The following is a 72,089-nucleotide window of genomic DNA, read 5'->3' as shown; positions in this document are numbered from 1 at the left end:
CAGTGAGAAGAGTCCAAGGGATATGGGCTTGTTCGGCCTCAATGAGAGGTGGCTCCAGGCACCAAAGAGCAGCCTGCCGGTGCCTGTGGGGAGGTGATCAAGACAATGGAATCAGCATCTTCTCCAAGATTCATGGTAAGATAATGGGCTGAAACAAGAGTTTGAGATTGGATATTCAGAAAAATGTTCATTCTGAGGGTAATTAAGCATTCTAAGAGATTTCTCAGAGAAGCTGTAGGGTCTCTGTTCTTCAGCATTTTTTAAATCCAGCTGGACAATATCTTGAGCAAACTTTTCTGATGCAGTGTTGCTCTCCTTTGAGCAGGAAGTCAAACTAGACACCTCTCAAGGTCCCTTCCAATCTGAATAGGTCTGTGAGTCTGTGGGATGTGTGGAGCCTGGTTAGCTCCCAAGCACACATTGCTGTTCCCCTCTGTGTTACCTACATTTGCTTCAAGAGGCTTGCTGTATGCAGGTGGTCAGCGGTACTGCTCGTGACAGTTTGCTAAGGATCTGCTGGGAAGGAAAAGCTGCAATCATCACACTTCTTTACAAAGCAGACAGATACTCTTCATTGAAGAAATAGCTATATAAAGAAACTCAATTCAGTGACATTTATAGCATACATCAATTTTTAAATGTGTATTCCTTATCTGGCCATGGAAGATTTTTGCCATCTGAAACAAAGAGCCATACTCTGCTCCAAGGCATATACAAATCCCTTTAGCTTCAGTGGGAATAGCATGCACATAGCTGAGGGCATGGCTTGGCCCATGGTCAATAGCCTTCTAAAAACATTTTTTCCTACTTTTTTTTCTTGCAATATTCTTCTTTTTCCTTTCCAAAGGTTCTGATGTCATTCCTGTTGCTGAAGTTATAGAGCTCAATTTAGTGGGAACATCTTTGAAGTTTAATTAGATTTCTTGAGAAAGACCATGGGTAATCTGAAATACAAATTCACAAGATTGCTTCAGGCCAAAAGTGTCATGCAACAATATTAGACCAAATATTATGCAATTGTTCTGTAATTCATGCTCTCTTCCCACTCATGAGTTGGGTTTGAAAAGCTTGTGGAACATATATGACATATCAGAGAAGTGCCAAATGTTCCTTATGTAGTCCATTCTCATATTTCCTATGGAAAATGTTCCTTCTCACAATCTTCCCTTTCCCACATTAAGATGAAGTTTGTCCATTACACCAGGGTAAAATCATCCATGTCCACAAAATTTCAAGGAAAGCCTCACATGTACACAACATCTGTTCTGACTGCAGCATCCAAGGTCAGGTACGGACTGCATCCATAGAGCTAACAAGATGAAATATTATATAGTAGACACAGCTGCCATCTATGCCCTTTTTCTAGAAATGCATAAGTGATTATGCAGAATTTTTCACATATGACTATAAAAACTTGAAAATTGAACCTTAGAGCTGTTCTAAACTAGTCCTGGCCTGGTCCATCTGCTACAGCATTTGCAGTGGGTGTGAAATCAGCTCTGATTTGCCTTTGGGGGCAGGGGCAGACAACCAGGAGAGAAGGGCATGAGATTGCACATGCACACTCCTGTACTTTAGTCAGGTGGTCCCTCACAAGGCACACTGGCAAGTGCAGGGGAGTGGGGAGAGATGCTGTATCCCACAGTCTGACATCTCAGAACTTCCCTCATGCCCAACAGGCAAGTACATCTGCTTGGCAGCACAGAAGTGAACGCAGCATGGGCTACAGTAGAACAGCATCTTGTCACAACTGCAACATTTTCATCACAGAAAATCCGGAAGTGTATTTTAACAAACTCTGATCTAAAATTTACTCTTGGTTACTTACTGCCCAACCATTTCTGTCTTCAGTGGAAAAGTGACAGCAAAGTTGGTGTCAACTTGTCCAGACATGACTGTCTCCAAGGGCTGACCTGAAACACTAGAGTCACCAAGCTCAACCTAAAACTGCTGCATGTTTGCCCTCTTTGCAAGTACTCCTGCTAATGGGCCAGTATATGATTCCTTGGGCAGAGTCTGCAAGGGAAAGACTAATGGCACACATCTTTGTCAGCAGGTCACGGTGATGACAAACCACATGGTTGCAGTCCATGATACTTCCTTTTTTTAATGAATAGGGGGAAGTTTAAGATCCCATAAGACAAGATCCCACTTGGAGGGGAGATGATATTGCCTTAACCCCACTTTGAACAGACTCAAAGGTATACATGGAGTTATTTGGACCTACTGAATCCTCAGGCAAAATCAGCATTTTTTTGGTATCTCTGAAATAAAAGCTTTGTGGATAAAAATCTTCCATTCTGGTCATTCAGTTCTTATTTCTTATAAAAAATTAAAGCAATCATCAAAAGAACAGAGCACATAGAACTTTACTGATGTCGCAACCCACAAACAGCAAGAAATCCCTTTGTGTGAAATAAAACTTATATTTGGTTACAAGCATCATTTTACAGCTTTGAGACCTGATTCATTATGGCAGAGCTCCAGTTTTATAAATGACATTTAGAGTAATGTTAGACTGATGCTGGGATGAATCTGTCTTTTTAATGTTTTAATAGTTTGTTGTTCTTTAACTCTCAGAGTTACGTGTTGAAAAAGTAACAGCTGAATGTAACTTTCACAACTATGAGTCCACTAAAAGTTCCCCACAGGTCTCCTACTGCTGCCTAAGGAAAGGAGTGTGACTATGGATTGAGAATTGAATATGCCATAAAACAGAAGTTTTGGGCAATATATTTGGGATAGTTAATATATTTCATGGTGTGTTAATCTGTCATGTGAAAGCTTTAACACATGATCGCTTTGTGGGATGTAAATATGGCATCCATAGAAGGTTCATGAGTACTGGCAAGTTTGTGTCTCTGAGTGTCACACATTTTGCTCTGAAGCCGTGTTCTCCGGGTCACTCAAATGGAACATGACCACCTGAAAGAAGCCATGCAGGCCCATCCAGCCCAAAGCCCCACAGCTGGACCTCACTGACCTGTCATGCTCTCCTCCCCATATTTTCTAGCAGCTGATTTCTAAATCAGGAGATGTATGAGAGCAGTACAACAGATCTGTGGGGCTGGAGCCAGCAGGGGCCAGCTCAGGAGGAGCCCCAGGGGGAAATCCAGCCCCGGTTCATGATTTGGACCCAGCAACTAGGGCTTTATTCTCACAGGCCCCCTGCTCAGTGCAGCAGTGCCCACACAAGTCAGCAGCTGCAGTCTCTCTTAGTGTAACACACTCCTTTTTGCCCCTTCTTTTCCTCATTTTTAACAGTCCGAGGAAAAAGAATTAGGATCCCTAACTCATATGCCTTCTGTAGGAGAGCTAACTTGTGTGCTACAGACTGGTGGTGTGCCAGGACTTCTTACAGAAAAATGAGTTCTTCGTCTATGATCATGCTTTGGGTTTGTGTAGGAGTGCTTGGTAATATTAAGTACATGCTTTTTTCAGTTTCATCCAGTCATTTTAGGTCTCAGGAGTACTACTCCTTTCCCCCTTCAAGGGGATCCCTCCTCCACAGATGAACTGGTCAGCTATTCATATAAATACTGTTTATTCTTTTGGTTTTGAATTATGCCTATTAAAGAATTTGCTTTGCTGTGAGAGAGGTGTCCCTGGGATTTGGAACTGGCCATGTGCCATGGTTTCCACATGCAAAACCTTGAAGCTACTCTCAGCCTTTCCATTGTGGCTTTGTGCTTTGACAGCCTTCAAGGGTAACATTACTTATTAATTTTCTCTTTTTTGATGTGTGTCTGAAACTAGGTATCTGATTGTGCCTTTCAGACTTTAAAACAAGTTTAAAAAGCAGGAGTCATGGATATGATGAAATCTGGTTTCTCTCCATCTACCAGAAATCTCCCCATCTTTTCCTGATAGCCCCAGCACACTCCTTCATGTCCCTGTTTATTTGGTTGGCAGACAAGGGCCAGAAACAATGCATATGCCCATTGGCAGGTTGGTGTGCCAACAGGACAGCAACAGCCAGCCCTTGGAAAGGGTAGAGGGACACAGTTATTTCCATATCTTGTGTCCCCAGGTACCATTTTATCCAAACACCAAACTGGCAGAAATTTCTACATTTAAGAACTGTAGGCTGCTTTCTTCTTTCAGAAATTATGAATGGCAAGTGGCCAATTGAAAATTAAGCGATCATGCAAATCTCTCTTTCTCCTGCTTTTATTTTTTGTCATTATTTTTTAGGAAACCACACAAGTTAAATCAGCAGTTCTTAAGCTTTTTTTCTGTGGTTGATTTGGGCAAACATTGATGCCCACCCACTTTGCAGTTCTCACTGTGTTTGTTATCTCCTCATGAGAAACTAGCCAAAAACACTGCTGCTGTTGCTGTGTATTACTATTGTACTTCCAATGTTGAATATCAGTCTTATATGACTGGTTTTTTTCTTGAAATACTACTTGGGCAAATAGGAACATATCCCACAGGAGGCAAAATTCATATGTCATAGCCTTCCATGTTATGAATTAATGACATCTTCCCACTTTTCCTTAAGGGAGGAAAAAAGGTGTAGATCCAAAGAATGTCAGCAAGAAAAAGCATCAGGCAATTTCAGTACACTTGGCAGCATGATCAGGACTTGAAATAGAGTAAGCAATGAGGTTCCAAAAAGATCAATGGGGAAATTAGGGACACTTCCAGAATTTCAGTGTTTAGGCCTATTAATTATAATTTATTTTTAAAACAATAAATTTTTGATCAGGAAGCTTAATTTCATTTGATAGACCTTTATACTTCACATTTTCAGCCATTTTACTATTTTTTTATTTTATTCACTAATTTGAAGACACTGGAGCTCCATAAACAGCACACAAAGTCAAGTACAATATTATGACAATTGCTCATACAGTGTTTTGGTTGGTTGATCTATTAAAGTAGTAGTGATAACAGAACATCTTAAATTGCACAATAACAATCTGTACTTCCTACTTGGAGTATGATGGTTTTCCAGTTTCATTTATTACACTGTAAATAGCTCCCTTCATCTGGGTTGATTTGTTTATTCAATTAAATCTAAGGAAAAAAGCACCCAGTTTTGCAACAGTTAAATAAAGCAATTGTGCCATCCAGTGGCTAGCTAGGTTAACTCATGTCTTCTTCCACATGATCATTTGGTGTTTCTTTTTTCTTACTCAAAATAATATGTAATTCTTGCAGTGTTCAATGTTCCATGGCTGCATCCCATCTATATATGTAATAAAATTTTATTTCTATTCAAACTTTTTTTTCTAAACTACTTAAACTGAAGGCCCAAAAGAGGAGTAAGACATGCCATATATCCTTCTGGATCAGTCAGAGATAAGTTACAGGTTATTACACACCCTATTATCAAATATCATGGACCATTGGCAACAATGAGCAAAGAAAAACATGGCATTTGTCTACTGTGACCATGGAGCATGGAAAAACCTTTAATGAAGTGTTCCAAATACAACTTTTTGCAGTAACAACTGTAACTGAGTTTATAAATTGGTTCATGAAACATCTCTGTGACTGAAAGAAAAAGTCAGAGGGGCAGAAGATATGGCAAAATAATCCTATGGTATGATTACATTCTTAAATGTCACACTCCTTTCTTGAGCATAATTTCTAAAGCAATTCTCTGGAGCCTAATGTGAGATCTGGGCCTGGTTGCTTGAGTCTGTACTGAGTAGATTGGGAAGAGTGGCCACAAGTCATAACCATGACAAAGCTGAAAATATGTCCCTATTTCCAAACCAAAATCTACTGCAATCACTTCCAAGGAAGAACAATCTCTCTGATTACAAGACTTTGTTGGTGATTACAGGCCTCTTCTGGGGAAAGTTTCATTGCACAAGTGAACTTATGGCATCCATGTGAAGCCTGCAGTTTGGACAAATGCCACATGTGGGTGTGGAGGACCTGGCATAAGCATATAGGCATATTTTGCCTCAAATATTCAGACTGTGATCAGACGAGAGGGTCTCACAAAGGTGGGGCAGCACTATGCTGAGACAACTTCTTTTTCCACCTTGAGACTCACTCCTACCCTCCCCGACTGCCTTCCTGGAGGGCGCAGAAGGGCTGACTGCACACGTGCAAACAATGTGGCTGAGTCTGCATGATGAAATGGGATGAAAAATCTGTTTTACATAAGAAGCTTTCACCAGAAAAACTATCAAAGGAAGTGCATCAGTCCTACTCATTCTTTCACTTTGTCCTCTTTTTCTCTTTGTCTCACTACCCCAGACCAACACAGGCTCTAAGGACTGGTGACATTCTTGCTTCTCTTTCTCTTTTTCACCTTTATTTCTCTCCTCTCTTGCTTTGTCTTGTCAAAGTGCAGCTATCATATTCTACCCTCTACTTTGCACTCAAGTTTGTTGCAGGAGTCGGGAGCTTGTTGAAGTGTGTTGTAAAAGTTAAGGGCCTGAGAGAGAACACTTTTGAGACGGAAGAGTGGGCTAGTTGCCAGAGCTAAGGCAATTATACATTAAAGCCAAAGAGAGTTCCCTGACAAGTGGACTGGTGTCTTTGTTCAGCCTGATGGGAATTTATAACAAGCATTGTTCTTCCTACCAAGCTGGTGGGGACAGTGGGAAAGAAAAAAACAAGCAGCTGCTCTATGGAGGCAAAATGTAAGGGAAGAGTCTCAAACACGTATAGTGTTACACGTAGTGCTACACTATAGAAGAGAAACAGATTCTGATGGACTATCCTGGTTCCTTTTCCTACTCAAGTGCTTTGCCATTGCCTTAAAACACTAACCTTGTGCAGAGGATTTGCACATCCCAGAAACTGTCACCACAAGAAAAAGTGCATCATTAAAATAGAGTGGGGTCCTTGTGCTGTGGGTATGGCTCATGAGGGGACATCTCTCAGTCCCAGCACACAATGACAGCTTGCTTCTTGTCCAAGAGCCTGGTGTTCTCCTGACTGTGGCAACATACTCTTTTAGCAGATAGACTGTCCACTTATTTTCACTTGGGTTTAAATGCAGGTTTTTAGCTCTTGGGCTCTTCATGTAGTCCAGCTGTGGAGCTCCTCCAAGAGCAGCATAAACACATGTTGTGATGCCATACAAAGCTCTCTCTGTCAGTTGCAGTGGCCAAACCATCTCCCATTCTAGCATGTCCTCGCCACTGTCCTTCTCTACATTGCCAACACAGGTGTGACTCACTATATCTCAAACTTATCTGTCAAGTGATATCTGTTAAGTGATTCCCACCATATTTTCTTGAATGCAAGCAGCAATTCCCCTATGCTAGGACTTCCAAGGAAAGCATTTTGTCATGCCAAGATATGAGAATACTTAATACTGCGACAATCCTTCTGCTACAGAGACACAGGAAGGTTCTCCCACAAGGAAAACCTTTAGTCTAAGAAAACTATATCTCGACCTGAAGTTTAGAAGGTGGCTATAGATTTAGAGAGTGTCTTTAGAGAGTGCCAGTCCAAGAGGGACTTAAAACAACTGGCAAGCATCCAGCATTTTTGAGGCTTCTTAAAAATGAGGCAGCAAAATCACTGGACACTTTTAAAATTTTTGCTGAAGATGCTTTGTTCCTGATGCATACAAGCTCATTTGCAAAGAGTGTTTATTCACACTGTGCTTCCACAACTGGAAAGGAGATTCATAGTATTGCTTTTATTTTAGATACCACTAGCTCTTCATAATGAGAGAAATAATAATAATAATAATAATAATAATATTATATAATAACCTATATTAAATACATTGTAATATATATTAAATATCTAGAGACTATAATACAATATTATAAACTATAATAAATATAAAATATATAAATAATAGAAATATAATATTATATATTATAAACAATATAAATATAATACATATAATACATAGATGACGTTATGCTATGTTATATAATATACATTGCATTCTATTATATCATATAATTTCTAATATATACAGATCTATTCTCAGAAAACAGATGAGCAACAGCTAAATGCAGATGTTCTCTGCTAATTGTTGTTTTTGTCTTTTCTAAATTGTTCTAAAAAGCTAATGTTTAAAAAATGAAACAAACAAACACACAAAAAACCACAAAGCCCAGCATCAAAGTGTCAGGAGAGATGAAGGACCAAGAGCTTCTGAAGCCAAATTTTTCTCAGCTTCTCAGCTGCAAAACTCTAAACATACAAAATTACCATTTTGAATGTTTGTTTTGGAGAAAAAAAATCATCCTCAAGTGCAAGACCCAGCCTTCCAAGTCAGATAAAGAATTCAGTGCTTTGCAGCCCTTTGAAGAAGGAAAGTGTTGACAGTTGCCACTATTTCACTCCCACTGAGTGTGTGTCTGCTGGGCAGACCTCTGTCATGCTTCCTGCATGAATCCCACTTATCAAATCCAGCTAAAGTTGGGACCAGGTGCAGATACAGAATTGTGGATGAGATCAGCGTTGCTGTGATAACCATGGTTCACATCAAAGGAGAAAAAAAAGTTTGAACTGCCTTGAAGAAAGATTAATGAATTTCTATTGAATAATTTTAACCGGACTGAGGACCTAAGGTAGTGTGCAAACAACAATCCTCATATTTAGCACCAAGAGAAAAAACACTATCAGTGTTTTAGCATGGCTAATAGCCTGGCCATGCAGTTAATAATAAGCCAGGTGAAAGGAAGTTATGGTAGGAATATTTTTCCATTTTCACCCTCTTGCTATAAGTGTTGGCACAGTTTTTTGAGTCAAATCAGTAAGAAGTAGATAAGGCTGTGATTATTAACCCTCTGACTCCTAACCCTGCCCTGTTAAAACAAAGTTAGAGCTGGGCTGGACCTGCAAACAAGGAGAATTCACTGGGCTGAGCTTTCATTCCACTGGAGTATGTGTAGTTTAAGATATTTCACTGCGTTCAGACTCCTGTGTGCTTGATTTTCATGGTTCCATAGTTAAGTCACTCCACTTCTTTCCCACTCATTTTTGGTTCCCTAAGCCTGTTTGCCTACATACTTGTTCTTGGGGAGCTCTTGGCCCTCCAGGATGAACTCCTGTCACAGTTAAAGCTAATCTCTGATAGCTTTTATATGCCTGGGCCACCTTCCAGAGTCTACTATGTTAGTGCAAAAAATCAATGAGGCAGGAAGGCTCATCTTTTTGAGGATATTATATTTCCTCCATCTATGGCTTATCTATTACAGGATATAACAGCCACTCCTGACCTCTTCTGAGGAAACCTTATTGGCAGTGTGCAATGGTCATTTCCACTTATCATGTAAAGCAATTGCCATGTTATCAAGTTTGTAAGGAAATTTCATCAAAGGCAATCATCAGAGATGATTCTCTGTCCTCTTTCAGCTATGAATTCTTCTGCAGCAGTAGTGTTTGTGAGCTACTCTGACACAAATCATTCTCAACAATTAGTTTCTCTCGCAGCAGTCACCACCCAGGGGAAGATGCCAAACCTCTTTTTGTTCTGTCTCATTAGTCACAAGTAATGAGCATGTGTGCAAATTACAACTCTGATTCCTAAAATTTCAGGCAGAGAGGCAGCATCAGAAATGAACTACCAGAACTCAGCAACAAGTTTACTATTGACTGCGCTGTTTCGTGCTCATATGCTGATCTACAGCTGCTTGGTAATCTGTGCTCACTCATCTTTTCTCACCATCTACAGTTAAGGTAAACAGACTTTTTCCCTATTTGTAGTATTGTCATCTCATCTATCATTTTCCTCCTGTGTTTTCCAGTGGATTTTCTAAGATTCATTTTCACTTTTAGAGAAATTAAGGTTTTTCTTTAAAACTCTTTAGTAATATCTTGTCTTAAAGATCAGGACTCAGTCAGCAGTTACTGCCTGCTTTCAGTACTGATACAGCATCTTGGAGATGCGGCAGTTCTCCAAATTCTTTCTATTATTCCTGTTTTTCCAGAAATATTTCTGTTTCTGTGATTGCTGATATCATATCATATCATATCATATACTCTGAAGAGAAGCAGACTACCTTCAGGATAGTCTAGCTTGTAAGAGATTCCCTGCTCTTAATCTTTCATGAAACTGGTTCCAAAGCTTCACATTCACTTGTCTTCTTGCACATCTGCAGCATCACTAAATTTTTTGGAGATGAAGCAGAATGATTAAGTAGATAAGCTGAGGACTATTAAAACATTGATTGTGTTGAAATGTACAAGCTTTTGCCCACCACATCTGGTGCTGGCCTTCTTATGGCAAGGGAAGGAGATTTTGAAGTGGTTTCCTCAAAACCGTTCTTCTGATTCTGGCAACTTCTGGTGTGTATGTGTTGGTCCAATGTCTGGTTTTTATACATACTTAATCATGATGGGTCATAAATGCACACTGTGTGGTTACAGGTAGAGCTACTAATAGGGTAAATTATTATAACTGATTAAAAAAGACATAAAATCTTTTCAAAAGAGATGATCCTCAGTCAATGTTGATAACAACAACACATGATGTAAATTACATGAATTATATAAGAGACCAAAGTAGCTCCAGCACTGCTGTAGCTTTCATGGCTTCTGAAAACATTTCTCCTGTTGAAAGCTCCCAGTCTTCATTTCTGTCCAGTTTTGGCTGATTTGATGAAAAGCTATTGACTTTGATGGGTCTGACTTCTCCTTTGTTTTTAGGGAGTTTGATGCCATTTTTCCTGGTTCTGGCCAAGACAGGGTTAATTTTTTGCCATAGCCAGGAGGGGCATGGCTAGGACCCAGAGGTTATAGTAGACCACCTCATGTCATTGTGGGGAGTGAGGGAAGAGGTCCCTTTGTCAGGTAGCATTGTGCAGTCATGTATTGTGGGGGGTCGCATGTGGTGAACATTGGCATGCGAGTCGTTCGCCTCTTGTTCTCTCTGGTGTCAATATTGTTGCTGTCACTGTTTGTTTTCTTTCACTGCTGTTTCCAGTAAATTGTTCATATCTCAACCAGTAATCTTTACCTTTTATGCCTCCAATTCTCCTTTCTATCCCACCGCAGGGGAGGGGGAGGGGAGACAGGAGATTGAGAGAGTGGCGCGTGGTTTGGAGTGTTTTGGTGGGAACACTGAATTGGGAAATACCATTTCTAAATCACGACAGCCTTATTTGGAATGGGTAAAGCCTCTGTGATGGACAATGGCTGAAATACAAATATTGGGAGGCTTGGCAGATTGATGAAATCACACTCCCACAAATCCAAGGCAGGTGCCGCAAGCTTACAATGGTAGAAGCAACCACTGGATGGCTGGAGACGCACCCCAAGCCTCATGCCACTGCCCAGAACACCATCCTGGGCTTTGAAAGGCAAGTCCTGTGGCAACATGGCACCTCCAGAAGAGTTGAGTCAGACAACAGGACTCATTGCAAAAATAGCCTCATAAACACCTGGGCCAGGTTTAGAGTGGGTGTATCATATTGCCTACCATGCACCAGCCTCTGGGAAAATGGAACAGTGCAATGGACTGTGAAAAACTGTACTGAAAGCAATGAGTGGTGCACCTTCAGACACTGGGATGTCCATTTAGTGAGGGCCACCCTGTTTCCACCAATTTAGCAGGCCCTGCCCAAAGAAAGTCTCCATGTGCCACAGAAGGGGATAAAGATCCTGTAGTGCATATGAGGAATGTGTTAGGGAAGGTAGCTTGGATTAGTCCTGCCTCAAGTAAAGGAAAACACATCTCTGGGATTGTTTCTGTTTAAGGACCTGGGTCCATTTTCTGGGTAATGCAGAAGGATGGGGAAATGCGATGTTTACCTCAAAGGAATGTGATTTTTTCAGTGAAAAAAGTTTGTAATGTTGAATTGTACAATATTGTTTGCTGAATGACACTGCAACTGTATGCCATAACTACCACAGATGGTGAGTATGGACTTCCCCAGATACACCACCCATGAGGTCCTTATGTGGCTTGCAACCACCTGACAGCACACCAGCACTCCTGCAGCAGAAGAAAGCTAGGATGGATTAAACCCACAGTTAGGACTAAATTAACTCAACAGACATCTTGGAGGGACTGCCACTGACTGTGGAAATTACTCCTGAGCTTGTGTATATAGATACATATATATATATATGGGAGGTGTAGGATCTGGGCAAGATATAAACGGTATACAATAAGAGATGGTAATGTGAGTGAGCAGCACGTGGTTTGGAGTGGCTTGGTGGGAATGCTAAATTGGGGAATACCATTCCTAAACCAGAACACCATTTCACACAGCTTTTATGGGAAAGGTTTATGGAAATACCTTTGTTCTCTTTGGGCATGACTCACCACAAGGTCCCCACACTCAGATGAGTAAGGTGAGGGCAGGGCTGCTATGGTCATCCAGGAACAGCCCAGCTGTGGGGCAGATGTGTGCCAGCACATACAGCTGTGTGAGCCAGCAGGGAGGAGAAACCCTGCACCTCACAAACTGTGTCACACCACATACAGAATTCTATGGCTGTATCGGGTCAGTGGCAGAGCAATTTGAAAACTAGGCCTTTTTGTTTAGGTATGACACCAGAGTGCTTTACTTTGGATTAGTACACAACACTGAGTGTCATACACTTATACAATGTGAAGATGAAGGGCAAAAAGATGAAGGTTTTTTTAGATGAGATCTACAGAATAGAAAGAGAAACAGGGCACAAAGGGCATAAAGTTAATGAAAATTTTATCATACCTATTTTAGCACACCTCATTGTAGGAATTCCTAAGGGAATTAATTTTTACCAAGAATCAAGTGAACTAAGATAAATGTTTTGAATAAAGGTTTGAATACAGTTTTGAATAAATGTTTTGAAAAAGACAAAGGATTGAATGAAACGCAGACATCGCCATCACACAGCTATGCAGTCCTCTCTCTTGCAATTCCCTTACAAATCAGTGGGAGCTCCTCTGCCCAGATGGATATTTCACCCTCATGCTGTAAATTCTAATTGGTCTCACTAAATTTGCTAGACCTGACCATCACACCAGCAGTGCAGAGCAAAGCTTGGGGGCAGAGTAGCATTACAGGTTCAGTTTGTCTATGGTCTCTCGGACTTGCTGTTGTGTCACTTGCAGATAATGCATGTGCAGAAACAAGCTGAACAAAACTTTGCTCCCTGTAAATTTTGACTGTGCAAGTTCTGAAGGAGTTTTTAATTCAAAATACCTTTTGTGAAATAAAATAGGCACAAAACCCCTGCCAGATTTTTCTGAGATAAAACCAAAGACTTGGGAACTTGTGGTGACTAAAGTGGTTATTCATTTACTTTGTTATTATCCTTTAATGTGTTGTGTTTATTTCTTTCTACAAATTAAAGGAAAGGTTTTTGCTGAGTGTTTGTCGGCAGGATCTGGGAACCAGCAGCTCCAGACTGAATTCTGCTCCTTCCAGTTTTCTTTTGCTGGGAACAATGTCATTGCTTTACTAAATTTTCTTTGCTTCTATTAAAGAGGCGCAAGGATGCTCTGACCGACAAGCATACTTCTCATGTCAGATACAATAGGTGAAGCTGTATAAAATAAATCTGTTAACACAGGGTAGGAAAATAAAGTGATTAATTTTAGGGAGAGAAAATAAGGAAATTAGGGCAAGACAGCAATGGAGTTGTGAGGGGCAAGGCCCAGGAACAAGCACTTGTCTAAGGGCAGCTGTGGGGACGTGGCTTTGCTGGCAGCGAGTAGATATGTTCCTGCCTGCCTCAGGGTGGATTAAATGCTGAGAGCAAGCAGATGTGCAGATTATTCTCACATAATTTCTGCTTCTTACTGCAGATATTTCCACAGTTGAAGGTAGTTTGCTTCGTAGCAGGAGTGGAAGACCTGCTCCGCAAGAAGCTCTCCTTCCCTGCTGCCACTGAATTTATGAGCACTAAAGGAAAATCCAGGCACGCATACCAGACAGTACAGTCTGCTGTGCCTGTACAAAGTGCACTTGAAGGTACCAGAGGCAATGTTGAAAATGTGCCTACTCTCAAGTATAAGGCGACCTTTTAAAATGTTCACCACCCAGAAGCCATTAGTGAATCGGCACTTGGAAAAAAAACCCAAAACACAACAATCTGTTTTCATTAAGAGTTCTTCTTACGCACCATGTGCCTTGTTCAACAATGAATTGAATCCCAGCCTTGCTCTCCAGAATGAGTCGACAGGTTTTTGTCAAGGTATTATAGACCGAATGCCAGTGATGGAATTCCTTCTTTCCATTTGAACATCTTTGATCAGAAAGATGTTGTAAGATTTGCTAAAAGCCTACAAACTGTTTTGGCCAGCAGGAAGCTGCATTTTTCCATGCAGGAGAAGGGTCGTTTTCAATTTGGAAACCCACTCTCAGTTGTGGGAGCTGCCCCAGCCATCCCTACCAGTAAGGGGAGCATGTGAACTACACCTCACTGCTCCTCTCCAGTACTGGTATCTTTAGCTGCGCCCTGCCAGTACAGGAAGACAGAGACCTACAGGCTATCCTTTGCTTCCATCTTCTACATTCATATTTTAAGTTCAACCGGCAGAGAAGAGTCCAGAGCAATGATGGGGCTCCAAGAGCTCAGTGCTCCACAGCAATAGTCCAAACCTCAGAGAGACAGCACAAGGCTTGGTCCTCTTGCTGCTCAGCTGCACAATTTGCTTTCTAACCAGCTTCATCAAGGAGGGCAAGTCCTGTTGTGGTTTGGAGGCACTGGAAGGCTTTGGGAAAATTCCAGGCTTCAAGTACAGGCCACTTATTCAAGAAAGAAGTATAAATCATCAGGATGAGTGATAAAATTAATTTGATTTTGTAATCCCATTCATATTTTCAGTTCATGGTTTCTATTTATTGCAATGGGCTTATCCACACAGCACTAGAAATTCTGACTGAAAATATGTTTGTTTTCTATACTTTCCCCAATATTTGGACAATTTTCCCCTCTTAGATCTTCCACTTTTTTTTCCATTTTATTTATCCAACAAAAGCTAGGCTATTTCTGCTTATACTCTGTACAATTTTTCAGTGAATTACTTTATCAATTTTTACAGGTCACAATTCAATCAATGTGAAAAACTAGGGCTTAACATAATACTTCATCTGCCCATCTGGAGTTCTTAACTCTATTCTGTTAGGCTTCTATTATGGCAAACCTTCTTTCTTCCCTTTTACTTCTGGGTATCCCTTGGAGGCCTTTCAGTTGGTATTAGACAAACTACTTTGACCAGATGATAGATTATTTATTTAAATACTTTCATACTGTAATGCCTAATTAAAAGCAGTCTGTACTTTTTTTTCTTCATTTAGTGCTGATCAGATCAGATAGCATGGAGTAAATATCATCGTGATCTAAGCAAGGTATGAAAGCCATCGGATCTTGGTTTTGGTTGGGGTTTTTATTTGTCATTTTAATGGACTTTCAAAAGTGTAACAAAAAAATCTATGAAGTGTGTATTTGGAACTGCTCAAGTTACACAAAAATGAGGTGAAGCATCCCAAGCATTCTTTGTCTGCAAGGGGAAATGCATGACCTGACAAAACTACTCATATGGAAAGGCAGCCCCAACAGAGCTGCCACACCAACCACCAGCCACCACCCCTGAAGCTCTGCAGCTCTACTCTCTGCCCACCAGCAGTGCTCCACTCCTCTTTCTGTAATGAGCTGTAACTCCCACCTTTTCCTGGTACTAGTTTTCTATAGGATTTTTGGATTATGTGTGTGGTCTCTCTTTTTAAAAACAGCTCAAAAAAAAATCATTTACAGAAATGTCAGTCCAAATATGACAAAGTTCTCATGAAATTCTCACGTATGCTCATTACCTAATCGAATATTTTCCACTGTATTAATAACCTCAGCCTCATTAATTAATCACACAGAGCACAGTATCCCCTAATACCTCAACTTCTGTCAGCTGGACCACTCTGCAGGTGCAAGCAGGTTCAAGTAGGTTCAACAGTTTTTTCTCCAGTATTGGAGGAGACATTGGGATTTGGCTGAAATGTGCTATTCAATGGACTTTAGAATCTTGGATCATTGAAATTATGAAGGAAGACTTTTTTTTTTTTTCCTAAAGAATAGTCTATATTTTTCTGTTCCACTTCAATTAATGTCACCATAAGGAAAAATCTCTCAGAAATAATATTATTACCGAAATTTACCCCTAGCTCTGGTGAAAGCTGGAAAGCACTTGTAAATGGACATCATCAGGTTGACAACAGAGGCTACACTTTTCCAAAACAATCTTTCTTCAGAGAGTTGATTGCTCAGTGATATAGAAAAACTATAAGCAAAATTTTTCTGACAGTATTTTGGCTTTTCTACTTGTAGTCCCAGCTGGGTCTTTCAGATTTGAGATAAGCAGATACAAAAAGTAAACTTTGCTAAAAACAGAGCCAGCTTGAGCAAACCTCCAAAAATACAGGATAGTGAGTTTGGGATAAACCCAAATACATTATTTTCTGTCATCCAGTTCCATTATCTAACATTTGATTGGTGCATCAGAAGGAAATCAGCATTTCAGTGAAGGTAACAGTAGTAAATATCTTACTTTCAGGAAAAGCACCATCTGCTTTAACATTTCTTGGCCATTGGTTTTATTTGTTTTGGGTAGGGCTTTTTCCCATTCCTTGGATATGAATGTTTTTAATTAGTTTCCTGAAAATGTGCAGTGTGTCTGCAAGTTCTCTGAACTGGTCATCTTTCCATCACGTGACTTACACCATGGAGTCTGTTTTCCACATTTTTTATCTTCTTTCAGGTATTAAACATATAATAAATACAAAGTTAGAGAGTCTTATGATTTTTGCAGTGCCAGTGAGGTCTCATGTGATTAACTCGCCGAGCAGAGCATGAAATACTAAGAAACAAATGTTCCACAAGACAGGAACTGCACAGAGTAAATGAAGCAAATCATGACTTAATGCTTTATATGAATGCTTGGTTCTGCTTTGTTTCCCTGAGGGTAAATGAATATTTTATTATTTTTGGTTGATATATTGAAACTGATAAATACACTAATGCCAATTACTGATAAGAGCTTATGGACAAAATTTAAGTAAACTACATACGTGGGAGAGAAAAAGGCATACAGTCCTGCTCTAGTTGAAATACATGAGTTTCAAGCTTACCTAAAAAGCTGGACCATTCTCTTTCATTTACATATAAAGGCCACCTCCATTAATGCAGTAAACTGGAACAGGAGGTGATTGAGTTTCTAAGTAGCACTTATGTACAGATCTGTCACAGTGCGTCCAATAACTACTGCTACAGGTTACAGCTACAGTCACAGTTATCTGTAAGAATTTTGCTTTAGAGCATAAAGATCCATCTGGAAAGGGATCTTGAAGTGTAAGTTTCTGACCAGCAGGGTCACCCAAGCTTCGTGTGATGTAAAGTCAACCTTATGTAACGTCGATTTGCAAACCTGCTCTGTTTAGGGCAGGATAACAGTTTTGGGGAACAGCCTCCTCCACAAAGCAAAACAGATCCTGGAGAAAATTTTCACTTCACATTAGACTTTTTCCTTTGGACAAAGCTTCATACTCACCCCCTGTGCTTGGCCAGTGTTTGCTTCATAATATTTGTGCAAAGTTTTGCTTGCTTCAGTTTTACTTGCATTTCTCATGTAGTGAGCAAATACATTAAGGAATGGCAGGTACACTGGAATTAATGCATGTTCCTCACATAAGATATCAGTGGTTCTAATCAATAAAAGCCATTAATTTTAGAAATATCTCATTGAGGTTTTTTTATGCTTTCCCTTTGCCAAAGTTGTATTCAAAGGTCATATAAACCCACAGTATAAACTGGTTCTAACAAACATTTGTCTGTGAGACGTGTGCAAACTCCTTCACAGCCTTCAGTTGTCTTCCTCTTCTTTATGCCTTTCATCATTACATGTTCTATAAAAAGCAAATATTAAAGGAATGGTTCTTGCATGCCTCTGAAGAAAGATCTGAAATACATGTCATAGAATAATTGAAATAATATATATATGAAATGGAATAAAAGAGATCTCAGTGGCTCATAGACTTTTTTGAAAACATCTAAATTCTATCAGGTGAAAATAGTAAATTTACCCTTGTTGATATTAATTTTCTTTTTCAGGAAGTGGCATGCATTTCAGAAATCCTATGTCTAGAAGCCTTGCCATTTTAAAGTTGTTTTGAAACTAAAGTAAACCTTATTGCCCTAGAGATAAGATCTTGCCAGCCCAGACACTGGAAATATCAAGGAAATTAGCCATGGGGATAATTTGAGATAGGAATTTAAAAAATGTAAATATGTTTTGGAAAATTCCAGATGAAGTGCCACCCTGATAGGAAAAATGTTTCAGTTGTTATACAGCAGATATCAAATTTGACTGGAATCTTGTTCAAAGAAGATAGGTCAGAAGGGCAAGTGGGAACTGATTTTTTTTTTTTTTTAAAGCATGGAAGACAGAGATTTGTGGATCTTTTCCAGGGAAACATGGAACAATTCCTGCTTTCCTGGGAGTGGTTTTCCCAGGTGCTGGAGGAAATTATAGAAAATTCATTTTACTATGTACTTCAGACTGATTTCCTAAACAGTCATGTAATTTCTTCCCAAAAAACCACTCACACACTATTACTAAAGCTGGAAATATTCCATATTGTATGGAAAATTAATTTTTTTCACATGAAATGGATGGCAACTTTACAATATCATGTATGACCTTCCTGAAAAAAACCATGATTTTGGTAAGAAAAAAGCCCATCCTTTTTCACTGGTAGCTTTAGAGTTTTTGTTTTATTTTTAACAAGATATACCAATTTCCAAAAGTTCTAACCGAAATGTTGATCTCCCCACCTCCCAAAGCATGTCCGTTTGCCTGTTGCTGGACAAGACTGTGTCTGTGACAGCTAAAACTTTGGGGCCTGATGGGCACATATTTAGAAAAGTGTCTAAAAATTCTTCTTGGAAAGAAAAAACTGAGACAATAGAAAAACATACACCTGTAAATTTCTCATATCCCTCTGTCACCTCTTGCATCCTTACATGACCCTGCTGTGGTGTTACAGACTCCCTTCTGCTCACAACGCAGAAACTGGACTTTCCCTGGGCTGAATTACTGTACAGAAAAATCCAACACAATGTGGAGATTGTTCTTTTGGCGCTCTGCCTGCTAGCATACATTAACCTGGTATAATAAAAGATCTACTGAGCTGTATCCAGCAATGACTGGTTTCTAAATATTGAACTTTTGCACCAGGGCAACTCTTACCTTCTGCACAGCAAAGCAGCTGAGCAGATTGCCCTCTGCCAGTGAGGTTTGTTTGAATTAACCAGCTAACAGGACAAAGAGATGTGTCCTACTCATCACGATCATGTGCATGGCGAGAGGCGGCTTTTCTGTACTTAAAGGTAAGCCGAAATGAACCTCACTCCCTGTTTCTGTCACCTTGCATGAACATCAGGGCCAGGTTCCTGGTTCATAACCTTTTATCTCTTTGAAAATATTAAACATAAACCACCCTCTGATAAGCAGTGATGATGCATTTTGTAAAGGTAGTTAAGAAACTTGACTTGAAGTTTCCCCTCTGGCTCAAGGGAATTTCCTGCTCCCTGCATACAAAATCTGTCTGTGTGGGAGAGAAGAACAGTAACCAGCTGAAGGTGTGAGGGTACTACAGCTCTTGAATAACTGCAAATCCTAAGTGATAAGAAGTAACAGGAACTGGTGTTTTTATTTCAGCATTTTCTGACCCATCCAACAAATCAGTAGTGCTTCCTATCTATTTAAGGACCCTTTGGTGAGTGAAGGCATTTTATCTCTCTCTGATTGTGGTTATATTCAGGTATCTGCTTCCCACTGCATAGGCCTCTGGTCTATTTGCTAGTCATTTGTTACCAAAAGTTTTAAGTACAATTTGATTCTGATAGCCGTTACATTAAATGGAGACCAGATTTAGTAGCAAAGTTCAAACTAAAATTTGGTTGAACTAGTCACTGATTATATCTCATCTATGACATCTCAAAGGCCTTGTGGTGGGAGGGACACCATTTCCCAACATTTCACTTATCTCTTAGAAATTATGTTTTTACTACAATGTTCCAGATTTTAGTGCCTGGTTTTGTAGCTGGAACTCAGTGCTAACACTCAGCCTGTCTTGACTAGATTTACTTTACTATGCTTAACTGATTATTTATTCAAATATGTCTCCCATTTTTTTTTAATAAAAAAAATGAGAGATAAAAGGTTTTGCTGTTTCACTAGTTGAAATCCAGTCAATACTGTAATATTGTTGCAAAACATCCTTAGTCTCAGATGACAGTCATTATCAAACTCAAGATATTACTAATTTTAGCGTGTTAAGTAAAAACAGCTCGAAGAATGAAATTGCTCCTGCTGTGAGGTGGTAATAGGTGAATCCTAAATATGGATGGGAGGGGAACATCTGGATTTTCCTTTGATGCCCAGGGACTCTTCATTCTGTTCTGCAAGCTCGTACAGAGCCAGGACTGGGACTCCGACTGCCTTTACTCACTGGCAGCCCACAGAGCAGCAGCAGGGCACCTGTCCTTGGTGACCTTTGGGACAAGCACAGCTGAGCCTGGCCAGGAGTGCCTAGGAGGGCTGGTGAGGCCAGTGGTGGAGGAAAGGAGGAGTTATTTGAGGTCGAGGACAGAGGGGGGAAAGAGCAGCCCTGGGAACTAGAGCAGGAGGTGTTCTGTTTGCCACAGTGCCTTTCCATAGGGTTGTTTATTACTGTGTAGCATGCAACAGAGGGCACGTCTTTTATAGTGGGAGGTAAACAGGAATGGCCTCAGTGCAGCATTTCTAGTTTTAATTAGATTGCCCTTCACTTTTTTATCACATGTTTCAGCAAGAGCCCAGCCTGAAAATGCTGGCTGAGCAGGCTTGTACATGTGCATGACCCTGCATACTGATAATTCACCAGCTTCTTCAGCTTTCTCTCACAATCTCCGCACTGTTGTGTCCTTACTGTTTGGGTTGTTACTGAGCTAAGAAACAGCTTCAGCTACTGAGATATTTTTCTCTTTTTCAGATAAATCATGTGGGAGAGTAAATGAAAGATAGAAGGTGGCATTCTCAAAAAAAGCAGTAGTAGCTCTTCTGCAGTTTACAGCCTACACAATGCCTTACAAAATATCTGAACATTAAACAGAAGGTATGTCCTGCTGTAGCCTTCCAGATTTGCCAAGATTTCCTGACCAGCCTGGTACAGTTCTGTGCTTCCTTAAGAAAGGTCAAAAGTTTCTTTCATACACCATAACATTAAGCAAAATCTGAACAGGTGTGACTCATATTAAGCTCCTCTGCAAAATTGGCTTTAACATGCCCTCTAACACCAGCGAAATTCTAGCTCCTCTCTTGGGGGAAATTGCCATTCCCAATTAAAAACTTGTATTTCTGAGCTCTAACCCACACAGTTCATCTTCTCAGAAGAAAATAAAATTTTACTGGATTTTGTTTTTCATTTGCTGACTACTACATTTAGTACCATGTACATATCTGACTTTTCTGTCTGTAGAATCTTGGCGTTTCACCCTTTCTCTGTGTTCTCACAGCACTGCTGTGGATCAGGAAAGTTGTCTTTCACAAATTCCACTTCATGAATATATAAATATTTTAGAAAATCAGTAAAATCTCTCTCTTTTACTTTTGTAAACAGGAGAAAATTATCTGCCCAAGATCACACAAATTAGAGGTTGAATAGCTAAAAAAGTAAACAAATCACAACTTTCTAGACTATCTCATGTCTAAAATTATTTTCTTAAATATTTAGAGCAAAGTTCTTATTGTTAGAAGCCCAGGCGAGTTATATCATTACAGGAATAAGGGATATAACATAAGGAAAGTTTTGTGTGGAGTTCCAGTTTAACTCCCCACATAAGCTTCCTCGAAACAAGGCTCAATCGACCACTCCAATGTCTGATTTGCCTCTCTTGTGAACCTTCTGGCTTCATGGTGAAAGAAATTTAATTTAATTCAGAATATGCACATAAAAGCAGATGGTTGGTAATAAAATAACACTTCTTAATTTCCATGTTCATGTATCCTCGGTACCCAAAGTTTAAAATACTATCTTAAGGAAGCTACTTTGAACCTTTGTTTTGCAATATTTTTAGGAAGGCTTTTGGGATGGGGTAATGTGAAGAGCATAAAAATAACATAGCCACTTGGAGAATATTTTTTTTAATTGCCTTTTTGTAGCTATATAAAAAACTAATTTGCCCACAAAATAATTTTAAATATGTTTTGAAAACTTCCCTGAATTCTGAATTTAGTGCAAGCTGCTCTTCTGACCAAAATCCATAGGAAGAGACTCCTTCTTCAAAGAGTGACAACCATCAGGAAATAACCTGAACACTATTCAATCCCATAGAAATACTGCGTTTGTCATGACAGCATCATTTTAGAAACACTTCATGGATTCTCACTCCTACCATTCACCTGCATGGAATTTTAAAGTTACATCATGCTTTATACTGTCCCTGTAATACCTAGAAATAAAGCAAAGAAAAGCAAGATATACCACTCTCCCTGACTCTACTCAACCAGTAACTCTTCTTTGGCAGTTACAGTGGTGATATTATGCTATACTGGTGTAGATAAATTTCATTATTTGATTTCTCATGTTAAATCTACCTTAATGGGTAGGATAAGTCTTGACTGTAATACTGCAGTCTTTCTTTTTAATGAGGATATTTTATGGAAGACGTCAGTAACAGCAAATTTTATCCAAAACAGTAACATTTCTGGCTTTTTATAAAAGAGGCCTTCAAAGCAGGAGAATTTGACATATTTTTTTTTAAAACTGTGGATTTGGCTAATCTCTTTTCATGTCTATGACCATTCTCACAACAAGCCACATTATTTTCCTGCATTTAAATACTCAAATCAGTGAATGGAAGTCCACAATATTTACTGATGTCACAAGTCTTTTTCAATGTTGTTGGTTACTTTAAACTCATATTATTTTCAAAACACCTGTTGGCACGTAAGATGAAAATCATCAGAAGGAAACATCCATAAGCACAGCTTTTCATAATGCAAGGTTTAAGCAAGTCAGATGTTCTTGTTTCTGAAAGAGTGAGCCTTATGCACTGAATCTAAGACAGCAAGAGACAGTTATCCTAAGATCAACTTCGCTTTTTGCTCTCCAAGAGAACAACAGCTAAGAGTACTGTGATTCCTCCAGTGTAACACTTCAGGGGGATGGTAGAGCTGAATGGCTTATGGACTTGGTTTATTTAAACAAAAAAACATGCTTACTGAAAGTTTTGACCATCATGAACCGTCATCTTCCCAGGCTTTCCCCTGGGGAAAATTATGTTAACATTTGCAAAAACACAGTGATGTTCACTTACATTCAATGTGGGGACACTGTTCCCATCTTCAGAGACACCATTTCAGATGTCTTCTTGTAGAGATGTCCTACTCCCATCAATGAAGATGTAGTCCATCAGGTGAGATATCCAGAGTGCAGGGAACTGGTCAGATCACCTTAAAGCAGATGTCTGCGTTATTGACTAGACTCTGTTGACTACAATGGGAATTTGGACATACAGTTCATGGGCAGGCATAAACATGTGGTCACATAAATGTATTTGAGTCTGTCAGCTGAATTCCATTCCCAGAGTAGGGAAGAGCCAATTTTATGTAGAGGATTCTAATTGTCCCTCACTAGCAAGGAGAATTTGCCTATCAACGGGTGTCTAACCTTGCCTGTAAAACCTCTTCATGCTGTGTACATAATTGGATAACATTAACTGGACCAAAACCAGGCCTCAAAGCGCCCTACCACGTATTGGACATCCCACCAGCATGGCTGCATCTCCCCTCTCCTGCAGCAGTTGGACTTGCATCCTGGCACTGGGGCACCCTTTTCCTCTGGGGGACTCAGAACCACAGTCATGATCCACATCCAGCAGAGTAGCAATTTAAATGTTGTGCATTTCACAGAATGCTGAGCTGCTGGTGGATAAGAGCTTCTTGCCCTCACTTTTGATTGTTTTTAGCACTTCAGTAAATTTTGGCTTTGTCTTGTTCCATGGCTGAACTTTTATGTGCTTTTGGAAAGGGAGGGATTATTCCCTGTTGGATTCTGGTTAAGGCTATGATAGGTTATTCTGGGGTCTTTGGCTGGAAAAGACACAATAATAGTTTTCTTGATTAAAAAATACATAAATCTCTAAGTTCTCAGGAGAAATAGCTGGGTTTTGAGCTTATTCATTTTTATCAGGTTTATAGCTAGGGCAACACTGCTGAATGCTGTATTCCATGGCATTACAGTATAAATGCCTTGGACGTGTAAAAGTGATAAATGTTCAGATTGTGTCTTCTTATTGGTTATAGGATAGCATCCAATATAAACAGCAAAAAAAAATCCAATGCTTTTACAGTGATTCTAGCTGAAAGCTCCCCCTGATTGCTCTCTTGGACATATGGTAAGAATTTACTTGCAATTCATTAAAAGCTTTTCTGAATGACTTTATAAAGGGAAACACGCAGTGCATATGGACTTCAAGGATATTTGGTCATGGGTAGTACAGCTGGGCTCTTCTAATTATTTCCATAAGTATCAGTTCATCAGGATAGTACAACTGGGTCATGGTGAACGACACAGATTGTTATAAGGAGGAACAGGAGGGAAAAGTCTTTTTTGTTTTGTTTTGTTTACCTAAACAAATTTGTATCCCTCAATAAATCAAAGCAGTATTTGAGTAGCAACCATATTAAGATCAAATTTCTTCTTGTTCTTTGAGTTTACTTTTAGTGATACTGATCCCAAATAGTTACTTTTTAGAATATCTATTTTACTATCAGTCTGCAATGCAACTAAAGATCCCTTAAAATGAAGTATTACTTCTCTGAATGCAGTTATTTTATGAGCCAGTTAATTAAGTGATGCACTACCTGAGTTTATTCCTGTACTAAATCATTCATTAGGCAATTGTGAGACCATTCAAGATCTTCAAATAGCTTCTGGTAGTATAGCAGAGATAATCTGACAGCCTTTTGAAAAGAATAATGAGGAATTAAAAAACAGTTACCATTGTTTTTCAGTGTTCCTATCCTTTCTCTTTATCAATATATTTCAAAAACTAGTCTCTGGTAACCTAATCTTTTTTGGCATGCTGTTGTTAATTTGAAAAGATAAACCATTTCCCAAACCTTTAAGAGCTACTCACGCATGTTCTTGTGCATACCTTGGAAGCATCAAATTCTACTTAAAAGGAAGTATCTTTCATCAGACCTTTTTGTCAGCCATGTTAATTTCGGTCCAACCAGAAGCTCTTTAGAGCTCTTGTAATCTGTTTAGAAAGTGGTACAACAGAAGGAAAGTTTGGTGAGAGCCCAGGCATGGCTGTGCAGTGATGCATACAAAAATGTACACTTACATAACTAGTTTAATATTGCAAACACAGCTAGAGCTAGAAGTTCAGCCCTGCATGAAAACAGTACACAGAGTCCTGATCTAGGGTTTACATCACAACAAAACCCAGGATCTGTATTTCACTAGCCTCTTTAGTTGCCTGAGGACTCCTCAGTCCATGTGAAGGGCTTCCTTCACTCTTGGGAGTGTGAATTGTTAAAGATTACACTGGACAAAACGTGCTCCTAAACTCCATTCACCTGTCAGCTGAAGGACTGGGTCAGGAACTTATGGGAAAAAGATGTAGTTTTAGATCCCAGTCTGCAGAGTATGCAGGTCAGTGAATACTGTTACTTCTCAAAGTGGAAGGGGGAAGAAGTAGGAATGGGAGATTGTAGTGATACCTGAGAGACTACCTACTCAAAACAGAAGGAAATTTAGAAGATGCCAGCATCTTCCTTTTAAGCACTGGAGTTTGACTAAGTCAGCTTTGGGACATGGAGTTTTCACTCTTCCTCTCACCACAATTCATCTACCTGTGCAAAAAAATGGGTGTGACACTTTGTTCCTCCCCTCAGCCCTGTCAGTCTTGTTACCTCTGAACCAGAACTCAGTGCCGTAGTAGCCAGCATCAAGACTAGCCACCAGACACTGCAGTCTGAAAGGCAGGAACCACCAGCTGGCAGAAATCCTACTGCTTTTGTCTGAAATGCCAAAATATTTTTCATCAGAAGAGAACACAGCCTAGTAAATGTGAACAGTCTGTCATGGAAAAATCCTAACTGCCCCAAGGCAAAACAATATTGTGACCACAGAACACAACTTTATGAGCAGAAGCCACAACTTCTCTAATCTGAGAGATCTAAGCTGACTCTATAACCAGGGTGATTTATTTTGGTGATCAATTGTCATTTGCATGCAAGTAGTACAAGGCAGCTGCCTTCAGAAATTTTCCCCGTCTCCTCTGTTCTGAGACAATTTCTTATTAATCCTAGGATGCCTTTTCCTAGGACTCATGTCCTCAGGGACCATATACCTTGGAGGTGACTATGAGATGTGATGCTAGGGGATACCTAAGATTTTCAAAACCTAAGGCATTCCAAAAGAAATGAGAACTTTTAAACAAAGGGAAAATGTGGGTTTGAAATTAGGGAAGTGGTGATACCAGCTGCACAGGCAGGTGCTGTGTCCCTCAGAAGAGGGGACAGCCATGGTGGGGAGCTGGGTGGGGGAGCAGATAGGAAAAACTATGATTTAGGAAAAACTATGGTCCTGAACATCAACACCAGCTCGATCCGGAGACAGCCACTCTCTCCATCATTCAGTTATAATATAATATACATTATTTAAATATGAAACCCACAGTTTTATTTGTCTTAAGAGTTATTTCAGGTAGGGTTAAATGCTTTACATGTGTCTTCACTACTTTTTTCTGCCTCTGCATTTTAACTTTCTTTTTCCTATATTAAATACTATGAGTGGAATGTCACGGTCTGCACACATCTTTAAAACCTTTTAAAAAACTTAGTTTTTATCATGGCCTGTCCGGACAAGGGAAAGATTCAGTGATGTACTCATGAGTCATGAAATGCATGCTCAGAGAGAAGAGATGTTTACACTGATTCCTTTAAATGAAAATTACGACATTCACTGACCCTTTGGAGCATATAAACATTTAATCAGAACATCCTCCAGTAGTAAACACATGCTACGTGTATGAACACCCATTTGATTCAGTCATGTTATTTAAATTATATATATGTACAAAATGCTATATTATTGGAGGGTCAGACAGTAAAGTGAAAGAGAGAGGTCCTTGCCCTCAAGATTTGGCATTGTGTTGAGAAATACAAATATTTAAAAGAAAATAATTGCCACTTGGTAATTCCCTTTGAGACTCTGAGACTAAAAAGTGAACTGAAATTCTCTGTGCTGCTAACATCCTGTCCAGCACCATGTAGCACATTCAAAATCTTGTTCAGTTCAAAGACAGGAGCTTGGCTGGTGCTATCCTTGTAGTAAAGACATCTGATATTTTCTCCACATTTTTTATTGTGAACTGTGAATTATGAATTCACTATCACTGAACTTTTTGATGTGAGATGGAATGGAGTGCTTGAATAAGACCTTTCAGAAACAGAAAGGTTTTATTTCACACAGTTTTGTTCATCCCAGGGTTATATTCATTAAACACTATGACATTGTATCAGTGAAAAAATTGTATCAGGAGTTATGTCTACACTGCTAAAAATATATCCATTGTCTGCAGAAGAGGTCCGTGGACTTGATGGTTTAACAGCTTTTATCCATTTTGCTCAGAAATAGCCCTTCTGCATAGCCGCATTTCCATGGAGTACTGCCTAACCTGAGTTTCCTTGGCATCCCATGGTGGCACAGCCAAAACCCTAAGACATACTGTTTGCTTCCTTCAACTCTCCAGTCACGCTGAGTGAGTGCTGAGCTGTGTCACAGTGAAGTTACATGGAAAGAAAAAACACAGAGAAATATTTGTGTAAGCCAAAGTTAAGGACATGCATTGCATGCTCCCAGATATATCGTGTCAGTGCAGAAATGAAGCCACAAGGACACTGTTCCAGGACTGCAAAAGATGGAAAGAATCAAAAGAGTTCTATAGAAATAAGCTCTTGGAAGTAAACTCAGAAATAAACTATTCCCAAAACCAAACCTCACTTTCATCTGAAAGTGAAATAACTGATGCACTCCAAAAAGAATCCTGAAAATTAATAAAAATGCCATGTCAATGACCCACCCCAGGGTACAGACAAGGTTGTGAAGTCACTGCCATTTGTCCACTTTCCCATCTTTCGCCAGCGGAAACCTCCACCAAAACTGTTGCCAGCTGTTCCACAGACTCAGTTTATTACTAAACTCATGTCTTTTATCATAATACAAGTTGTTTGTGATTAAACCACTTTCATTTTGTTTTACCCTTCATTATATTTATCAGCACAACAGAGAAAATAGAGCTGATGAAATCTCAGAAGACAATTTCATCTTTCCCCATACTTCAAGGCAAAATCATCTATACCATTTTTTTCCTTGTAGACAAAATTGCTTGACTTTAAAAGAAAAAAATACCAAAAAGAAATAAATTGAAAGTCTAGACATCAAGAGTTTCATCAGTTATCTGGCCCAGCTAAAAGCATTCTGATTTTTTTCTTTCTTATTGTAATTTAGCTCCACAGTAGATATGGAAGACACTGGATTCTACTGGTTTTGCAACAGTCTCTCAGATTTTTCTAGAATCAATTGCATATTTCCACTGTATCAAACCCAATTCCATCTGTCTTTCCTCAAGGGTCGTATCTTTTATATGCCTTCAGTTTCACTTTCTTTCTTAATTCCTATCACGCACATCTCTCTTGAAACAACCAAAATTAGACACAGCATTCCAGCTGAGGACTTGACAATGCTACAGAGAGAAAACACTATTCCATATATTTCACATGTGACTCTTGTGTGCTTTTGTGAATTTTGGGGTTTTTTTATTCCAGTTTGACAGTGTTGGTTTCTGTTCAGTTTTCCTTCCAGTACATCTCCCAGATGCTATTTTGCAGAAAAGCTGCCTGTAAAGTCCTTCCCAGCTTCTACTTATTGACAGATTATTCCTCCACAAGAATTTTGTGCTTCTGCATGAACTGTTCTCTTATTTATGTTTCAAGTTCATAATAAGTTTCTATTAATTACCAACTTTTTATCCTTTTTGCCCTTAGACTGCATTTCCATGAGTAACAATAATCCTATTGAGAAAAAATAATCCTATATTCAGATTTTTCTTTATTCTGTTGTCCTTCCTCTCTTTTTCTCTAAAGAATCATGAACTATAGAATATCACCATCACTTTTATGCAAATCTCCTTCCTTGATCTCATTCCATTTCTCAGGATGAAATGTAGAAAAGCTCATCTCCAGTTACTTCTTTTGACTCTTGAAAGAAGTTCCTGGCACTTTCCAAGAATTTAAGGGGCATTTTTTACCTCTCATCTCTGTTGCCCACTTAATACTCCTGAACTGATAGCTGAAAACTCTTTGTTCTGTCTTTCTCCTGATACAGAAGGTCCTAGAACTAATAACTTGCTTACATAAGGCAGTTCCTCCTCCCTTTCCCTTTCTTCCCTCCCTGTCTTTCTGAAATATGTGTATAACAACATCCAGTCCCCTGAACTATATGGATCTTTACCATCTTAAGTCACCATTTTCATTATGTACCAAATTTTCTTGTTCAAGGCATACAAAGTTTTCAGCAGAATGACTGCCTTCTTTGCTTGATATGAACTTACTACTTATCTTACTCTACAACTTAGAAGGAAAAAAGAAGAAAAAAATCTCTATTTTATAAAAAACAATGAACCACATTGGCTTGACATTTTTTTCCTAAGGCAAGAAGAATTATAGTAATTCTACCAAATTCTTCACAATTATCACTTAAGTGTCTCCTAAAGCAGACCTGCAAACTTCACAGGTGAGAATGAAATGCATTGCCTTGTTTTTATTCTTAGAGAAAATGTGTACCATAGAGAATTTGTAAAACTATTTCAGCGTTAGTGAATTCCTGCAAGTTTTTCTGTTTAAAAACTGTTGTAAATAAATAGCTATCTTTGATGTTACTGTTTAGTTAAAGGGATCAGATGTGTTCCCACTCTCTAGTTTCTGGGAAACCATAAACAATGGTTTTGTTTGGTTACAGCATTAGGACTTTCGGACAACATAGCTCAGTCTTTGTCAGAAAGTTGAAGTGGTGGGACATATTTCTTTATCTGATTTTTAATTCTTCCAGCATTCACCTCTACCCAGACCTTCTCTGTAGGAACTCACAGTGCAGAGAATATTTCTCTACCTGTTTTGAAGGGTTCTACCCCCCTGGACAACACTGTTTTTGAACTTAATCCTTGGAGAAAATTGCCTACCCTCTGGGAAGAATTAGAATCTACAATGGTGTGAACTAGGTGATAGAATATTATGTAAGATTGTCACAGGGTGAAAAATTTAGAGGATTTGGGTTTGTTAATATAGTAAATAGATAAAAGCAAAAAACTTCAAAATGGAGGATTGTTGTTGTTCTCCAGACCTTCTTCTTCTACTACTACTCCATATTCTGCAGTAGAAGTAGTTTGGGATGATTGGATAAAGAATTCTGCAGTTCCTGTCTATGTGACTAGATGATTTCTTATACATTGGTGGGAAAGTAAAAATAATGTACGCTTTTAGTGACCATTGGTTAATTTACCTTTAAAAAGGCTATGTAATCTTGATAATTTGGCATTCTCCTGCACTCTCTGCTCTGTGCTATGTCTGGGTCACGTTAAGTGGCTCTATTTCTCTGATAAGACTTAATAAACAGCTATCTGAAAGCACAGAAGGCTGATAGTCCCGTTCGTCTCTTGGACTCCTGGCAAAGACTCTAAAATTCTCCCCTATCAGGGGAGGCATAATTAAGGCACGGTCAGTGTCACTTCTCCCTTCACTGCACCAAATCTCCAATAGCTCTGCAGCTGCCAGTGTTATAGCAGAATACCTGTAATATTGTTTCAGTTTGGAGAATTACAACTATTACAACAACTTAGTTGTCTGCTTCCTTTATTAAGCCACTCCATTTACACCCACCAAAATTCAATCTCCTAACTTCAAGTACTGTGCCATGACCACGGCTACTCCCAGTGATTATTAATAGTATTACTGTTGAGCTTCAGTACAGTACATATGTCGCTGTACTGCTGTGGATATGTGGGAGTGGATTATAACTAATGGCCCCCAAACCCTACAACAGCAATTCCATTTTTAGTCTGCCAACAAATAAATGAGAAACCAGGACTTTCTTATCTTAGAGTGATTGTCAAGTCTTTTCTGGCTGAAGCTCAGGTTGCATAAGCAAAAGTGACAAAGCAACAAAAACCAAAGTGCAATACAGTCTTTTATACCTCCGCCCTGTGAATTACAACCCAGCATGAGATATGAAGGTGAGCAGATGTAATTAAGGTAATGGGTCAAATACCAGCCCTGACTTCCCACAAGTGGTTTCTGAGGGCAGAGAGGTGTCTTCCTGGTGTTCTTCTGGTTTGTTGGAGAAATAAAAAAGTGGTAAGGAGCCTGTACAATACCTGTAAAATACAGTACACCTTCTTCGTATTTGACTGTCATTTTGAGGAAATGTTCCAGTAAAGCTGGGTGTCTCCTGGTTTTGCACACCATGCATTGAATTCTTTTCAGGGTTAATGGTTTTCTTGGGGAAACAAGTTCTCATTTTCAGGTTGTATTACAGGTTTTTTCCGGGAGGGTGTTTCATTTGCTTGTTTTAATAATGAGCTTATGGATAACAGTTTTTTAAAGTAGACATATTTTCTAGTCCATTATGGCTGGTGTTAATTAATGATACTTGACTGTGTTTAATGTTTCTCTTCCTGTCAGTGACAACATTTGGACGGATGAACCAAACACATGGAGGCAATGGTGTATATTGGCTGTTTGGAATAGAATAGTTTTCAGATTCATCTAGTATTTTCCAAAGATAGAAAATATTTTTGCATAAAGGAAGAAATAGTATTTCTTCTCCAAATTGCATTATGATATTTCTGTCTTAATGTGTTCACCCCAAAATTACAAGGGCATGATTGTAAACTACAATTTTTTGTGTCACTGCTCTCCCTTCTATTAATAGGAATTGTCTCTGTTTTACACGTGTATTTTAGTCCACAATTGTTGCTTCTGCAAAAATATCAGAATATACTAATTTATTTTTTACTTAGGCACAGAGTGCTTAGCTGTAACTAGACTATAAGCCCATGTTTCTCAGTAGGTTTGATGGGGAATATTTTTCCAGGAGATCATTTCTTATTCCTTCTTTTGTTCATTTTCTATTTAATCTCTTTGTTTATAGGTTGGGTGGGGTTTTTTCCCCCCTGAAGATGCTAATTATCTTACAGAGCAGAGCATCCCTTCCAAAGGAAGAACTGGGGAGAGGAGGGCGAGAGAAGGAAACAAATTCCTGCTCAACACCCTGTGATTATTTTCTCTGCATGATTGGTTCTTTGCCCTGCTCTTCTCTCACACCCTTTTTGGACCGACTTTTCTGGGCAGGGGAACTCTGAGGGTCTTTCTTGCCAGGCCTGTGGTGTGTAGAGCAAAGTATCTGAATTGTGATCGACACTTCATTGTTACTGTGTGTGAATAACTGAAAACAAAGCTTTGAAAAGTGAAGGTGTCTGTGTTTTGGAGGTATTAAACACTCCCTAGCTGCCAGTGATGCTGAGTATGATGTGTGAGTATTTTGTAATTCTGAAATCGAGTCCTAGTAATTTTTTTGGGTTCATGCTACCTCCATTTTTGTACTTTGCTATCTATGTGCTCTCAATCCCACACCAGGAGTCCCAGGTGGGATGTCCCTCTGCCTAAAATTTTATCTGTAAAGACAGTTTCTTCTAAAAATAGCAGTTTGTGACCAGTTTAAACAAAAAACTGAGGTGTGGTAAGGAGATGTTCTCATTCTCGTTGAGATGACTGAGAGGAAAACCTGTATGTTTTGGTGAAGGAAATACTGCATAAAATTGTGAAGCCTGAGGCTGGAACAGTGAAGTAATTTCAGCTTGCTGTTCTGCCTCTTCCAAAATTCTGTAAATTCATATTCTTCGTGACAGCAGAAGCCAAAGCCCTTCTTAATTTTTTGAAACAGAGAACAGATGTGTATGTGCATAATACAGTCCTAACACTGAGCTGTAGAATCATAGAACCATTTAGATTTGAAAAGACCTCTGAGGTCATTGAGTCAGACTATTATCCCAGCACTGTCAAGTCCACCACTAAACCATGGTGCTAAGTGCCACAGATGCACACCTCTTAAATGCTTTCAGGGATGGTGACAAAACAATTTCCTTGGGCAACCTATTCTGGTGCTTGACAACACTGGTGAAGACATTTTTTCATAATATCCAAACTAAAGCTCCTCTAGCACAACTGAAGGCCACTTCCTCATCCTGTCACTTGTTATTTGGGAGAAGAGGCAGATACACACCTTGCCATAACCTCCTTTCAGGTAGTTGTAGAGAAAGAAAAGGTTTCCCTAAGCTTCCTTTTCTCCAGGCTGATATGAATTACATATATATACATACAAGTAATATAAAATATAAGTAAGTAATATAACTCCTAGGTAATGCTGATGACATAAGAAAGTACTAACAAAGTCATAGGTCTGGCATGCAGGAGTTTGACTCTACCTGAACATACAGGATTCCAGTGGGCAGGAGACAATAATACCCAATAATGCCTCTTCTGAGGTTCTTCCAGAGCATCATAACCAACGTGTGTAACATAAACATAATCTGAATACTGAGTGCAAGGCAGAACAGGGAATCTTAAATTAGGCCAAGTCTTGAACTTCCTTCTTGAGAAGAACGTCAGCTGAGTTTAAATACCTGGGACTCTTCTTTGGGATACTGGCATTTAAGTAGATGGAAAAACAACTAGAAGTTTATATATCATAAACACCAGAGGCACTGCTGAAAGCAAATTATATAGATTATAATATGTGCCAGTGGGGGAGCTGAAGGACTCTTATTTTTAGGCTTGTGCAGAAAACCTAATTTGTTTACCTGATTTCTTCAGACAGGGGAGAAAAAAAACCACATCAAGAAAACCAACCACCACCCCCTGAACTAACCCAAAACAAGAAACAGTCTTATTTCTGAAAAAAACACAAAAATGTCACACAAATTGTGGGGAATAGGGGAACCAAACGAGCAAAACATTTTGCTTAGCTTCTCAATAAACAATTATGAATTTAGCTAGCTTCAGTTGTCATATCATTTAGAAGTGGAACACAAAAACCTTTATTTAATAACATTTCTCAGCTGAAATTCAGCAGCATATCTTTACTCTTAGTTGAAATTCTCCAAGCACAGTGATGCAACTTCCCAAATGTGGCAGGACCTTCAGATAGCTTTCCCAAGCCTGAATGTTTCCCTGGACAAGCAACTCTTCAAATACCCCCTCTTCTCTGCTTAGCAGCTGAGTTTTCTAGATCTAAACTCATCTAGTTTTAGTAATGGTGAGACTCTGCGTCCAGCTCTGGGCTTCTCAGTATAAGAGAGACATGGAGCTTCTGGAGCAGGTCCAGCATAAGGCTATGAGGATGATGAGGGAACTGGAGCGCCTCACTTATGAGGAAAGCCTGGGGGAGCTGGTCCTGTTTAGCCTGAGAGGGGCCTTACTGATGCCTGTGAGCATCTGGTGCCAAAGGGACAGAACACCTCAGTGATGCCAGGCAATAGGACAAGGGGCAACAAGAAGAAACTGGAACACAGAAAGTTCCGACTGAACATGTGGAAGAATTTCTCTGTTGTGCAGGTGACCAAGCACTCTTAACAGGTTTCCCAGAGAGGCTGTGGAGTCCTCCTTGGCTGGAAATATTCAAAATCTGTTTGTACAGATCAATCCTAAGTAATGTGCTCTAGATGACTCAGCTGGAGCAGGGAGGTTGGGTCGGATGACATCCAGTGGTCCCCTTCTAGCATCAGTCCTTCTGTGAGACTCGGGATGGGAGCGATGCTCCGGCAAGGGGCTGATGGGCGCTCCGTGCGCGCTTTGCAGGCTCAGAGACGCTCGGGCGGCTTCCGAGGGGCCGCAGCCGGCCCACATCCCTCTGCAGGCCCCTTATCCTGGGCGGCTCTGCCCAGCTGCGGCACCGACCTTCACCTGCAACCCGAGCCGAGGGCGGGCCGAGGGCGGACGGTGCCGCCTCTATAAAGCCCAGGGCGGGGGCTGCACCCACTGTGCGGGCGGTGGCGTGGGGTGAGCCGGGAAGGTGAGCCGAAATAACGGGAGGGGAAAAGCACAGTCGGAAATCGAGCAAAGAGGGTGGTCGTTCTTTTTATTGTTCCCCCCCGCCCTTTATCTGAGGTTGAGTAGGCATTTTCTTGTCAATGTTATTCTAGGATTTGTCAGCTTCATATGTGGCTTGTTGCTTGGGATTTCGTTGTTGTTGTTTGGTTTTTTAACCAATATATTTAATAGATCAAGAAGAGAAGTCTCAGGATACTTAGAGCATCAGTCATTTACTGCCTCTAAATGTATCCTAGTACCACGTGGCACAAGGAGTGCATGTCTTTATCATTGTACTCATGACCATGTTATGACTGCTCAATTAGTTCTAATCAAGCATAAGGTAATGAGGGAAATCATCTATTCTGTTATAGATTGTTCACAGTAATTTTTATATGAAGGATCTCAGGATTTAGCATAAAAGACTGCTAAAATAGGCTACTGATCTCAGTTCTCTTGTAATAGTGTTGACTGTTCTTAATATCTCATTAATGGTAGTTCTTTTTTTCACACTGTTACCTTTTTTTTTTCTTTTTAGTTTTTCTATTTAAGTAGAAAGATGTTGAGACCAAAATCTAATGAGTCATAGAAAAATCCACAGATGTGAACTCTTTGTATATTTACTAAATCAAAATGTTTTGTTGCGGGGGTTATTGTAGGTTCTAATTAATGTAACTCTCTCATTAGCATACAACAAAAAGAACAATGAAGGGCAATTTGGAAAATTCCACAGAACAGGACCTCTCCAATCCTGGTAAGAAGGAATACCACATATGTGTTTGAAGACTATTTTCCACAGACTTGAATCTAAAGAACACTTTAATACTCTCCTGATTGCTGTAGTGGTTTTGTAGGAGGTAATGTGATGAGTTTCCTATGAATGAGTGAATTAAAGCCACACCTATAAAACACTTTCTGTGTGAATCATTCCATCAAGTTCAACAAAATTCTTTTACATTGGTAAAACTGTTCAGGAGGGTCCTAGCCCAGGCACGAAAATTTTGCTGAGGTAAGATGAGTAAGCTGGAAGCACATTATTGCTTTCAAATGGTTGTCTAAAACCATCATTATAGGCTGACTAAAATTCAAGCAGTATGTAGAAAATTCTATTCATAGTGAGTCAGTAGTTAAGGTAAATGTAAATTGGGAGTGGTTGGTGTGGGGGGTACCTTTTCTCCTCTTGTTTTACAGCTCCCCACTGTGGTTACTCATCAGTTTCTTTCTATATTTATTGCATCTTCTTTTATACACTTAGAACTCTAAGCTTGCTGGGTAGGATTACTCTTTTATATACCTTTCTGAAGCCCCTAGCACAAAGCAAGTGGGACTTGTAGCACCTACTGCAAGATAATAATTAAGATGGTTATTAGAGGCAAGGACATGATCCTCCAGTTAATTGCCATCTATTCTATGTTATCTACAGCAGTTATAACCTTCACTATAAGCAGTTACACTCATTTCATTAGGAGTTCTCCTAATTTGCCTTCAGTTGTGCAGGTATTTGAAGGAAGAATTAACTCTTTCTTTTTCTTTTAGTCTTTGATAATCTTTCTGTATAAATACATTTTAACTATAAAAATGAAGTTGTGTCTATCTCAGAAATGGACATGGAAGCTTTTTCCTGGAATAAAGATGAACTGAAGAGAAAGAGCCTGGTGAATTTTTCTTGAAACCTCCTCCTGAGAACACAAGGAAAAATTAGTCTTTAAATGCAAAAGTATCAGCAGTTAAAGACACAAGAAAATAGTGCAGTAGATGGGTCATTTTGCTAAAAAAACAAATCTTCTTTTTATTTCATAGAATCTGGAAGCAAGGGGTGTGATGATCCTTCTTTCCAGCATGAAGAACATGTAGAACAAAGTGACCAGTTAAAGCCCAAGAGGAAAATGTAGGAATTTTTTTAACTTAACTTTTAACTTACACTGTGGTGTAACTGGGTGTATGGGGAAGTGAGAGGGGTAGGGGAAGGAGGAGAAGAGCTTAATACAGCTCTGCTCTGCTAAAAAAACCCTCATCTTAATTAGTCTTTTGTGTTTTACTCTAGGAAGGGAGATGAGAAGACAGAGAAACAAATGGTTGGCATTCTTGAATTGGTTAGTGTCCTGTTTGATGGTCTGCTTTATACTTTCTTTTCTTTATTTGGCATTGTGAGTTGTTTATGAATTGCAGTTAACAGGCAATCAAAAACCTGAGAAGAAGCCTGAGACCTACTGATTCTAGACCACTTAAAGTTTTGCCCCATTATGTCACATTCCCCCCCCCTTGGTAGATTGTGAGTAAGGACAGCAGTTCAACCTTAGTGCTGTTGGAAGATGAGGCTGTTTTAAGACATATCTATTTCATAAACCCTTGCCTTGGGTCTGTTCATAAAGGGCTTATCCTGTCTTTGACACCAGAGGGACCTGCTCTCAGAGAACCAGTGATATGGTGTCAGTTTTCTATAGGACAGCTATTCCCAAACCAAAATAGCTCTTACATGTGGACTTGCTTACTCTGAAACAAGAAAAGTTTAATTCTTCTCTGGTTTATTCGACATGTATTTACACTTTGAGATGGTTAGGACAGTCAAGAATAAAATGCTCTGATTTCAGATTAACCGCATCCCGGCATATCTACAGCAGTTTAAATTCACATCCTCCTTTAAACCAAACAAAGCTTCAGGGGTAGACGAGTCTTAAGATACAATCTATCTCTGCTGAAAACGTTTTCTACTGGTAGGTATAAGCCAGGTGCTGGTCAATAACTCATTCTTGTTTACATTTTAGAGGCATTATCTTAGTAAATATGTAACTAAATGGAACACAAAATACAATACATTCTACAAAGGTCATAATCACTTGCAAACATGTAATTTTTTTCCAAATTGAGAATCAGTGTCCTGCCAGTATTCTCTTAGCAGCCTGACTACTGATTTAAAGATGTGTTGGACTACTATAAAATCCTTATGTACTGAGTTTACCTTCAGATGGAGTGTTGCTACTTAGAATATGTGGATGAAGCATGTTCTGCAAGTCTGCTGTACTGTAGCAATGTTGTGAACTGTCAGGTGTAATGTCACTTTTTTCTCTTTTTTTTTTTTTTTTAATGCTTACATAGTTTTGCTATGCTGATGGGGTGGATATCCTGTTGATGGTAGTTGGTTTGGTGGCAGCAGCTGCAAATGGAACTGGAATGCCACTTATGATCATTATCTTTGGAGAGATGACAAACAGCTTTGTGCTCAGTGGCGTGGAATCCAATGGTAAAAAGCTAAAATTAGATTTCTCTACAAATTGGCTGTGCTTTGCTACTGAGGCTAAGGTTCCTTTCCCCTGCCAACTGTGCACTGGTACGCATCTAAGGGACTATATTATGAGCAACACTCATCCTGCTGGAAATAAGCTAATCATTTCAATCAATCTTTAATGACTAGACCAGGGTAAAATCAAAGCATTGGATGTGCACTTTATGAATGAACTTTGACTTTGCTGAGACAGTAGGGAGCATGACCAACCTTAGTTATCAGGCACTAATTCCTTAAAAATAAATGTGTGTTTGCCAAATCATTTTGTATTTAAGTTTATATTGCAAGACCCCACTTGCAAAATAAAAAACATTCTAAAACTGATGACCCCATATTGCCATGAATCAACTTTTTTATATAACACTTTCCCAAATATTCCTATTTCTTATTTCCCCTTCGCAGATACTTCAGGAAACAGTTCCAGCTGTCCATCAGATCCAGGTGTGGATATAGAAGGTGAAATGACAAAGTAAGAGTCTGTAGTTATCCTGTTCAATAAAGTATTGGAGGAGTTTCTTTTACTGTGTTATCTGCTTCAGCAGAAGGCAAATGTCTGCCTTCTCAAAAAGGTTTCTCAATAATGCATCACAGTCTTCAGTGTTTACTTTGGTGTCATTAATGAAGACTAGTTGCTGCTCTGTTTGTCTAACTTCTCTCACAAGATACAGTGAGATCACATGTGCTTTTGTTCCCTTACCCCAGGTTTGCTTACTACTACGTGGGAATTGGCTTTGCTGTGTTGGTCCTGAGCATCATCCAAGTGTGGACATTTTTGGTTGCTGCTACAAGGCAAACAGCAAGGATCCGGCAGAAGTTCTTTTTTGCAGTGCTCCATCAGGAGATGGCTTGGTTTGATACTACCCAAATAGGAACACTGAACACCAGACTGACAGAGTGAGGGCTCTGCTCCTTTTTTACACACATACACACACCACCAAGGATGGCATTTAAAAGAAAACTGCCTTTTATTTCAGCAGAATAGCCTATGAGAGTTAAAAAAACAAAAAACAAAAAATTCCACCAAATCTAAAGTGTGACATATTACAGCTCAAAGTGAGAAATTAATTATCCTTTTCAGCTTCATTTGTGCAGTTTGTGACACGTGCATTGGAAGGTTTTTTTTTTTTCCATGAACTGCCTGACATTGGCTTTCTAAAGTCCATGAAGCACTTGTCAGCCAGGGTTAAACAAACAGCTCTGCTGTCTTCACCTAATTTATGAACACTGAAAGCTGACAATTAAATGGAAATGAGCTTTTACTTGCATCCAGTCCAATCTCAGGCAGTATCCTATCTAGCCAGTTAAAAGTCTTTGGAGTTTTTCCACAAACTTAAATAGATCTAGGGATGAGGACTGTAATGCCCATGTGCTATGGGATCATATATGTGAACACTATATTCTTTTAAATATTTTTTCTGGATTTTATAGTAACTTTGGACACAGGGACACAGTTCTGTGCTGAAATGTGTACAAGAAGCTTAAATGAAACCACTATCAACTCTAATATCTGTATGTTATGGAAAGAGAAAACAGGGAAGAAAATTTGTATGAAAAATGGAGGTTATTCCAAATAATAGAATGATGGAATGGAGGTAGTTCCTCATCTGAGTCAGTAGCCAAAATTAAGAATATAAAATGCATCAGAGAGCTGAGCAGAAGAAATTATTTAGAGATGGTCATGTTGGGTGAAGAAGCTGCTTGATTGTTTACTTATATTGCTCCATTTGGATGCCAGATGAGGAAACTAGGTCATTTGTGACCTAGTGACATGGCATAAAAACAGCAGAGAATGTTGAGAATACAGAAAATGAGTCCTTAAAAATAGGAGGTTTCTGCTGTGTTTTGGCCACAGAAGAGCCTAATGGTACAGTTCAGTAGCTGCGGTTAGAAATTTCCCTGTGTCATTTAGGAAATGGCAAAGCTTCTGACATGAGAAAACATAGCGCGAAAAGAAGGGGGAGGGACTCACAAGGAGAGGCATTTTAAGCTAACAAATCTTTTTTTTATTATTGTTATTTAAAGTGACATCAACACCATCCGTGAAGGTATCGGAGACAAGATCAGTATATTCCTGCAGTTTTTTTCCACGTTTGTGTCAGGGCTTATTATAGGATTCATCTATGGCTGGAAGCTGACACTGGTGGTTATGTCAGTCAGCCCACTTCTTGCTGCATCGACAGCAGTTTGGTCAACTGTAAGTGTGTGGGGATTCACAAACAAAGAAACCAGAAAACCCTATAACTCTTATGCACAGGAAACGGAGAGAGAATGGGAGAAACCTAATGTGGTTTCTAAGTTGGGGGGTTGGCTGCACACTTACTTTGATTTCTGCTCCTTCTGTAGCCTTTCTTTGGGTTCCCAAGCACACACTTTTAACTCATGTTCCTTCTGTCTACATATCCTGTCTTCATGCCATGTGACAGGAGGGTAACCTGCAGCAGAGCATCTTTCTGGCACAGAAATTTCCTCATGGCAAGCACTGCGGAAGCCCTTGCTTTTCCCTCCTAGCACAAATACCTTTCAACCTCTTTCTATCTGCACATGCATATATCACATATCTTGCAAGTAATCTACTAAGTTTCATGCTGTGTACAGAGTAGGTCTATACAGATACATACAGCTGCTGAAAACCAAAGTGATATAAATCAGTGAAATGGCTGGAGAGGTTTCCCTTTCAGATAGGAAAACTTATTCCCCTCATTCACTGTTTAGCTGCATTAATATGGGTGGCTCATACTCCTGAGTGGCTATTTATATGTGATTCTATGGGTTTTTTGCTATCTGAAGCATTACAAATAAGCTAAGAAAAATAACGTTATAGGCTGCCATGTGATTGACCTTCTTACTTCAATATCTGCTGGTGTTCTACTGTCTGAACACCTCAGACACTCGCCAGAGTAGCTATGGCATACCTCCTTCCACTCTTCCTAGTGTAGTTTGTAGGCTGTCCTCAGCTTGGGAGGAAAGTGGATTGGTCAGGAAGTTCACCTGATATTTGTGTAGCCTTTGACTGTAATAAGGAGATGATGATAAATTGAAGTCTATTTGAGAGAAATTCAGGGTATGGGGAGGAGTTGACCCCCACTTTAGTAAAGTCTGATCTTGTGCACCTTGTGTGATTGTTCTTATTCACCAAGACAGTGTGTGTATTCTTTCACTAGGCTGCAATAACAGATGTTTTTCAACTTTTCAGCTCCTGGCATCCCTCACTGCTAAAGAGCTGTCTGCTTATGCCAAAGCAGGAGCTGTGGCAGAAGAAATTTTGACAGCAATCAGGACTGTTGTGGCTTTCAACGGACAGCAAAAGGCATTAGAGAAGTAGGTTTTTCAAAAGAATAATTATATTTAAAATATGGAAAGGGGATTTAGTTGTGGATTTGTTTTGTGAGGATATTTTTTACTTTGGAGGGGCAGAGGGATGAGATTCTCCTTAGTGTCATTTTGTCTTTCCCCTCAGTGTCATTTGTCTTTCTGTAAGTGGACAAATCACCTGAAAACAAAGATGTACAAATAGACCTAATCAGTAAATATAGGCTACTTTGTGTTGTCACTGCAGCATAGATGAAAATTTCTCCTTTGACTGAGATCTGGAGTTGAACTGAATGTGAAAGTGGTGGGAAGGTTATCCTCACCTATGAGTCAGACGCAACAAAGCATGCAATCAGTTGCTTATCTTCTAGAGCTTTTGTGCTACTGCTCTGATCTTTGATTACTGAGCTTATTTTTAAACTGCACTGGATAGCAGCCTTGGGTAAAATCGTGCCACTGGCTTTTACAGTGATTTGTAACTTTAATGATTTGCAAATTATCGTGTAGTTGCCCAGTGTTGGCCCTAGTCACACATAAAAGGTGAAAGAATTGTGGCTGACCACAAACTTATTGATATGCATGTCAGATAACTCAACAAGCATAAACAATAACTTTTTGTATACAAATACAAGGCCTCGCTGATTCCATGCAGTTGGGAAAGGCAAACCAGATGACCTGATTCATATGCTCCATGAAACTCTATCTTTTTCAACTCATATTTGCCTTGGTCTTGTGCAAAATTTTTAAGGTGGTGTCAGCCCTAGCTTAGGGTCCTACAGACTGTTCCTCCACTTGCTGCCAGGGACTGAGCTCTGACTATCTTATAGCCCTGTCTTCTGCTTACTGGGGTTTGTTCTTAAGATACAACAGTATTAAGACTGCTTGCACAGTAAAGGCAAAAAAAGCCCTAAGATGACCTAGATCATTTGTCACCCCTCCTCCCTATCTTTTACAATTACCAGTGTCTGAAAATTAAATGACAGGAGCTGTTTCAAACTACTTTGTCTAAAGACAAAATAACTAAAACCTGAGTAAGGCCTTTTCTTTTTATGATTGACCAGTCAGCCTCTTCCACAGCTCTACCTCCATTTCATGTAAAAAAACCCAAGCAAACATAGTGGCTTTCCTAGGAACATCTTCCACTAGGGACAAACTCCTACCAGGGAGTGCATTTTTCAGACAGAGGATTGTGACTCCTACACAGCTCTTGAATGCTGAACCGAGGGTAAGGAAAAGCATCCTTTCACTGCACAGTGCCTCCACTGACTGCAAAAGTTTATTCGTGAAAGGGATCTTCAGTCACCTTTAGTTTCTGGCTGGGGCTTGGCTTTTCCTCTGTATTTGAGTGATCATATGTATTTATCACACTGCTTAAATCCAGTACTCCCTTTTCCTGGAAGACCTATGATGCCTCTGACTCAGATATAGGGCTTGGTTTTAAGAGCACAACCAAGTCAAAATATTTCAATATTTTTGACTAACAAATACTGCACTGGTGGCATCTTAGAAATTTACATGAACAAAATTAATGCAGTTTTTTAAGGTTGTTTCCCAGATGAATGAATTGCATGTCTTCATACAATGGGGTTGTATTTTATAGAAAATATGCTTTGGAAAAAGAGTGCAGGCTGCTGGCCATGTTGCTTGCAAGTAGAAAGCTACACTATTCCTAGGCTACACTTTGCATAGTAAGCTTGGGTAAATGAAAGCTATTTGCTGAAAACTATAGATGAATTAATTAATTTGAACCATCCTTAGAAGAAATAATTCTCTCACTGATCTTGTCAGTCTCTATACTGACCTTCTGTGTCCACTAGTTTCCTATATGTTAATCAGTAAACTGACCTATGGGAAAGATATTCGACATCCCAGAATGGACAGTAAGAGAACAATTCTGCAGTCAGAGGGAGCTCTCATTTATCTCCTTCCCTAGTGCCTGGGGTTGTTGGGGACTTTTATTCTGATTTTGCTTTTTTTAAATGTGGAAGAGTAAACTTTACCTCTGGTAGACAAGGTGGCTAAAACCTTTCCAAGATTTCCTTTCAGGATTAATGGAAGCAATGGATTCAAGAGTGCTATTGTGTCTTCCATTATGATAACTAAGTCATGATGCTTAATTGTTTTCTGAATGTCTTCCATAATGGTATGCCAATATTGTCAGCGTATGTCAGAGCATATTTATTCAAATTAATTACATCCCTAATAGTCCTCTGTAAAAAAAAAAAAAAAACAAAACTAAACTGTATTCTCTTTCAGATTTTAGTTGTTTTGCTTAAACAAATCCTGTTGATTAAAAATAGGCCACTGGGAAATAACCAGAATGGCATGTGGTACTTGTCAAATTAATGCTTTCCTTACCCACTTTCAGATATGATGCTAACTTAGAGATGGCTAAAAGTGTTGGAATGAAAAAATCCATTACCACTAACACATGTCTAGGTGTTTCACAATTTTTCATCTTTGGATCCTATGCCCTTGCATTTTGGTATGGGACCAAGCTCACTGCTGAGGATCCACATTATGACATCGGCCGTGTGTTAATTGTAAGTACAGCAATGCAGCTTTGAAAAATGTTTTGTATCTTCAGGGAAAGTTATGCAAGTGGTGTCTCTGTTTTCTGCCATGTGCTTGCTAAATCAGCTGTTAGAGACTCACTTAGTATAAAACAACAGAAAGGTACTCATCTTGTATAGCTTTTGATATAATAAGTTTGATTGTCTTAGACTCTATTTGTAAGGTGGGATGAATAACCTAGAGCCAGTGGTGAAATCTTTCTAGAGCACACATGGGCACTGGTGACTCTGTAATCATTAATTGCGATGCTGCTCTCCATCTCCCACAGGTGTTCTTCTCTGTGCTTGTTGGAGCTTTCTCCCTGGGCCAGGCAGCTCCCAACCTGGAGAGTGTGGCTAATGCACGTGGGGCTGCCTATGAAGTGTATAAGATTATCAATAAGGTAAACATCTAAGTACATAGACTAGAAGCCTTTCAACCAACTTAACTTTCACTCCCCCTCCTTTTTTTTTTCCCTTGAGAAATGTAACAAAAGCGCTCTAAAGCTCCCAAATCATCAACTTCATGGATGTTTACCACAGAAACACATAATATTTTCGTTCATCTAAAAAAACCCAGCCTCTTTATTTGTTACAGTGAAAGCTGGAAAACCTGATGTGTCTGAGATATATTGTTGAGGTTTTTCTCTAATATTAGACTTTCAGCTCCAGTGGGAAAGTAGTATGACACTATACTAATTTTTAAAAATGCATGTATGCACAAATTCAGCTGAGATGGGGTTTATTGGGGAGGGGGAGTTGGTGAAGAGGGGATTAATATTGCTATTGAAAGTTATAATAATAATCTGTAATGCTGATGTTGCTATAAAAAAGGTTTTACTCATTATTTTCTTGGTCTTGCTGTGCTATGCAGCAATTGTATATCTGTGTGTATAAAATACTTTAAAGCAGGACTAAAAAGTTCATGGAGAAATGGCTACCTCATTCTTCTTGATGTGAGTATAAAATCCTTCTATGCAGATTACTGAGGGCCACTGTTTTGGCTTCAAGAGAATGCAGTTAAGTTCTGCAATTACAGATTTTCTGCTATGGATTTTGTTGCATTTGAAAATGTACTGTATTTGTCAAAGTAGAATTCACAGTTTGATGTTCCCCCGTATTCACCATCCTGCAAGTAAAATGCAGCAGTTCTGCAATGATGTACTGCAGTGTAAACCAGGAGCTGAGAAAGTAAAGAACGATATGTGTAGCAAAAATAATGGTTGCAAAAGTGAAATAACCACCAATTTATTTTACAAACCTCTTTCCAGAAACGGCTCATAGATAGCAGTTCTAAGGAGGGTTACAAGCCAGACAAACTCATAGGACAAATTGAATTCAGAAATATCCATTTCAGCTACCCTTCCAGACCTGATGTTAAAGTGAGTGTTCTGTTTGGATTACTGTACTGAAATTCCTCAGCCTATGTCCATATTGTCTAATCTTGTTATTCTTGATTGCAAAATGCATTCCTGATTTGGGGGATGTGGCATAACTTTTCCTTCAGTAATGCACAAAGACAAAGCTCTAGATCTACTGTCATGGTCTATCTTGTTCTCTTCTGCAGGAAAAATCTAACATGTCTTGCTCCTAGTCTGAATTTCTGTGAACAAGAACTTTGATAAATCAAATAAGATTTTTCAAAATCTTTCATTCAGGCTTCCAGACTTTAAGCAGTTAAACCAGAAAGTTACTTTTTTTCCAGTTTCTTGCCTCTTTGGAGTTATGATATCCTGTGCAAAAAATTATCAGAGATAGACTTTCAGTACATTTGATAGCATATTGTTGTAAACTTATCATCCTAAATGTACATTTGGAAGTCAAACATTGTTTTGGGCATATGTTAAAATTGCTGTTCAATAAACTGTTGTCCCTGTTCTTTGCTAGTTTTGTTTCCATTAGTGTCCTGTGTACATCATGTTATGGTGATTACTTTTGTGGTGATACAGCTGATTTGACCTCTTTGCCATATTCTTTTATAATCTTTTGAACACCTTGATAAAGGTAAAAGTTACTTACTTGATGAAGAAAATGGTAGAAACAGGTATTTCAAATGTCAACAATTAACAGCTTGACATGCTGATCTAGTGGTGAGAATGGAAGGTTTATTCCTCTATGTCTGTTTCTTCAGGTGGCTTTTCACAACTCAGACATCTGAGGTCTGTCCCACTGCGCATCAAATCTGTTTCCAGGACATTGGGACAGCTGGAGGGCAAACTCAGAGCTGGGCTTTCTCCTTAACTGAATTTTGTACAATGTATCTTCTATCACTCTTGGCTCAGAAATCTGAAGGACAGAGCAGAGTCTTCATCTTTCTTCCTAAAAATCCTTTTCAGGCTCATGAGTTATGTTACGGGCCAGCACACCAAATGGCAGGGAAATAAGACATATTTCTCATCTTTCCCAAATCTGAGTCAGCATCTCTCCCTACTGAGAGCATCAATGTTATTTAATAGAGCCAAAATAATTCAGCAAAGCTGTGTAGAAATTACCCAGAATCTCTCAAGCAATTGATGCAACACAGCATAATCTTCCTTGTTCAGGTTAAACCAATTCAAAGAGATCTAAGGACTATAGTCATTGTTAGTTTTGATTTTAAGATTTAATACCTTGCCTGATGAAAGAGAGTTAGAAATAGCCTAGTATGTGGTAATGATTATTTGTATCTGGAGGTATTATGATATCTAGAATAGAGTTCATTCTTGAAAATGCAGACATGGGGATATCAGCTTCCTGGGGCTATAAAACTGGGTGGATGTAATACAGGGAGAGGAATATTGCAACTATTTTAATCTCTCATTGCAAAAACATGTGTAGGCAAACTTATAAATCAGCCTGGTATAAACAAGGAGAGTTTCCATAGCAGCCAAGTATTTTGGCAACTACACAGCATTACTTGTAATGGCATGGACATCTTTTGAGGTAAAATGTTCTCTAAATGTGAAAATAGCAACAAAGATATCATTAATCTATAACTACTCCCCAGGCTGCTGAGGCTGTTAACAATAAAGAATGGGGTTTCTTAAGGGCTTTCCAGCAGTTTTACCTTGTCAAAACAGCCGTTTATATTTCAAAAACAGAAGAAAGCAGGCTTGTTTTAGTGATATCCTTTAGCATCTGAAAAATAATTTTCTGTGAGATTCATAATTAAGTGTTATGCCATGGAAAATGGAGGACAGCAGGAGAATGTAAGACCCCAAGCCTGCTACCAGACCACACAAACTGGGGAAAATGAGCTATCAAGTTTGGAGTACTGTGCCTGTGTCTATATTAGTTTGAGTGTGCTGGGGAATTTTCCCAGGCACTGGAATGCAATGGTCTATGCAAGGGAACTCTTAAAATGTTTCTTGGCATGAACTTGGCCTGTTCCAGTTATCAATCTTCTCAAAAAATTCCCAGGCTTGGTTTGGTAGGCAGAGGGATCCAGGGACCATTCCCAAAAGGCAGGTTGCATGTAGCCATCCTGTTTCGAAGGCCAATAGATTTCACAAGCATAGGTGCAGTCTTTTCCCTGTCAGTGCTCCAGGATATTCCCAGGTACAATCAACTTATTGATGTTGCCATACCTTCAGACTGTGGCCCTCACTACTGCCTTGGTAGCAATAGCTACAGTTACCTTGACAGGCTGTTCTCTAATCAAACTTGTTAAACTAAGGTATACTTTTTTTTATTTATTCTCAGATCCTCAAAGGTCTAAACTTGAAAGTTCAAACTGGGAAGACCATTGCTTTAGTTGGTGCCAGTGGCTGTGGAAAAAGCACTACTGTTCAGTTGCTGCAGAGATTCTATGATCCTGACCAGGGAGAAGTGAGTGTCTGAAAGAGAACTGTAAACAGTCAGAGCTATTAGAACATGCACAAGTTTCCCATATTGACTGAGCCTTGTTTATTATTTTGACTGAATTTGAGCACATATCTGCATAGTTCATATTTCCACAATTTCAATTTCAGATGAATGATCCTCTCTTGTTGGCCTGACTTCACTATTCTGCTCCTTCTTACAGTACTATGTCACACATAGCAAATGCCACAAGTCTTTGAATAGACTTGCAAGATCTGAATTTAAAATAATTATCAATAGTTCACTTTTAAAATTCTCTAAACTTTTTAAGCAAAGCATAACCCAACAATGTTCTGCTGTATTTTACTTCCTTTTCATTGAATGTAAGCTAAAACCTGCAGAGAGCTTCCCTTTTTTAAATGCTTGTTTTCTTGGCTTGTTTTTCACTGTTAACCCACAGCAAAAGTTTCCATCATTACACACTGTATGTGTTTTACCACTAAACGCTAAATCCAGTTAGTAAATGGTAAATACTTCCCACCAGAAATTTCCAAAGCAAAAAATTGAGACAGGAGAAACAATGTGTTTTTAAGAAAATGTGCTTTTTACTCGTGATATTTGAAGAATGCTACTTAATAGTTCCTACTGCTAGTTGAAAGTAGGTAGACATTTCAAATATTAAAAATTGAATTATCAGTATATAAGGTACCAAGACAGCTGTTATCAACACAGTTTCTTAAACTTAATGTTTCTGTGGCTGTTCATTCCTGCCTCCATGACTCATTTTGCTGTGTCAATGCCAATGTTCATAGGACCACACTGCAAATTATCTAGGTTAAAAATAACTTTCCCTTTCCTCTTAGTCAACTTGAACTCTCTTTGATCTGGTGTAAAGCACAGCCACAGAGACAATTGTGTAGCCACAACTGTGAAGACAGCAAACTGGCATCGGGACATGAGAATCATGTAAAAAGTGTCCAAGGAAGCTGGAGGATTAAGCCAGCTCAGATAGGATGGTTATTGGGGGAACATAAAAAAAACAAAGCTCATGATGTCTTCTCTGTTTATGTTGCTCCTCATAATTCTCCAGCTTGTGCAGTGGATAGAAAAACTGCTGTTGCAGCTTCTCCCCCAACGTAGTTTTCTATTAAAGACGCTATTTTTTTTTTTTCTTGACCTTCTAGCTGATACTTCAGTCAAGTAATAGTAATTAATTGCTTTATTATAAACAGAGTACATTTCCTCGACTTCTTTGATGCACTCTTTTCCTCTCAGATTACCTTAGATGGTCGGGATATTCGGACCCTTAACACAAAGTGGCTACGAGAAAATATTGGCATTGTGAGCCAAGAGCCTGTTTTGTTTGCAACCACAATAGCTGAGAACATTCGCTATGGCAGAGAAGACATCTCTGATGCTGAAATTGAGCAAGCAGCCAAGGAAGCCAATGCTTTTGACTTTATATCTAGACTCCCTGATGTAAGTTCATGAACTTATTTTGAGTGTAAGAATGAAAGGTCCATTTTAGGTTGGTGTCCTGTTTCTGAGAGGCAGAGCATGGGAATCCAAGTTATACTACAACTTCTCAAAAGATACTTATTGCCTCCAGCAGATTTCAGTTTAGAGAGTTTTTCAACTAGATTATTGTGCCTTTGGTTGCTCTCAAAGGACTTGTGCTGAAGTCTGGGAAAAAATGTCAACGTCTTAACTCAGGAGAAAGGAAGCTTCACAGCCATCCTTACCCATCTCATGAGGCAGGGAAGAGTTGGGCTTTTAAAAAGAAGAATGAGAAATCCAAAGCCCTTTGTACAAAATCCAAAGCTGTCTGTACATTCACAGGAAGTGGGGGGAGTGGAAGAAATAAGTATGGCCTGAGCTAAGACCCTTCTTAGCAGTTAGAAGCTTGAGCCCTCCCTCTGCCTGAGATTCCTGGCTTTGAGCCCTCTCTTAGCAGCAGGTGCCTTACTCCTTTCAGGATGAGGGTGGGAAGCAAGGTCAATCATTCTAAACACATCCTCACAAATGGATAGTATGTTCTTCCCTTCTTTCCTGAAGTTAAAAAAATGGGGGGAAAGTGCCCACCTGGGATTTCATTTCAAATCCTTTTACTCCTTTAGAGAGCTTGACCCCCACCTCTCAAGAATTTCTAGCCATTTCTAGCTTGTCAGTCTGTTCCAAGGTTCCTTTTTCTCAGGAAGAGTTATTTTATCATATTTACTCTTATATAGCTGTTTAATAAAAACTACACTGGACTTTGAGATTTGCCACTTTGCAGTAAGTGATACAGTCAGTAGGAACCAAACCATGGCTCCAAGGGGGGTGTCTCAGATTCAGAGGAGGCACATTTCTGCTGTGTCCCTATCACTCCAACCGTTTTGGAAAGGTAGGCAATAATCAGAAAATACTGAGATGCCTGTTACAGGCTTGTCTTGAGAAACCCCAGGGTTTGGAGCACCGAGTGAGCAGTAAAGATCAAGTCTTTAAAGAACCATGTGTTCAAAGTTTGGCAGGTACCACATGTGGTGGGGGTGGGAGGGTTTGGCTAAGGGCCAGTTGGATGGATGTCCTTCCGTGTTTGCTCTGCATGTGCTCAAGTCAGCTGGAAGAAGCTACATCTTCTACAAGTGAGTAGTTAGGGTTGCATGGAGAAATGAGGATTTGAGATGTCTCAGCTTCTGTTCTGTTCTCTCCTTTCTCAGAAATTTAACACCATGGTGGGTGAAAGAGGGGCTCAGCTGAGTGGAGGACAGAAGCAGCGAATAGCTATTGCCCGTGCCCTAGCAAGAAATCCCAAAATTCTTCTTCTGGATGAAGCTACATCTGCATTAGATACTCAGAGTGAATCCATAGTGCAAGCAGCTCTTGATAAGGTAGGACTCATGTTAATGAAGCTAGCAGCTTCCATGAAAAGGTGAAACAGTGCTTAAGAAAAATTAATGTACAATTTTCAGTTCAGGTTTCCATCAGAATCAAGGACATTGGAACATAAAATTTGGAAGGATGTTCCATTTCAATGTTTTAACAGGGAGTTTGAACTATCAAAAATTTAATTGAAAATCATGTTAATTTGTTTACGGCTTTTGATTTTGCATTATTACTTATTACGAAGACACTTAGTCATGTGGAACTGAAACTTAGGTCTCCTGCACTCCCTTTCTCAAATCATAATTGTTCATTTGCTGGTCAAATATTGATTGCATCTTATCATGGCAAGATATGAGGGCAGAATGGCCCTTTCTAGGTAGATTAATAGAAAAGTATATTTCTTTTACTGATATTCCTAGTATTTATTCCTTATTGAATAGTTGCTTCATAATTTTCAGAAAGCTCTTGGAATTTAGCCATTTGCATTCTTTTCCTGCTTTTAGCAGCCCCACAGCTCTAGGGTGAGTGCTGCTGCAGAGCAGATGTCAGAATTTGTACCCATGACTGTGATCAGTACACAATACCTTTCTCACAGCCCACCTTCATCAGCAGTTTCCATCAACATATAGTGGAACCCATAGGCTTTGATTGAAAAAGAACTTCATGGTTGGGCTTGAATGTGTTTTCTTTTGTCTAATATTTATTTTAATGTATTTTTTAGAATGAGGTGAAAAATTCTGCCTTTCATTTCCATAGTTATGCAGAGAGATACTAATTACTAGTATGGCTCAAGGGAAATACAGACTTGTTATCTTCACTTGCTAGTCAGTTTAAATCTGAGGTAAAGTGCATTTGTTTGTTATATTCATGTCGTTCTAGTGATATTAGTATTGAGGTAACATGTAGATGCAAAAATAATATTCATATAATCTGATTTCTATATCAATCATATAATTGATGCAGACTTAAACCCTAAAAGATTGCTGCTTTAGATGTAATTTAGCTTTCTTCTGTGTCTTTGGTTGTTTTTTAAAATTTTATAGTGAAGTACTTAGCTTTTCCAGAAGGTTATTGCTTCATTTAGTGCATAACAGAGAGAGGTCATTCAATTAAGTGGACTCTTTCTCATCCTTCTTCATGTTCTCAGAACACGCCAAAATGAACCCTGAATCATAAGTTAGTCATCTTTTCACAGCTTTTTGATGTCCATCAGTGTAGTCCCCTAATGGGATTTCCAAATTGCTTTTCAACATCCCTGAGTGGAAAAAGTGGTGCTAATATTGTTCATTATTTTTACAGCTGAGGAGCAGAGATACTAACCTCATGAATGCTCACTGTTTCTGGGCATTCATGTTCAGCTGCTAGTAGCCAGCTGTTTTTCAGATAACTTTGCATCTTTTAAAGCATTTTGCTAGTTCTGATCACAGCTCCCAGCTACGATGGTGAAGGCTTTGTGCATTAGGACAGAGGCATAAAAACCACGCTGTGGCAGACCTGCTGTGACAGGCTGTGAGTGACTTGCATCAGGTCCGTGAGAACTGAATGGCAGGTGTAGGGGAAGAGTTCAAATCTCCATGGAAGCCGTCCTCTACTGCAGATGCCATCATCATCTTCATGCCCCTGTTCCTGTGCCCATACGATGCACAGCTTCCGTAGCAAGAAACTTCCAGCAGGTTCCAGGACCACAGAACATCTTTGTTGCATGAGGTCCCCTTGGATCTCTTGTCCTGCCTTCAAGTCACCATCTGCTCCAGGCATCAGGGAGGAGGAAAGCCAGCCTCTCCAGCAGTCACAAGCTGGCCTGTGGTCATTTGCTGCATGAGGGCTGTGTGTGCCACTGGTCTGCGTGAGGGAGCTGGAGAGGGGTGGAACACAACCTGCCGACTGAGACTTCAGCAGCTCTTCCTGCCAAATCCCAGCAGGATTATTGTCAAATCAGCTTGTTTCAAAAGGGAGTGGCCCAAATCCATTTTTGATGCCAGTTTGTTCTTCTGTTCTTTCCTGTTAAGTCTTGTATGAAATTATGCTGATGCTGTACTTCCAAAAAGTGCAGTATATAAAGAAAATATCTGCTCTTTATATATTTGCTATCCTAGCTTTGCTTTCAGAAAGATCTAGCTATTCTCACAGCACTTCCCCCTTGCGCTTGCAAGCACATGGAAACACTTTGTTACAACTTTAGCTCAAACAGTTCAAGTTTTATAAAAAGTCAAATAACAAATAAACTTTCATTATGGTCTTAAATACCTGTTGCCTGTCTAAAAAGATTAATGTGGCTTTCTCTACCTAAATTAGTCAAACAAACTGTCCTTGGACTGCTAAACAAGGACATGAAACCAGGAAAAAAAGTCATCTTTGCTTTTAAAAGAGAATTTTTTTTTAAGTTTTGATTTACTTCATGTTACAAATGACTGAAATAACTTTGTTTTATTTCTGTCCTATTTTCTTGCACATAATAATTGTAACTGGGTTTTGTGTGTTTCTGTAAGGCTCGGGCTGGACGTACCACCATTGTGATTGCTCACAGACTGTCTACCATCAGGACTGCTGACACTATTGCTGGATTTGAGAAAGGCATCGTGGTTGAACAAGGGACGCACAGTGAACTGATGTTGCAGAAAGGAGTCTACTATTCCCTTGTAATGCAGCAGGTAAGGGCAAATTTATTTACTTTCTTTCTCCATTTCACAGAGTTGTCAAATGATGGTTGGTGGAGCCATTTTCTCTCTCTGGTTCCTGCATATTGTCCAGCTGGCAGCTGCTCAGTTATTCTAGTCTGGGCCCAGACACAGGCTTGGAATCCTTGGGGGTTTTACCTTTAAGTGTTTCATATTTATGCAATCCAATATGTCAAAAACATAAGTGAGCTTAAGGCACAGACTGCATAATTATGGCATAACCACAGAGGTGTTAGATTCCAGGTGGATTCCATAGGCTTCCTTAAAGAAAAAAGGGGAAAAAATCAGAATCAAATACTCTACTGTTCTGCCATTGCAGACTGAAATATATATGGCCTATAGACAACAGTAGTTACACAACTGAAACAGCAGTATTCATGAGGAAAAAAACTACTTTTCCTTCTTTCTGTTTAAAATGCCTTAACTGTATATCCTGAATTCTCACTAGGGTTGTAGCAGTGATGTTCAAGATTATGGCACATCAGAAGATAGTGAAGTCACAGAAGCTGAGGAATATGAGGAAAACATAAATCCTGTGGAAGAGCTGACTCTTCAAAATAATTTTGAAGGATCTGTGATCTCAGGAAGAGGCAACATTCGAAGAAGATCCAGCAGATATAAGAGCAAGAGGAGTTCATCTAAAAATCCCTTTGGAAAAAAGAAGAAAAAAATGGAGGTGGAGGTTGGTATTAGAACTTCAGTTTCTAATTTCAAAGATAAGACGTAAGCATAAACAAAAAACACATAACCTGGATTACTTTTAGAGAGCTGGCTGCCATGCAACTTTTACTCTGGTGCCACTGCAGTCAGCACTCACCAGACTGAGCATCTGGGGATAATCATTTGTCTTAACAAAGATCTTCATTTTAACACTACTGAGTCAGTGTGAAACTGGAAAAAACTTTTGCTATTGATTTGTCATGCTTAGTACAATTATTATTTCAGTAGTGTTGATGTTTTAATTCTATCTAACTAAAACTAGTTGTGAGATTTCATTTGCAAGATTCTTTACTCCCTGGTACTTACTGTTGCAAATATTCCTGGATAATGTAATCCCTGAAAACCCAAACTGAAGGCGCCTTGGAGTATCATACTACATTTATGTCAAGCAGAAGAAAAAAGAATCAAAACCCTAACATTTTGAAGAGCTTTCCCACTAAAAGCACCATTACTCTCTCTGTTTTAGTATGTGTTTCAGTTCTGCAGGGTTTTTACAGATAAAACAACTTAGTTGACTCATGTCATACATCAATAAGAGTCACATAGGAAGTTCAGGTTTTAGGAAAAGGAGTTTGTTTTGTCAAAGTTGAGTAAAACTTGCTGGTATCAATAGAGCAGAGTTGTAGTGCATTCTGGATCAGACTTTATCTAAGCAGCTCAACAGGGACTTGATTTTGTTTTCTGTTTTGTAGTACTTTAACTGCAGATTTTCTTTTTTTTTTTTTTCATGAAACGTTTTGGAAGAGTTGTTTGGTATATTGAGGTTGCTTGGGTTTTTTGTTTAGGTTTGGGGTTTTTACCTGATTTCAGGACCCTTGAAGTAAAGAAATATAAATTCCAAAGTAAAAACATGAATCCTTCTAAATCTATGGAAACTAGGATCCCAACTGTAATAAGCAATCTGACATTTTAAAATATTTATGAAAGCCTTAATATATTTTTTATCTACAGATAGTCCTCCTCACTAAAATATATCTTCCAGCTAATGAATATTCAAATAGCACAAAGGAACTGGATTCATCCCTATTATCATATAAAAAGTCATGTAACTTCAAGAGATACTTTTTGGCTGTATATTAATACTGTTTATGACCTTAGAGGAAGTAGTGGGTGTTCATGCTCAAGAATACAATATTCATCCCATTCAGAAAAAAATGAAGTTGAACATCCAGCAGATGTAATTATTTCAGAGAAATCAGCCCACTTCTATAGCTGAGGCTTAGCCACCCTCATTAGCATCTGAAACACAGGATAAAATAACCAGGAAGCAAGAGCAACTTGCTTGTAATCCTGACTAATATTTTGTCTCCTTTCTAATGTCTTCATTATTTGTTTTCTCAGAAATATCCTTTTGGAGGCATAGGCACTTTATTTAAGTGGTAAAGCAGGACAGAACATTTTTTGTGCTTTCAAAGCAGAAACAGTCTAACTGACTCTAACACATGCCTCTTTCCTGGTTTTGGTAATGATTCATTGAATATAGTTTGCCAAAGAGAAAAATGACCTCTCTACCCAATTGTTCTATGGCCAGCCCACTGGCATTTTGCTGAACTGGAGGGATCTCTTCTGTGCTCTGAACAGTGAGACTTTTAGTTCTTTATAATGATTGAAATGTTAGTTGCCATTTATGGTGACCAGCCCTATCTGACTTCAGTGAACTGTCCTGGCCCTTCTCCCCTCAAGACTTAGCCTTTTATTAAATTTTTTGTCCCCAAATTTTCACAGTGCAGTTGATGTTCTAGAATATGAAACAGCAAAGCAGTAAATCTCCAGCATGTTTGCCTCATCTGAGTGCACAGAGAGGGCTTTCAGCACTTTACCAAGATAGTTCACTGCCCAAAGCCTAATGAACACCCACTGTCTGGGGAATTTTGTTCTGCAACTTTCCAAGGAAAACTTGCAACTTTTTGCCGTAGGAAGAAAATCTCCCTGCTGTGCCTTACTTAAAAATCCTGGCTCTGAACAAACCTGAGTGGTTCTATGTACTGCTGGGAGTGATTGCTGCCGCTGTCATAGGTGCGGTCCATCCTGCATTCGCTGTTATATTTGGAAAAATTATTGGGGTAAGTTTTTTGGGGTCTTTTCTTCTTTTTTTTTTGGGGGGGGGGTGAGTGGGTGTGGTGGTTTTTTGGGGGTTTTTTGTTTTGCTTGTGGGTTTTGTTTTTTGGGGGGTTTTGGGGGTGTTTTTTAGTGGTCTTTGGTTTTTCAATTTGTTCGGGTTTGGGGTTTTTTTTGGTTTTTTTTTTTTTGCAACTGGAGGTTGCAGTCCTGAGCTTTCCTCATGATCAGCCACTCAGTTCTTGCCATGTAAGTCTCTCAGTGGGATTGACTTCTATACATCCAGTGAAAAATGTAGAAGGGACTCTGGAAGCAGAGCATGGTAGAACTGCATCTGACTAGCAGAGGAAAGGAGGAATATGGATGGATATGGGAGAACAAATTAACGCAATGTAGGTTAAATGAAAAGCTGGGGTGTCTACTGGGTCCTCAACAGAAAATTGACTGAAGACTGATTTTAGGATCCAGGATACTTGCTAGAAGAAATTAAAGTACACAAGCTTCTTGAGATGAAGGCTGGCTTTTATGTAATGGATGCTTGTCTATGTACTCATTTTTGTGGTTTTTTTCTTTTCATAGGCTTTTCAAGAAAGAGATCCAGAAAAAAGGAGTAAAAACACTGTGCTGCTTTCTTTAATATTTCTTTTACTTGGAGTGATTATCTTAGCAGCATACATAATCCAAGTAAGTGTCACTACACTGAAATTTTAAAAGCCCTGAATTCTCCAGCAGGCTGCAGGTATAACTCATATCAACACAATCTGAGAAGTAAAACAACAATCAGAGCTTACAAAAATATGCAGAAGTGCCAGGGTCTTCGTGGGATATATAGATTTAATGTTAATGTTTACCTAAAGACGTATGTCTACATTTGCTCTTGGTTTAAATAATCCACTGAAGGCAATGTTAATTCAGCATGATTTAAATCAAAGTTGAGGGTCTGGCCTTACAGTCAAAGTTAATACTGACATTTCTCACTGACTGTAAGAGTCTATAGGCTCTTGCCAAAATAAGTAGGAAGCAGACTCGCTCTTTCCATTGCAGATGGAGCTTTTCATACCATCAAGTAAATTCCACCATTTGCTGTCCTCATATGACTGCTTTAAATCTTGCAGGAAACACTTAGTGCCCATTGATGTCCGTGTCATAAAATCCATCAGTATGACTGCTGTGAGTGAATGTCTCTGGACACAATCAGGGTGGGGAGGCCAATCACTAGACAGGCTGATTTATCTTGTAGTGCCATTGTCTGTGTGGGCAAGGTTGACCAGAGAAGTTTAATCTCCCTTTGCTTGGGTCATGATACAAGTATGTAATATATAGATGCCTTCTTTGCCATGTGAGAAAATTGAGTTTCAGGTTCAGGAATGTGAACGATGCTTTTCCCAGGATATATATATTTACTGTAGGGAGGGGCTATAAGTGTGACTGCTTTTGTTGTGCTTCTTGGTGTGATTGCTTTCGTTGTGCAGATTTATAAACAGAATAACAGCATCAGATGAGAAAATGTGACTCTTTTTCCTCCCCCAGGGATTCATGTTTGGGAAGTCTGGGGAAATGCTAACAATGAGACTGCGCTCCTTGTCCTTCAGAGCATTACTTCAGCAGGTACGAATGAGGCAGTTAGGATATCAAGAGAGCAATGGGTGTAGACAAGGACCTGTGTCTCCATAGAAACACCTGAAAGGGACTAGAAGAAAGTAAATTGGTGACTGGAAGAAAAAAGAACCCTACCACAGCCTTTGCAATAAAAAGTCTTCCTTTCCATTCTGTGGGTACAAATCCTTTTGGGTCCCTTCCAACTCAGGATATTCTATAGCTGATGGAATAGGTAATTTGTAAGAGAATAGTTAATCTCTTCAGGCCTGAGGAATTTTTAAGTAAGTGGGGGTTGTAATAAAAGTTTCTAAATAGACATGTTCAGGAAAACATTGCGGCCAATAACACTTTGGTTATGAACAACTAGATGTCCACAAAAGAACAATGCTTTTTAGGCTTTTTCTTTTAGTTTATTTGGAAATGATGACTACAGAGAAAGAATACTCAGTTAGCCATACTTTTTTGTACTTTCATGTAAGTTTTTGAAACAAAAATCAATGTCTTTTCTTGAAGGAGATTGGATGGTATGACGACCAGAAAAATGCTGTTGGTGTTCTGTTAACTCGTCTTGCTACAGATGCTTCCCAAGTTAAAGGCGTATGTTGATCCTTTTATGCGTTTTTTAAATATCTTTTTCCTTAAAAATATTAATTGCAACTGGCAAGGAACTCCAAGATTATTTCAGACAACAAAGTAGTAAATCTATCCCACATACTGGCATATGCATTTACATAGCATGCTACAGATACATCGGAAATGGTTTCCCAGATGATAATATACAAGAACTACCAAAAATCCAGTAGATGTTCACGTACCTTTCATGTCCCTCCCTGCAAATCTTTAAGCTAAATATATAATAATTGGTAGGTCATTTCACCATGCAAAGTGAATTCTGCATATATGCTTAGACCATAGTCATTGGGCCCCAGGTTTTTAAACCCCGTTATGGTGTAAAACCTTACTGACCTCAGTGAAGAGAATTCTTCTCATTGCCACAAAATATACTTCACAAACAGTAAGAAATAGACCAGAATAATTAAAAAACCCCACATAGGGCAATGATCTACAAGGAATCTCTAGGGGTCTACTCAAGAAGCTGGTATGGGAGAGGTGGCTGCTGGAAACTGACAAGAGAATATGGCAAATTCTGCACAGTTCTTCCAACTGCTCACCTCATCAGCAGAACTTGACAATCTGCCAAACATTTGTTTCTTCCCATCTCTTTGCAGGGGAAAAAAATCACTGCAGGATTTGTGGGGAGAAGTTTACTAGTGTCTTTTTTTTCCCTTCATATTTGTACATCACTAATCCTTTAAACCCTACATTTTTCAGTCTCCATAGGTTTTTGTTCCTCTCTGGCCCTCTTTCATTATGGGCTTGCAGGGATAAAATAGTCTTTGACAAAATTGAGTCATCTTCATCTTTTAAAGTTTGTTTGCTTCAGTGGCAATGAACTGTTAGGGCAGTAAAAAGGAGGGGTGCACACAGTTCCCTAACTTCAAAAAACAGCTAAGGGCATGAACGGGTCTCCAGTGCTATTGCGTTCTCTGGAGAGCCAGAGCTGTCAGTAAGTCAGTACCATGCCTCATGCTGCACTGGTTGAAGTTTCCAAATCCATCTTTATGTGCAACCCCTAGAACATATGGCAACAATTCACCTTGGCATTGGTTTAATTATTAATATTTTAAATTTATTGAGCCAGAAAAGTCCTTTAAGGGCAGGAAAGTCTTTGGCAAAAGAAAGAAGAATATTTGCTTCCCACCCAAGGATTTTTGTTTTTACCATCATGCCAAGTTCTGGAAGATGAACTATTTCCATAGGGCTGTTTGTAGAAGTTTTTTCTGAAGATCAGAGCCCACCCGGATGCTGGATGTTAATCAACTCTCATTTTAAAAAGTTTTTGATGAAAAGGTTATACAGGCTGGGAGGAGGTGAGAATTCTTCAGTCAGAGTTAATATTTCCTACTCATTATCCCGCTGAGATAAAACATTTCTGCAGGGTGGCCAAATTCAGATTTCTTTTCTCTAAGAACCCAACCCCAAGTGCAGCAGTGTGAGAAGCTGAGGACAAATATTTTTCACCATGTTAGTGTGGTGGGTCTCAGTGGATGGCTGCTGTTAAAACCAAGGCCTCCTTGCCTAATGCTGGACATCTAACTGCCAATTTGCCCTACAGTGGTCATAATTTTCTCTACCTTAGGTAGTGTGTGAAGTTCCAGATACATTTCATTAAACAGCTGTCACATCCGACTCTCTACATTAACACCTCTTGCAGGCCTCAGTGCTGGCAGGTATGAGGAATCTCTAGGAATGGTTATAGAAGTTGGTACATGATGTCCAAACACGTGATCATGCATGGTTTCATTTACCAGCCAAACTGTTGGCCTTGACTACAGTAATTGGAAGTGGTAATTTGAGCAACAAAAAGAAAAATCTAATGACATATATTTGGGGGGTTTCTGGGGTTTTGTTAGGCAACTGGAAGCCGTCTTGCACTGATGACTATGACTGTCTTTACCCTCGCAACTGCCATCATTATTGCATTTGTATATGGCTGGCAGCTGACTTTGCTTATCCTGGCCTGCATTCCTTTTATTGTTGGTGCAAATGCTGTGAGTGCTAGCTCTATGTCTGGTCATGCTGCAGAAGACCAAAAAGCTTTGGAAGAGGCTGGAAGAGTAAGTTCTTCAATTTTAACTACAGAGTTCTGGTGTGAAATAACTTTTAAGGACAACATTGTAGTTATATTATAGCTGACTCAATTATCCAAGATAAATGAAGGGTGTTGAGGGGAATGTTTATGTATCTTCAAGAAAAGCAAAGCGCAGATAACACAAAACATCTGCAAGATGGGCTATAAAAATGCATTTGAAAGCCTCCATAGTGGATTTCTGGGCAGTGGCAGCTGTAGCAGAAGCAGCCCCTGCCCTGGTGCACCTTGAGCCTAAGGCAAGCAATGGGGCTCTGCACTACTCTGCTGCAGCCAGAAGTGTTGCAACATTGATATCTTTTTATTCTGTCATAAAGGCAAGCCATTAATGTGCTCAGGAATTTCAGCCTTTGTTCACCTGGTAGTGGTCATCCAGGAGGTGGAAGTAGTCCATGCAAAAAGAGCAAGCTGTGTCCAGAGGACTAGTGTTTGTTCCCATTTTATTAAATTGGGTTTAATTCATGAGGGCCACAACCCATGGGTTAGGGAAGACACTGCTGCTGAATAATTGCATTGCTCAGGACTTTCCTTTACCTTGATCCCTACTCTTAAGCAAGCACTTTCTGATCTAAAATAATAAATGCTAGAAAAGAAATCAAGTGTTCAGGAGATATGTTGTAGATTGCAGTTGTAAGGGATCACCTGTTATTTGTTTAATCTCTTTGTTTAGATTTCAACAGAATCAGTTGAAAACATAAGAACTGTAGCTTCACTGACCAGGGAAGAAATATTTTATGAAAGATATATTTCTAGTTTGAATCGTACATATAGGTGGGTTTTTTTCTCTTTAGTAATTCTTTCTTTGTACACTTCAGTCTTTCATATTTACTGTAAATACCTTTCTTGGAATATCCAACACCCAAAAGACTGGTAAGAATATCAATAGCTGTTCATATAGCTGTAAAATTTGTATGGTCCCTATATTTTTATATACATTAAGTGCAGAGTGAAAAAAACATTGCAGGATTTGTCTTTTATTATGCAAACACTTTATAAACTGCATTCCCTGCATATGTGTTACACAATATTGTGTTTGCCTACAATATAGGATATATGTTCACTCCATTTCAGTGTATTGCACTGATACCACTTAAGAACTGACAGTTCCACCACACCCTTATAACATAAACCAGTTTTATTCCTCTCACATGATTTTGAAACCTTGAAAAGAACTTTCTATGTTTCCCTTGTTTGATCCACTATGTCCCACTGACTTGTCTCCAATGAAATGCATTTGAATCACCACGGCTGCAACATTTTTCTAGCTCCATTTTACTTAAATAAAATAGCCCAAAATCTAAATTGTTTTTAATGTAAAAGAAAGAATTGAAAATTATGTATTGCACAATCTGTCCTCAGCCAAAATAATGTTAAAATTCAAGGTCTGGTGAACTGCTAAGAGCCCAGATTTTGGCAGGACGCTTGCCTGGTCTGTCACAGGTCTGATTTACAGCTCAGACTAGAAAGATTTCCTCTTCCTCAGAGAGCACCCTAAACAATGAGGACAGACTCTGATTCGATGTGTGTTCAATTAGCAACACAAAATGAAACCTTTCCAGAGGGACAGATTGAGAAGTAGCATCATAGTCTGAATCCCTGTGGGGATACTCAGCAATAGGTCCTCGCTCTGAATTGGGATGAGCTGGGGGAAGCCCACAGGCAGCTCTTAGGCCAGGCTGGATCCTGCTTGTTTTCTTAATAAAATGGGTCATGTGGGGCAGTTATTAACTTATTTCATTTTAACTAACTGCTGTAGTGACCTGCCCTGCTATAAAAGCAAAGGAAGGAGATTCAATTTAACATAACTGTGGATCAAGGATTTCATTGCTTTCTGTCCTAAGGGCAGCTCTGTGTCATGAGGCCAGGGGCTCTTAGGGTCTGGCAAGGGTTGTTTGTGAATGTGTGTGTTGTGGGCCGATTTGTTGTGTTTTTGGGGGTGAGCTGGATTCCTTGAACATTTTATTCCAGAAGTCTGGCTATCCCCCAGCCAGTGTCTGCTGTTTCTCTTTTACAAATCATTTATGGAGAGTTTCTTCTTTTATCAGAAAATCTCTGAAAAAAGCCCCTTTCTATGGATTTACCTATGGAATAGCTCAGTGTTCAGAGTACTTTATTAATGCAGCAGTCTTCAGATTTGGGGCATGGCTCATTGCTAATTGTCTGACCAACTTTGAAAATGTGTTTATGTAAGTATACTTTATAAAAAGTATAAAAGATCAGAATCAGTACACAGGATAGTGATTTCAATGCATGCAAATTAATTTATCAAATTACAGAGGCAATGGGGCATGGGAATTCAGGAATTTAGTCTGGTTGGGAGTGTTCTTTGGGTATAAGGGCTGTTTTGGGGAAGGGGGCATATTTGGGCAGAGAAACAGCAAGAGTGAGTAGCAAGCTCAACACACCTACTGTGGAGAAGCTTTTGCCCTTTGACTTCCCTTCCAGGCAGAGGGTGTTACAAAGAAGTGATATGATACCACTGTTCAGCTCTAAAGTAGCTTTGGGAACAAGTTGATCTTCCTAATACTGGATGATGTTTTGGAGTGTGAGGAGCTCCAGAAATATCATAACCGAAGGATGCTAGAAAACAGTAGGAAAAGAATGCATTGTTCTACCTGGAATGAATCATGCTTTGTCCTTTGCTTTTTAGAGTCTTCTCTTCTGTCATATTTGCAGCTATGAATGTTGGTCAGTCTGCTTCCCTGGCACCAGACTATGGCAAAGCTCGAATGTCAGCCCAAAGAATCTTTAAACTTTTGGAAAGAAAACCTCTAATTGACAGTTACAGTGATGAAGGTGAAAAATTGGTAAGGGTTGGTGGTATTTTGGATTGGGGTGTGGAGGGATACTGGAGATTTGTTTCTTTGGGTTTTTTGTTTTGGGGTTGTTGCTGTTTTTTGTTGTTTTGGTTTGGTTTTTGGTTTTTATTTTTGGAAGGAGTGTTCTTTTTTTTATCTAGAGAAAAACTGTTGTAATAAACTAAATTAGTAATGATGTATTATCTGCAATTGTATTTACAGTTTCATATTTCTTAGGGTGTCACAAAAGGTAACTCAATTAGGATGACCTAATTGTGACCTGAAGGGAGCCTACAAGGCAGATGGTGAGGGACTTGTTATAAGAGCATGTAGAGACAAGAAAAGGAGTAATGGCTTCAAACTGAGAGTAGGTTTCTATTGGATACTAGGTAAAAATTCTTTACTGTGAGGGTGGTGGGGCACTGGAAGAGGTTGCCCAGAGAAGTTATGGAATCCCATCCCTGGACGTGTTCAAGGCCAGGCTGGATGGGGCTCTGAGCAACCTGGTGTAGTGAAAAGTGTCCCTGCCCATGGCAGGGGAGTTGCAACCAAATGTTCTTAAAGGCCCTATCCAATCCAAACCATTCTATGGTTCTGTCAAAGACAGACACTATATAAATAGTGGTACTGACTTATTTAGGGACCATTTAGTTTCTGGGTTTCAGACAAATGAGTGAAAAATAATGCTTTTCATTCTACTGACTAACATCTTAAATGGCTTCAGGAAAACACAGATAATGTCAGTTCCAATAAAAGTTGTGTTGTCTTTGTAAGGGTCTATAGGAGAAATAAAATACTAGTGCATTTTTCTAATTATTTCATAAATAAGAAAGATTAGTTCCTTTAGAGACAGACACTTTTGCCAAAAGCCATCCTATTCCATCTGTGGAAACTCTTACAATTAAAAATGTGCTCTTGTGAAGTCAAAACAAACTTAATGAATAATTTCTCTAAATTTGGGGGAGGAAAGACACAACAAGGAAAAAACAATAAAAAGTAAGAAACCAAAAAGCGCTCAAAAATTTCCCGAAGAGCCTTGCCTCTAAGCTAAAATTGACATTAAGGAGGCTGACCTCAGCATTTGTCAAATTTCTGAATGTAATGCTTTCAATTTGCATGTTCTGGAAGGATTACGCTGGCACATCCAAGTTCATCTAAATTTAAAATTAACTTCCCATGTAGGTTTAGAAGGTAGCTCCTACTCAGGAAGCCATAAATCCAGTTTTCTATAACTTCAAGCTTACCGACAGGATTTTCAGCCTTTAAATCTCTGAGCACACTTGCATATTTTCTTGAACCAGGGTTCTCTGGCGCAGACATTGAAAGACTTGGCAGAAGGTCTCCAGTAAAATAAAACTTAAGTGAAAACATTTCTAATATAGACTGGACTTAACTACCAGTGATGCCTGTGACTTAACAAAGGAAAGCTTTGAGTCCATCAAATTAGGTTATCACCTGCTGTGAGAGCATTGTATCTGTGGTGCTGCTGGCATGTACAGGGAGCTGGTTCATACCCCAAAGAAGAGGACAGGCAACAGCCTTGGCATGTTCCCCCTTTCTTCCACTTGTGCTTAAATATCAGCCTGGCCAGAATGGCTAATTAACAACTATCACTGCTTTTTAAAACACAGCTTGTCCTTTGTGCCTGTGAATAACCTACTGAAGAATTTAGCTCTGCTATCTTAATCTCTGATTTTGACTTTGTATTACATTTGTTCAAAGTGTGCTACCTGCAGAGTGAGATCAGGAAAGCAAATGATGCTGTTTATATCACAAGCAGAAATGTCTCAAATATGTTAGAAATGAAAAATATGGATATTGCCTATTAAGAGGGTGGTGGGGCACTGGAATGGACTCCCCAGGGAAGTGATCACAGCACTAAGCCTGACTAAGTTCAAGTGTTTGGACAATATTCTCAAGACATGGTGTGACTCTTGGGGATGGTCCTGTGCAGGGCCAGGAGCTGGACTCTGATCCCAGAGAGTCCCTTCTACCTCAGCTTATTCTGCAACAGTTTTTCAAAGATGAGCTGAAAAATAGATACAAGAGATGCAGAAAACTTCTCCAAAAGGATGTAGTGACTTACATCTGCAGTTCATCCTATAACTATACTATACTTGTCCAACATGTCACTTAAAAGAATTTCAAAAGCATTTTTGAAAAGACCCTCCCAAACTTTCTTGGATCTCTCACTTTAATAACCAAGTCTTAACAAGTGTTGTTACAGTTAATAACAATAAATAATAAATGCTAACATGAGCATGTGAACTCTCTACTGCTTTTCAGAGCCATTTTGAAGGCAACATTGAATTCAGAAACATCCATTTTGTATATCCAACAAGGCCGGAAGTTCAGGTTTTGCAAGGACTCAGTGTGAAGGTTAACAAAGGACAGACTCTGGCATTAGTAGGAAGCAGCGGCTGTGGCAAAAGCACATCCATTCAGCTCCTGGAGAGATTTTATGACCCTGTGGAAGGACAAGTGGTAAAAATAGACTTGGGTGGCTATTAAAAGTAATTAAATCTACAGGACTCTTTATCTGCCAAGGTTTCAGAGGCATTTGACAAGCCTGGCAGTTCCTCTGTTGTGATGCCTTTTTTTAGAGGTGTGAGTTACTGAGGCTGTGCCTCCAGTGGATCTGTAGACAACCCCAAAACCCTAGTCATTGCCTTCCCTGTGCATTTGCCCACGTGTACCAGCAGCAGCATCCATGTTAGCACACTGTGCTTGCTCAGGTCACAGATCTTGCCTGGGAAAGGAATGACCATGTCCAACTGCATTTCCTCCCCAAGGTTCTTCACACCCTGGTCAGACAGGGGCATAACACTAATGTCAGTGATGCTTGTCAGTGGGTAAGTTTTCTTGATGATGTGAATTAACGCATTAGGGACACAGATATGTGTTTCAGGTGACACAAATGTAATCTCACATATATGTTACTGTGTCACTATCAGGAGGTCCAAATGTGCTTTTTGATGCAATCCCTGTTAATGGGTATAAAATTCAAAAGAAACCTCCTTGGAGGTTGTAAGATTGAAAGGCCTGCAGCTGAGAATATTTATTGTTGTGTTTAGCTTCTTAAGAGACAGGCTTTCCCATGAGCTTCCTGGTGCTTCTTGTGGTCAGTAGGGCTGGAAGGACTGCAAGAACAGCCTGTTACCTGCATGTTGTTTCTGCCTGCTAGGAAATTGAAGCAAAGCAATGCAAAATTTAAAACTAATGATGGAAAATACTTCATCTATTCTGCTGGTTCTTCTCCAATTTTTGCATGCAAAAATTTACTTGATTTCATCCGGGAAACTAACACATAATGGGCTGTCTCTTAGAATTCATGTTTCCTTTTTACAGCAGGTATGTGTGGATGAGCTCAGTAGCCAGCTTGGCATCATGTTTCTGTTGTTTTTTCTAGGTAGCAGATGGATTTGATACCAGATCTCTGCATTTACAATGGCTGAGGTCCCGACTGGGCCTAGTGTCACAGGAGCCCATTTTGTTTGACTGCAGCATTGCTGAAAATATCCAGTATGGAGACAATAGTAGGGTGATTAGTCAGGAGGAAATTGAAGAAGCAGCTAAAGCAGCAAATATTCATGCCTTCATTGAAAAACTGCCAGAGGTAAGAGGCAGTGATGTTCTCTTCACAGTGAGATCATCTATTTGGAATGATATAGAGAAATCAAGGTAGTGCTCACTTGCACAGATCAAATTAAAAATAAACACTTTTGTTTCCCCTAATATAATAGCCATTATGTTTCAAAATGTCAGTGTGTTTCAAGATTAAAATCCTTTTTTTGTTCGTTAAAAAAAAAGTCAATGTTTCCATTATTACAGTGGTAGACAACCCAGAATATTTGGGGGGTGAGGGGGAGATGGGGAAAAGGAAATGAGAGGATGTTCTATGTACAAGTAAGCGCTCATAATAACTTTTTAATATATTTTTCCTTGACAGCAGAAACTCTGATAAAGACATTTTATTTTTCTAAAGCAATTTAGTAAAACAAAGTAGTCTATTTCTAATTGAAGGGACATGCACTGGGAGTGTTTCTTATTAAATACAGAGGGGCAGTAAATCAAAAGTGGCATTTGACCTTCATGCCTGACAAGAGTTTGGTTCTAACAAAGGAAAATACTTTGAATGCTTCTTTTCACTGTAGTTCTGTGTATCTGAAACTGAGGTAATAATGCTGAAAAATATTTCATCTTCATTACTACAAATGATGTATGAGATTCTTAATTCATAAGCACTGCAGCATCAAATTCTTCATGTATTTGTCAGTTAGAATTAAATTGTTAGTTAATCTTATGATCTTAAACTCTGTAGATGCCTCATTGCTGGTACCATTCAAGGCATATTCCAGTCTTTGAGGGAGTAAATTTTCAGACTGGGTATGTTTTGGGGCTGTATATATAACTGCTTGTACTAGAGATGTTTATAAAGCTTTAGCTTTCTTAAAACCGCTTGCACTATTCTTTCTTTCAAGATGAAAATACTTTTATAGCCATGCATAAAATTTTGCTTTTCTAATCTTCCTTCTCTAAGAGTATTCACTGGTGATTTTTTTATTTTTTAACATCCAGAAATATAATACCCGGGTGGGTGAGAAAGGAACACAACTTTCTGGAGGTCAAAAACAAAGAATAGCAATTGCCCGTGCTCTGGTTCGTAATCCTGCTGTTCTGCTCCTGGATGAAGCTACCTCTGCTCTTGACACAGAAAGCGAAAAGGTGAATAATTATTATTATGTGAAATACTTATGCCTATGTACGTGGCTAGTTGATTTTGTAGTATAAAATGAAAGTACACATGCTGCAAATGCTCAATTATGAAACAAGTTAGGTGTATCACAGTAGCTTTTCCACCTGAGAGGTTTGAATTGAACTATACTAGGAAGCTGTTTATATTTACTAAATAAAAAAAACCTGAAGCTTTAAGTATAAAACTCCACACTGATCTGATACACCTCAGTTGTCTTCCTATCAGGCGTATTAGATGGTAAATACTGAATTTGTGTTCTGACCCAAGCTGGATGCCCAAGAACCCACTTTTCCATGTCTCACATTTGTTTGATCAGGCTCACTGACCTCAGTGAGAAATCCTGTTGAGCAAAGGTCTCTGGTTGCACTGACTTGTATATCTGTGGGAGATGTATTCAGGTGATAAGAGAGTGAGAAATCAAATGTAGTTCCTAGGACAAGGGAAGCCTTTTGAGGTGCTAACAGCATTTTCCTGGTATCTGTATGCAGATTGTCCAGAAAGCTCTGGATAATGCCCGGCAAGGTCGGACCTGCATCGTCATCGCTCATCGACTGTCCACCGTGCAGACAGCCGACATCATCGTGGTGATCCAGAATGGCAGGGTGGTTGAGCAGGGCACCCACAGCCAGCTACTGGCAAAGGAAGGGCACTACTATGCCCTTGTAAATGCATAAGTCTCTAATTAGTACTATTTGCTGAGGGTTTTTCGTTTTGTTTTTTTAATGGGAAGATATGAAAAGTTCTACAGAGGATTACTGTGGGCTGTGTGTGTGCTGACTGAGCAGGAACTGTGTTGCAGCCTGGCTGCTGTATCCAGTGTAGCCCTTGGCCCACACTTCCATGGGGATGAGCAGTGCATGCCCCATGCTGGGTCACAGAAGGTGCACAGAGGAGTCCTAGGGACTGAATGTGTTGAGTAGTTTGGTGTGTGACATGATCTGGAGGGTGAGTCTCACCCACAGCTCAGGTGGGTACCCTGCTCTCACTGTCCCCCCAAAGCCTGGCCCATAGCAGCTGCCATAGATCAAGGTGATAACAGAGTATGACAGCAGTTAAGCATCATGGATAAACAGCAAGTTGGTGCTTGTGGTTGCTCTTTGGGTTTCTTCAACAGCCAGATGAAGTCATAAACTCTTCTTCAGTTAAAGATGATTGTCAATTCTTACTGAAAACTGAGATTAAAAAAAGAAATATTGTATTAAAGAGAAGAATGTTGATGCATGGGGGGTTTTTTTCCCTACTTTATGCCACATTTCTCATATTACTGTGCTTCACACATTTCTTGGGAATTCAATATTCTATTTCAGACAATAACTGTAATAGTTACAACTTTCGCATATCAAGATAAACTGCATAAAAGATACTATTGTTTTGTTTAGTATTTTTCAAATGCTGACCTAACAGAGTTTAATCATGCTTTGTATCTATCAGGATGATTTCAAAAGTTTTGTGGGGGAGCTAGGATGGCTTCTATATCCATGTAAACAGCTTTTCATTGAAATAAAGAAAAAAAGAAAAGTTGTTTTCAATATAAGTTCCTTTATTTTTAATAGGCATAGTACTTAGGGACATGGTTTCGTAGTGGACATGATAGTGTTAGCCTAACATTTGGGCTCGATGATTTAAAGGGTCTTTGCTATTCTAAATGATTCTATGAATAATTTCAAAGATTTTTTGAAGTGTTGGCAAAGCTTGTTTACACATGTGCTTTGATAATTTGTTATTCCTCTGATATATTCCTCAGGGTGCTGCAATACATCCTTTAACAGTTGAAGTACTGTGTAGTCAGAGTGACTCAGCAGCTGGGGTTTTTTGGCTCACTAAACACAATTGCAGCATTTTAATTTTCCAAGGCTTTGCACATGGCTTTGGGTTAGGATTTATAGTGTGGAGCAACCTGCAGTACTTTATAATTTCCAGATTGTAGCAGGCAAACTTACAGTAATTACGATCTCCTTTGCTCATTTCAATTATTTTCCGGCATCAGGATCTGCAAGGGGAATAAAACAGGCAAAAGAAAAGAAAATCTGGTCTCAGGTTTGCCAAAATAAATACAGTTGCTCTCCCTCACAGTTTTTCTCAGACTGTTTCAAGAGGAATTTTTACTCATTCAGACACCCCTCTTGTGTGATCTCTTCATTTTCTTGTGATAGATACATACTATGGAACTGCTGCCCTTACTACATTCCCAATTATCTAATATGGGCTCCAGTTAATTCCCTTTTCCCTGTTTTGTTTCTGCACTGGAGTTGAAATTACAAGCACTAGATTTTCATTCTCCATTTTGAAAATAAAAAAGGAAAGTAACTTCAGCATGTACTGTATCCACTACTTTCCTTAACAGTGGGTAATTTTTGCCCAATTCCCTTTCTCATTACCAGTTGCCATTTTTTTGGAGCTTTCCAGTAATGGACTTTGGAAACAGCTCCCCACTCTGAGGCTCTTACTAGGCCTCAACCTCTATATTATTCCATCCATAATAATGACAAAAGAGCATACCTAGTTGCTGCCTGCTAGCATACAAATTGAGCTGGGTGACTTTACTGACTCCATGAGATATAAAGAGATGAATATGTTCAGCTTGAAGGCACTAATAGTAAACTCTATGCTCTGATAGTTATTTCAGACCATCCAAGTCACCTTCCCAGCTGGATATGCCCATAGAGCTTGCAAACTGGCTATGCTCTGATTAAAAGCAGACCTAAATTAAGAGAGGAATGTCTGTCAAAAGTGCCTCTTTCAGCACCAAGCCCTATATGATATAGAGCTCAAAAGAATCCACCCTGACAGACAAGAAAACATATAAGGACACATTTTGAGGGCAGAGTTGGCTCTACCAAGTAAACACTCAATTTTTCCCTTTGACTGCCTTCTCTGAAGTCTACACTCTCTTTTCTGGGAAGTCATATCTTAATAATTCCATAGGAGACTTAAAATCAATGCTGGCAGTAAGCAAGTGTCTGAGCCAAGTGCTTCCTTGTACACTCACAAACAAGGCCTTTGGTGTTCTTTGACAAGCATGGGCTAATGCATTCCCTTAACCCCTATCCTCGTGGCAGTCACTTTAGGGGTGAGGTCCCCAGTGACACCAGCAGCGACTCACCATATTGTGGGCACATTTGGGGAACACCAGCACTGGCTTATGCAAGGTTAGAGGAGACTTTTAACTCTGACACTGGGGGTAAAAAGCAGCACAGAACAAACATTTCAGAAAAAATGTAATTATAAACATGTTCTGGTTCTGGCCAGGACGAGGTTAGTTTTTGCAGTAGCCAGGAGGGGCCAGGACCCAGAAGATATTCTAGACCACTTCATCACTGCCTGGGGCGGGGCAAACAGAGCCTCTTCTGGGAAGAAGGGATTCTTTTCAGTCAGGTAAGTGTGGTGGTGGGAGTGGTGGGGTAATTCCAATTCCGAGCTAGACTGAGCAGCCAGGTGGCTCCGGTTTTGAGCAGGAGAAGCTATCAGGTGTCATGGCTATGGCTGGGTCAGTCTCTGCAGTGAAATATTGCATGTGAATCACTTTCTTTCTTTTGTACACTTTTGTTATTAATATTTCTACTTTTACAGTGTGTTTTCTGATCCCTGCTGTTTCCAGTAAATTGTTCCTATCTCAACCTGTGATCTTTACCTTTTTTGCCTCCAATTCTCCTCTCCAGCCCACCACAGTGGGGGAGAAAACGTGGAAGGGAGAAGCAAGCAGCAGCATGGTTGGGAGAGTCTCAATGGGAGTACTAAATTGGTTAGTACCATTCCTAAACCAACACAAATCATTAAATGGATTTACCATTTTGTAAACAGCATTATTCCTGGCTTGCCAATAAGTATTTTAAATTAGAGAAGGGATGTTTACTTTTATTTTGAATTTGTGTGGTATTAATAACAAAACAAAAGTTAGAAAGCATCTAACTTTATT

At 39.3% G+C, this 72,089-nt stretch overlaps 1 protein-coding gene and 1 long non-coding RNA gene across 5 annotated transcripts; both read left to right on the top strand.

The window, feature by feature from the left end:
- The first annotated feature begins 19,571 nt into the window (after positions 1 to 19,571).
- On the top strand, positions 19,572 to 33,129 carry LOC120409765. The gene is made up of 3 exons (XR_005601566.1): positions 19,572 to 19,643; positions 20,901 to 21,023; positions 32,130 to 33,129. It is a non-coding gene; the product is annotated as an uncharacterized LOC120409765 (long non-coding RNA).
- Positions 33,130 to 35,143: 2,014 nt separating this feature from the next.
- On the top strand, positions 35,144 to 69,695 carry ABCB5 (ATP binding cassette subfamily B member 5). Of its 4 annotated transcripts, XM_010399052.4 has the most exons (28): positions 35,144 to 35,819; positions 36,866 to 36,953; positions 37,110 to 37,158; positions 38,162 to 38,306; positions 38,751 to 38,817; positions 39,051 to 39,242; positions 40,371 to 40,542; positions 41,542 to 41,666; positions 44,026 to 44,200; positions 44,500 to 44,613; positions 45,481 to 45,591; positions 47,891 to 48,016; positions 49,265 to 49,468; positions 50,689 to 50,859; positions 53,344 to 53,505; positions 53,981 to 54,214; positions 56,169 to 56,315; positions 56,890 to 56,994; positions 57,841 to 57,918; positions 58,423 to 58,506; positions 60,384 to 60,587; positions 61,290 to 61,390; positions 62,665 to 62,805; positions 63,270 to 63,426; positions 65,704 to 65,901; positions 66,827 to 67,033; positions 67,996 to 68,142; positions 68,662 to 69,695. In XM_010399052.4, the coding sequence occupies exons 1-28, from the start codon at positions 35,771 to 35,773 to the stop codon at positions 68,845 to 68,847; spliced, it is 3,939 nt and encodes a 1,312-aa protein (XP_010397354.2). In that variant the 5' UTR covers positions 35,144 to 35,770; the 3' UTR covers positions 68,848 to 69,695. The 4 variants fall into 4 exon arrangements, 3 of the variants coding, with proteins under 3 accessions (XP_010397354.2, XP_019140875.1, XP_039405847.1); XM_019285330.3 differs by lacking the exon at positions 65,704 to 65,901; XR_002045238.3 differs by lacking the exons at positions 61,290 to 61,390; positions 68,662 to 69,695 and having other exon boundaries at positions 67,996 to 68,127.
- Positions 69,696 to 72,089: the final 2,394 nt, after the last annotated feature.

This window comes from Corvus cornix, chromosome 2 (assembly GCF_000738735.6).
Source record: "Corvus cornix cornix isolate S_Up_H32 chromosome 2, ASM73873v5, whole genome shotgun sequence".
In the NCBI taxonomy this organism is placed as follows: Eukaryota; Metazoa; Chordata; class Aves; order Passeriformes; family Corvidae; genus Corvus; species Corvus cornix.
The sequence above is the reverse complement of the archived record's forward strand: the minus strand, read 5'-3'. Positions and strand labels throughout refer to the sequence as shown.

Coding starts and splice junctions, on each gene's coding strand:
- ABCB5 (XM_010399052.4), top strand. CDS start 35,771: ATGAAGGGCAATTTGGAAAATTCCACAGAACAGGACCTCTCCAATCCT. Junction 38,307..38,750: donor CAGTGGCGTGGAATCCAATG/GTAAAAAGCTAA, acceptor TCCCCTTCGCAG/ATACTTCAGGAAACAGTTCC. Junction 44,201..44,499: donor ACATCGGCCGTGTGTTAATT/GTAAGTACAGCA, acceptor CATCTCCCACAG/GTGTTCTTCTCTGTGCTTGT.